We start from the raw sequence: 69,870 nt of genomic DNA, 5'->3' as shown, positions 1-69,870 counted from the left end.
AGCCCTCTCATCAAAGGCTGCAGCCGTTCTCGTTATCAATAGGATTGTGGGTGCAAACATGGGGACAGTCGGGCTCTCTAACAGGCACTGTGCGGCCTCTGAAGGGGGACTTCTTGGTATGATAAAAAAAATGTAGGGGTTCTAAAACAGGACGTCTAAAAACTATAACCACTTTTCTCATGGTATGTCATACGAATTTGGCGGCTTCAGAGGGTAAAGGAAATAGATGGGGATGTGCTAGGCGGCTATGTGTAAGTTAGACAAACTTGATTCCAAATCTATCAACATTGCTGAATTACAAAATACTCCCACATTACAAATGTGTGAAGATTATTCCGGTATGAAACAATTACTTATATTTTTGCTTGTTGTCTGTATTTTTTTCTCAGCTGGAAAATGAAAAGCAAGTATCCACACCGTCAAAGGAGTGTCAAGCTATTATGGCGGCAACTAGCAGCCCTTTGGGACTGCCGATCAAGAACAGCATTGTCCAACGCGCTTGCGCTAAAGTTAGCAAATCTACAGTTTTCAGGAAAATTGTAAGGAAAGTGTACGATAAATCAGTGGGCATTGTACTGAATTTTGATGACATCAAAACAATTGGCCTCCATACGTTCAAAACCAATAGCTGCTTAGGAGGGCTTGTCAGGGTGCATTCGGTAGCTGGTCCTTACACCTTGCTGTCACCATTGCCAGAAACTAACACTCGCTTGATCAATTATGTATTTGGCGCTGGAACACAAGAACGGTATGGTGTGCTTTGACATGTGATTAATTTAATGCACATTTGTTTGGGTAAATGGTGTGCGGGATGTAACCGTAGCCATTGTGCAAAGCCAAAGTTGTTGACATAAGGAATGGAAGGGCAATTCTGCATCGGTTCTCCATTAGGTCACTAATGCCAGACACAGACTTCCATGGCGAGGTATGTCTCAATTAATGAAACTTAATTGTTCAACTATTTTTCCATAGGCATTTTAACTTGGTCCGGTGTATGTTGTATTTGATAATGTACTCATGTCGGTTGTTGGTCGATGTCGAAAATAAGATCGTCAACTTCTACTGTGAATATTGTCGCGAGATAGTCTTACCGAATGGTACCTGCCAACATACTTCTCAGTACGCAATCCTTGTCCTCAACCTTACAACTAATAAGTAAATTGTAATTCATACTTTTTTCAAAACATGGTGAATTGATAGTTCGCTACTGCTAGGTGAATGCGAATAGACTTCTGCATGAGTCGGAGACAGAAATGGGCCGAATTCTGCAAACAATGTCCATGTGCAACATGTGGCATTTTGGACATCGCTTGGACACTTGTGAGTCGGTAAGTAACAAATTGTATTTTCTGCCGTACTGTGGTACACCTTAATGCAGCCTATAACTTGTTTGATTTTCTCCCCAAAACTTTAGATATTCATTCTGCAGCACTATGGAAAAGCTAATGAGATAAAAAAAGGACCAAGGAGGCCACTGGTGGTTGTTGGTGGTGCACCCGAAGACTCTCATGGCAGAAATTTGGGACAGTGCACCAAGCAGCATAATAGAGATTGAACGCACCAGGAATACTTACATGACAGTATGTCTCATCTGACTTCACAACGGTATTATTTTATATATATGTCATGGCATGCAACAACTAAGTTTCGTTGTACAGCTGCTGCACCTTCATGACATTTTAAAAATGTACGCTGAAACGAATTCCTATGTATGCCCCAATTTAGCACTATGCGAGGTCATCGTAAAAGTTGAAGTCCCTAAACAATTAGGAAATCATGATTGTGGATTGTTCACCGTAAAAAACATGCAGCATTATGGGATGAGGTGGTGGTTGCCGGGGGTGGGTATACACACATTTAATTTTAATTTAAACTGGTCCTTATCAATTTTATATTTACACTTATAATTTTTAAAAAAGTACGATTCACATCAGCAACGTTGTTCCATGATGCTTGAATGCTTGAAGGCTTGAAGGACCCAGCAAACGAGATGGCTGATCTCGTGCGCCAACGGGCTGGCGAGCTGCATGATGGTGTAGATTCGGCAAGTGTAGATGTCGATCCTGCACCAGAGCCGGATGTGTCAGACATACCAATGGACTGTGTTCAAATTCCCCCACCTACTATTGTGCAAGAGCCTGAGGTGTATCATCTAGTATTTGAAAAGTTGTTGCAAGGACAAGATCAACCTGACTCTGTTAACTTACAAGAACAATCTGAAATGAATATGGGTTGTGTCAATGACGAGGATGACAATGTGTGGACCTCTTTCTATGACAAACTTCAATAAGTAGGACATAATAGTGCATAGGCCATTTTGGAACTCCACTCTATTTATGTATGGCCATGCTTTAACTCTGAAATGGAAACTAAGTGTCTGTATGTTTTTGACTGCAAGTGAGTCGAATTTGGACTACGGTAAAACTCACTTGTTGCGACACTTTGTTTTCTTGTTGGGGTTGTTATTTTGTGTCAACATTGTAGCTTGCTATACCCATGTCATAACCCCTTTGTTCTGATGTAGGGTGCTCTATTCTGTGTCAATACTTTAATTAATCTGCTATATCCCTGTTGAACTTACTCCTTTTGTTTCAGTGAAGGCATGTGTAAATAATTCGGAATGGCTTAGGTACAGTTAAATCATTTCCCTTGGCATATTCACTTTTATAGCCTCTATCATATCTCTGGCTCCTCTTTTAATCCTCCTTCGCGATCTAAACCTTTCTTCTTGTACTTGAAAAATAATAAACCTTGTGCGCATCTATCGCTATACGGCCGGTATACATCAATTCATTATCAATTTGAACAAGTTGGGTTTCTCTCTATCACTCTCTCTCTCTCTCTCTCTCTCTCTCTCTCTCTCTCTCTCTCTCTCTCTCTCTCTCTCTCTCTCTCTCTCTCTCTCTAATCGACACCATAAACCTCTAGATTTTTGGGGAGGATAACATAAATTGGCACTCACTATTCATTCATTAGACATAAACGTATAACGTAAAACACAAAATATATATCATAAATCATAAAACACAACATACAATTGTTCAAAAATAGTGTCACTGAGAGGGGTGACAGACTGATTGCTCCACCCCTCTATTGAAATCTACTACTAAATTATACATGAATGTGAATAACCATAAATCCAAACATAAGTAATGCATAACTGAGCTACCGGCTCTCCCCAACTTGTGAGTTATGATCAGCCATCTTCGTCTCCAAGAGGTTATCAAACATCCGGTTAATCTCACCCAATGTGCACCCACCACTAGCATTGACAACATTTGTCTCATCTGCAGAATTAAGAGAGGCCCCCTGACGCACTGCATTTCCTCCCTGATTGGGACATCGGAAAGCTTTGGACGATGCTTTTGCAGGTTTATCGGCCTTATTGGAATTATTGGTCTTACCAGATCCGACCCTTTTACTGGGTGGTTTCTTCAACGCATCATACTCCCTAACAACTAGAGGGACACTACAACTACGGTTGTTGTGCCCGACGTCACCACAATTACGACGTATGAGCTGCCACCTCATTTGCAAACTGTTTTTCAGCATGCATACCCTTAGTTCGGACAACAACCGGATCTCTTATCACAGTATCACACTCTACGGGATTCACGCTCATTTCCCCTCTCTAAATATCCATTTGCAAACTCTTTCAATAGCTTAACTCCCACCAGGCCAACTTTAAACCCTTCAACTGATTGTGCCAGATTATAGCACACACTCTTAAGTTCAACCTGTAGAGCTCTCTAGTGTACCTACAAAAAATCCAGATTCCTCTCTTCCTTTCATTTCCAACCAACTAATGCAGGCTTGGGCGTCACCCATTCCAACTGATCTCTTCTCTTTACAACTAATTTGTTATAAAAGTCCTTCAACAAAAAACTCACGTATTCAGGTCCACCGCCATGTAGTACAAGAAATTCATACGCAACGCTTGTGGGAACTTGGGCTTTATGCAAGGCTTCAACAACATTGATGTCTTCATCAGTCACCTCACGGAAAGAACGAAGAAAGCGCTTCTCAATGGGTTTTGCAACCTCGTGGTTGTTCTCTGTCACAAAATGGGAAACTATGTATTCCATCGTCTTCTTACCAAGTTTCAACATGAAAACAACTTCACATCCGCATCTTTAGTACTTTATACCACGTGTCGCTACCTTCTTCTTCTTATTTCAGTTCCATGGTGTCTCGTCTTCCCTTGGATGTTCCTTTTGACGCCTCTACAGGTTCTGACTGCTCAAATGTTTTTCCCTTCCTCTTCTTATTTTAGAAAACAACCTCTCTTGATTTCACCCTATTTCCACACTCTAGTCCGGCATATTCAACCTCATTCGGCGGGGGACACTGCTTCCTCTTCTTATTTTTTATACCCCCTCTTATGCAATCAATTGCTCATTCTCATCGACCACTGTGCTATGCGGGACTCCTTCCCGATTTCTCTTCATATTTTTTAGCAAACCCTCTTTTGAACAGCACCATCCCCTCCGGCTAATAACCTTCTCACCGGTTTTCAGAGTTATGCGATCAATCTTATACTTCCTTGTGCTGAAACCAACAACATATGCATAAAATACGTAGAGCTGTTCGGCTTCTTTCAGACTTCGAAATCGTAAGTGCTTCACGTCTTCAAATGAAAGAGACTTCATGTCTCTTCTCTTCAGTTCTTCATACCACTGTAATTAAATATGCTCTCACCATCGGAACCTTCTCCCTCTCCTTTGCCTCCCCTTCTACATCTTCATCGCCTTTTTCCATTCCCATGTCTCCGTCCACACTTTTAAGTTCCTCATCTTCGTCTTCAATTCTAATGCCTTCATCTTCGTCTCCAGTTCTAATAGCTTCATCTTCCATTTCATTTGCGGCATCTTCCTGGTCATATTCGTCTTCTTTCGTGAAACATAGCCAATTTTTATCTAACAATTCTACCTCATCAATCTCTTCCATATCTTCCATATCTGTCAGAAGAAAACAATTCGGGTCATGAACCCAACCAACATAAGACATAGGCCACTTAACATTTTCAGTAATAATCTGATACTCACCTCATTCGAAAAACAATTTCGGGTTCAATATATCAATACGAAAAACAAAAATTCCTTCACTGCCCACACCTGTATTTAACATAGGCAACAACACAACATTGTCTCAGCTTAGCATTCGACATTATTTTGTGAACAACTACAATACTCGTACATGACCAAATATGAAGTCTGGGTTTTCATGTAATAGTCGAGCTCTATCCTAACACAAGTTCATCGGAGGGGAATTAGGAGACTTACTAAGACCGTTGGGGAAAATCTGGGAAATCTGAGAGCTGTCGATATTCCTTGATCCCTCTACGATTTCAACGCGATCGCCGACTTTCACAGGTGCGATCGCGGGAGAATAGATTGATCGCTAGATATTTCTTTGCCTTCCAATACTCTTTTTCGATCAGGTGTGGGCAGCGAAGGATTTTGGATTTTCGTATTCATATGGGGGAAACAAATAGGTTTCATACCCAATAAACAAATTTATCCCACCAAATTACCCTTTATTATTTTCACCATTTCGTATTTACAACATCTTCATATACTGATGGAAATCGAGGGAGTATTCGTCCAAAATACTCATGTCTTGATTAACAGTGGCTAGCAAATCATACATCGACACGTCATAAAAAACTCGATATAGGACTACCATGGTAGAATCTAGCCGAACTCACTGTCGTGCCCAACACTTGTTTTTTTATACAATTAAGATGGTGGACGGGTGGGTTTATCACTCCGGGCCTGAAGAGCAGATACGGTACAGGCCCTTCCTAGGGGTGTTTTTCATATGCGGATGATCAAACTAGTGACCTCCTATTACCAGGAGTATCACATCAGCATCGTCCAACATGCAGATGCAGCCTGCATTACCACTACACTAAACTCTTTGGGTAAAAAATTAAAAAACATTGTTCCCATTTCTGGGGGACGTAATTTAGGGAGTACTAGTATTCAAATTTTGGCTCATCAGTGGATAAATTCACCACCTTGCCCTTGAAATAATTCCAATGCTCAATTGGCTATTTTTAGAGAAAATACTCTTCAAATAGGGAGTACAGGGATTCGAACCTGGTTCGTCAGCAGATAAGTTCAATGTCTTGACCAATGGAGCAAACCCATGTGCCCAACACTTGTTGGTATAGCGAAACTTTGTACCATCAGGCGTCAACACATGCCTAAACCTATGGGGAGGCTCAAGAGGCAACCGCTTCAGGCACTAGGTCAGGGAGGGAGGGAGGGAGGAAGGGAGAGGGAAGGGGGGAAGAGTAATTTCAATATCAATTAACTAAATCTCTAATATTTAAACATTATATCTAAGTTTAGAGTTTGTGATACCATCTCAAGTTTTACATTACATAAAGTTGTTCGAACAAAATAAATAAATCTAAGAAATAAAGAGAATTATTTTACAAGAGCTACAAACATTAGGTACCAGTGTGTCTAGTTTGTGTTGTACTATCTAAATATAAAACATATTTCATCGTAAAAGAATTTCAAACATTTGGAATATGTATTCTCGAGCAAAACCTAGTGCGATGACTTCCTTGTCTGGCAACACTCATGGCCTTTCTCGGTTTTGGCTGGTCGTCTATGTGTTGCTGCCGGACGGGCTATGTAAACTCGTTGGCTCTCTAGTTCGTTTAGTGGAGATTTCAAGGTTGGTCGACATCCTGTTTTTCTCCCGATTTGGTCTTGTAGTAGTTTCATTTGCTTCTGCACTCAATGTCGAGGTGGTGGTTCATGGAGGACCTCCCTTCGTTTTTTGCTCCTAGCGGCGACGTTGGTGGTTCGTGTCTTTCTAGCGGTCTTTGTTGGTGGGATTTGTCTTCCTTTAAGACATATATGGTGAGTATCATTGACTTTGAAGGCTTTGCAGTGCTACTTCCCCTTGGTAGTGATGGCGGGGGTGATTCCTTGCGGTGGCGATTGGCTTCGGCTTACGACGGTGGCGGCAACGTTTCTGCTCTTGACAGTTGGGTGAATTAGGGTTTAGGCCAATTTTGGGTCTGGGCTTAATGTTTATTGAGCCTGTGGGTGTGGTTTTATTTTTATTTCCTTTAGAAGAGTTTTCTTTTCCTTAGTTACGGTTGCGCATGTCGGACTTGTCTCGACTAAATGTTAGGTTTCATCCTAACTGTATGTCAAGCTCGTCCTGACTTCATCTTTTAGATTTATGTCTTGTTTTGTTTGTTGCTGAAACTGTGCTAGTCATGGTATAGGCCTTTTTCAATGTATTGTGCTGAACTGTTTAGATAGTTAGTCTATCATATGTATCACTATGGTGTTTGTACCATGAAGTTATGTCTATCCTGAAATAGGTGATAACGGGTGGATATGTAATGGTCTTCATGGCTTGAGTTTGTATTTGATGAATGAAATCTAAGTTCAAATAAAAAAAACGTCTGGAATATGTTATCTACATATATGGTATTATGTCAATAACAACACATGATGAAAACCAAATGACAACTTTAATGGAGTTACTTTTAGAGGCCATTGTTTATTAAACTCACCTCATGTCTCAAAATCTCAGTTCCGGTCATGCGTTAGCCTACCAAACTTCTCGGTTACCGAAAGTTACCGGAAGTTTGATATGCCGCAATATGGCGTGAAAGAAGAAATAAAAGTTATAAAACTGTGGTTTTAATCGTATGGATGAATCAAGGTGAAAAGAAGACGAATACAAAGGTTGAATAAGAGATGGAAAGAAGAACAAAGATTAGATGAAAGAAACGGTAGCATAAGAGAGATTATCACAATCTAATATTTTTATAAATATATTGTATGTATAACTTATAATAAAAGAATGACATGGTCTAGTGTCATTTTTTTCATATGACCTGTAACAGGTTCGAACCCCTGAAGAGGTGTGATGGTTCAGTTTGAATTTCGATCGGTTCAGTTGGGGCTGAACCGCTGATTTGTTTGAACCGTTTTCGTACCGCGTTGAACTTCCCATTCGGTAATGCCAAGCCAAACTAGTGGTTCATCATCGGTTTCAGCTCACACTGGTTCGGTAAGTTTAATTTGCTCTGATTGTGACGAAGTTTCTGTAAGTTTTTTCTTCATACAGTTTCATTTCATTACCCTACCGTCCCCTGCTAGAATTGTGCCACCTAAGAAAAGGCATTTTACCTTGCAAAAGTGTCTTACCTCTTATCTCAATGAAGAAGAGCTTGAAGATGCATGGTAGGTCTGTTGTATCTTGTCCTGAACTACACACACCACATCCACCCACCCCCGCACATATACATATAATGTTTCGTATCTCATATCTCAGTGCTCTCTTTATTGAAGACACTGCCCAAAATGTCAACTCAATCAAAGTGCAAGGAAAAAACTCGATTTGTTGAGGTTGCCAAAAGTATTGTTGATTTATTTGAAGGGGTTTTCAAAAATGGGCTAAATCTTCAAAAACTCAAAACATGTGGAGTTTTCATTGTATGAATTTGATCCAATGAACTCTGGGGACAAGAAAGACAATGCAGGGCATCACGTGTATGATTTGTATGCAATCACCAATCATATTGGTGAGATAAATGCAGGGCACTACACTGCATTTATCAAGGTGAGCGGGAAACCTTTTTGTTTAAAGATTACATATAGTTATGCTTCTACACACCACCAGAGTATGGACATCAGCACATATTGATGACATGACCAATTAGTATTATCAACAAACCTTTATGCTTCTACACACCACCACATCAGCACATATTGATGACATGACCAATTAGTATTATCAACAAACGTTAAACACTATCCCAATTAGAAGTAGTTAAAGGAATTCTCCATCCTCTTGCCAACCAAAAGTTACTTGACACATATTTCAGTCAAGGAATATTGTACAACATCTATGTAATTATAGGAATCTTTAAACAAAACAAAAGTCAGCTGATCGACTCAGAGTTTTTGTTTCTGAACTACAACTTTATGTCATGGTATTCATATAATATGTTCTCACACGGTTTGATGTAAGGTGTGTAGTTCCCAACATCTATGTGATTGTCATCGTATTCAAATCATATATCCTCATACAACTTAATATAAGGTTAATTTGTAGTGTTCAACACCTATGTTGCCTTGAAGAATAATCAAGGCATATATAGTTCATAGGCTCCAACATGAGTAGCGTACTTGTACTTTGGTTAGATCATTAATTAATGTTTTATCCTCATCAATTTGACTTTTATTACATATATATTTCAATAGTTTAAATATAAAAATATATGTTTTTTTTCAATCCCCTTGGAGAACTATGTGATGATATTCAGTGGTTCTCATCACTTGTTATATTTTGGCATGTGGATTTATTATACTAAAATTATAAAAATGAATATTTTTATTATTTGTGAAATAACCTTCATGAGTATTGATGATTTTGAACTATGATTTCTGGATTAGAGTTTTAGAGTGTATGGTTTATGGTATAGGGTTTTAGAGTTAAAGGTATTAGAGTGTAGAGTGTAAGGTTTTACCCAAAATAGTCTTTGATAAAATAGCTCAAATATGATTTTTTTTGATATTAAATCCTAAGTGTTAAATTGTGATTGAAATTGAATATCATTGGACATTGCCACGTGATTCTCCAGGAGGGCTGAAAAATTTCTCATCTTACATAACTAGTCTATGCACATTTAATTTCACATACTAGTTATAAGGGGGGGGGGAACTTATTAAAATAAAAGTTTTAAGCGGTGAATTAATATTGGGTTTAAACTTTAAGGAGGGTAAACTGAAATTAATTCGATGAGTTGACTAGTCTGCGTTAACTAATTGATCTTCTGAGATTAGTTGTGAATTATTTAGCTGTTAACCCTCTCTCTATATATCGATTACTTTGTTTAATCTCACTTTCTTTAACCACTGTATTACTTTGTATCGTAGGCATATGGAATATTCTAGGGGTGGGAGTTGGTACCGAAACCGACCGTCCCGTACTGAATACCGACGGGTCGGGACGAATCGGTAAAATGTCTTCGTCCCGTACCGAACCTAATACCGAAATTTTATAAACGATACGGTTCGGTATATGTATAATTCATATCGAATGTATAAAATATATTAAATATATGCATTTTCAATATTGTTTTTAATTTTTTAGGTATACATTGTAGTTTTAAAGACTTAGAATGTTAATTTACATTAGCTAATAGTTATAAATAGATAAAAATACATGCAAAAGTGTAAAATGTTACCGAACCGAACCCATCCCGAATCGATATGTATGGGTTCGGTTCGGTATTAAGTTTCAAATTTACGATCCCGAACCGAAACTGAAACCGAATAAATTATCGGTATCAGTATCGGTATCGGCCGAATTCCGAACCGAACCGTACCGGTCCCAGCCCTAGAATATTCAATGTTGTGTTGAATCTAAATAAACATGCAGAAGTCATATAAAATACCATGTGCATAGAAGTCGCTAGCTAATGTAGACATATGAAGCTCCGCTTGTATTGACTCTTTAACTCCGACTTCTTGGGATCTCTTCCTCTTTAGAATTTGAGGGATTTGGAAGGAACGTATGCTCAGGTTTGGTAGTTTGGGATGGAAAGGAGAAAATCTAATATGATGTAATGTTTGGTACCAGTACGAGACTAGTAAATTTATGTTTTTATAATAAGTCAGTTATGGTTTTCTCCCAAGTTTCTACTAATAAAGTTAGGACTCCTTAACCGGAGAGTTCGCTAAAGATCAATGTTGATGTATGTTATTCAAAGGAAACTAGGTGAGGAGGCATTGGGATTGTAGTCCATGGTTTTAGGGTGTTTTCATGAGGTCATTGAATGTGGGAGCTCCGCTGAACATATTGAGGCAAAGCGAGCTGCTGACTTATGTTATTTAGCATGGGGTAGACCCAGTAATTCTTAAGACAAATTCTCTTCTCTTGGTCCAAGCAACCAAGTATTGGCATCATTTCCCATACAATACTTTCTTAGGTCGTGTGTCTGATGACATTACTTCTGATAACCTCTAAGTTCAAGGTTCTTACTTTATTCACGTTTATAGTGAAGCCAATAAGGTGGTGGCTAATCTCTCATCGAGCCTTAGTGATTGCTCTACTTTAGTTTTAATTAGTGGTTATTTCCTCTAAAGAAATTAATTTTTAATTAGTGGTACCCTTTCCTCAGTTTAGAGTTTTGTCCCATATAGCTTTACCTAAACAAGGTCTTAACAAGACCACCATTTTTAAGTTTGAGAAACAGTGAAAATATGTTCCATTTCTTCTATTTTATGGTTATAAATATATATATTTTGTGAAAATTACACTACTTCTTCACGCTATTATTCTTAACTTTTATATTATATTGTGAAGTGTATTTTCTCGGTATTTATATCTTGTAATTCTATTTCGTGTACTACAACACCAATGAAAATATATAATATCCCATTACTCAAAAAAATCAATGAGATATCTCATTCTAAAAAAAAATCACTTTAATTTAATTTAATTTTCATCGCACACAAAGATGGCCACGTGTGTTTCCCGCCTTTAGATTTTCACTCGATTTCAAATTGCTCCTCTTTTTTCCATTTCAAAATTTCTAAATCAAAAATAAAAATAAAAACCGGGTGCCTCTTCTCTCTTCTCTTCTAGACGAACCCTGCGACGACGAAGCAATTCCTCGGAACGGTCATCGGCGCCGTTCAACCGGTAACCAACTCCTCTTCGCTTTCTTAGATTTCCTCTCTCGTTACTCCGATTGCTTCCTCGAACCAAATCCGCACCCTAACCTGTCAGATAGTCGTGAGATCTGAGCGCCTCAACTTGAATTTTTGACGAACTAGGGTTTGGGCCAGTTTAAGTGAGAATCCGTTAGCGAATTGGATGGGTCGTGATTTTAAGGGTTTTGGCGTTGTTGATTTTGTTCTTCTTTCCCTAAATTGATGTAGTTTAGGTGGTTCACAGTGGTTTAGAGCTGTTTGTATTATCATTTGAGTGGTTTCTGAAATTTAAACCATGTTTGATTGGCCTGGAAACTAAGAATAAGCTTATTATTGATCGATATTCTATCGGGTGCTTGTTTGTGATTGTGTTTTTGGTGTTAGAAATGAATTATAATGCTACTGAGCTTCTAATGGGATTGTTTGACTTAATTTCTTGGTGTATCATTCAGGTTACGATTGTCGAGTGTTCTTCTGTGTTCTCAAGATGGATGTTGGAAGACAAAAACATATGCGCGATGTAAGCATTCGCAAACCTTGTAGTATCTTGTGTGCGCATATCAAATCGTATAACTGCGTATAAGCTTTCCCATTGCATTTTGGCTGTCTGTTTTTGTATTTGTTGGATGGTACATGCTCTGTAACTCTTTCCAGGTATAGGTTGATATGTTTTAGTTTACAGTGTTGTTTTGTGGATATCGGCAGCTTACAAACATGTCTGTGGCTAGTGATAATTCAAAGTTTATCAAATTTATCTTCATTAGAAACAATATGAATGAATAAAGCAGAAGTGGAATTGGGATCTGCTAGGCTAAAGGGATGTGAACTTTGGATTTTATTTTTGAGTCTGAAACACAAAGTTTAAAGCTGAACTCAAATGCCATGTTTCAGGATCAAACAAGCAATTGCTGGAGCTATGGAAGCATTAATCACCCAGCAAGCCAATCTAGGAAGATGTCAATTGGAGTTGTTGTAGACTCAATAGCCAAGAAGAAGTCTAAATGTGCAAAGGAAAGAGAGTTTATGGGACCAAATGCAGAAGAAGGAAATGCTAACGTATCAAATACCATACAGGGAAAGTTCAACAACGAAGAAGTTACACCTGCCAAAACAACAACAGAAACTAGAACTCCAGAGCAGGTGGGGTCCCCATGGATCAGTACTAGACCCTTCCAGAAGGACATACCAATTTCAGATGCTGTGGTTCATGCCAAGCAAGCCTCTAATATATCATCTTCTGGCAAGAGGCAGTACAAACTTGATGGAGCCAGGAACACAACACTTAAATACTCACTTGATTTTTTCACAAACAAGACCTCGATTCTACAGTCTGGTGATAACAAGCACAAGAAGTTCAGTGGAGTTACCGAGAAAAAGAGGGAACTGAATGATGGGAATGAGGAGGAAGTTCAGGATTTCACATTTGCAAATGTGCAGGAAGTTGTTATGCAGGATAAGGAGGTGCTAGTGGACAAAACAGATGCCCAAGAAAACACAAGAACTGGAACTCTCAGAATGAAGCTTTGGAATATATTGGGAGCTGCTGCTTCACCTAACGATCAGCACCCCAAATCTCAGGAACCTGAGGTTGGTCGTGATAATTTAATTCCTCAATCAGAAGTTGATCAGATGGCTGATCTCGTCAATAGGACAAAGAACTCTGATGAACCAGCGGACAAGTATATGGAAAAAGGTGACGCCTTCATCAAACATAGGCAAAATTCTGATACTATTGAAACAGACTCTGAAAGTCCCAACAACACTGTCAGGAGACCTGTCACTCGATCTTTAATTCGAAAGAGAGCCCAAGCCAAAGTAGGGAGGACAACTACAAAGCCTGCCCCATCTTCTGGTTACAAACGGAAACAGCGAGATAATGTATATTCTTTTGAACAAGAATTCTATGAGGCATTACAGGATTCTGCTGGCAAATCTTCAAAGTTTCAGAAGAGAGAGAATACAGGTTTCAGAAATGAGACTCATGAGGTCTGCCTTCCTGAAAAGGATAATCCAACTAAGATTCAGCAAGCGATTTATAGGAGGGGGAAACGACCACCTGCTAAGAAAGATTGTCCTGGTGGTACCAAATTGGGACATATTCATGGTTCTCTACCTGCTGACAATGAAAAGGAGTTTACTGAACAAGAGAAAACTATCCCAGAAAAAGAAATCAGATTTCAGAAGAAGAGAGAGAATACAGGTTTCAGAACTGAGACTCATGAGGTCTGCCTTCCTGAAAAGGATAATCCAACTAAGATTCAGCAAGCGATTTATAGGAGGGGGAAACGACCATCAGCTAAGAAAGCTTGTTCTGGAGGTACCAAAATGGGAGATTTTCAAGGTTGTCTACCTGACGGTGAAAATGAGTTTCCTGAACAGGAGAAAACTGTCCCAGAGAAAGAATTTGACTCCTCACCACTGATTAGCAAGAAATTTGGGGATTGTGACAAGTCAGAGAGTAAGAACCACCAGCAAGGTAGTGAAAATCCAAGCTCTAAGAATCCTGTTAATTCAGAAAATAATTTTGTAAGTCCAACATTTGGAATTAGAGGACCTGTGTCAATTTCTTCACCTAGCTCAATCCCAAAATCAGACCAAAGGGCAGATTGTAGTAGTCCAGCACGAATGGAGAGGCGATTTGATATGGGAGATATTCGCGGCTTCAGATCTTTCTCGACTTCGAAACAAGATTTTTCTGAAAACGGTCAAACACAATCATCTGTATCCTTTATTATCAAATGGTTTTAGTCGGTAGCTTTCAATGTGCCAGCAAGTATATTGTTTCTGCCATTTTGGAATTCCTTATTGAATTTCAGGATGCCGCTGCGGAGATCAGGGATTCCCCACTGATGAAAACAGCACCTGAGATGGAGAAAAATGATGCAGAATCTGGTCTATCTTTATCATCATCAGAAGAGAGGGACTTAGAGACTTTTGAAGAAGGTTCTCCTGTTATGCGAGGACATAAATGTATGTACACTTTGGCACACTTCTGTACACTGCATGACAATTAAATGTTAGATAACATGATTGCTGCTCAAATTAATCTCCCTGAGTGGTTATGCATCTATGAATATCAGATGCTTCCACTGTATGTAGGAAGTTTGCACTATAGTTTTTCCTTCCACTCCCCACAGTTGGAATGATGGCTCCGTTGTTCACCTGACTGTCTTGTGCATGTGCTCAGATAGAATTTCATTCTCTGCATGCTGAAAATATTGAAATTTAAACTTTTCAATGAAATGTTTTGAAGTCATTAAGGCATACTTATAATGATATCAGTGATGTACCCCTATTTTACCATCTAGGCATCTATTAAAGGCAATTGCATAATTGACATCTTATCTATTCTTGCAGGGACTGTAGAAGATAATTGCATGGAGGAACCTTCAGACCCTAATGAAGTGGACGGATTGGCTAGGTTTTTCTTTTCTCTACCTGTGTTTGCCCACATACATTTATTTGAAGCAAAATACAATTAGTTGTCTTTATGCACATTCTGTTTGTGGTTTAACTTTTGTTTAACTTGTTAGGGCTGTTGAACTATTTGCTTTGGGACTAGAAAAATTAAAAACCAAAATGAAGACGGCAACTACAAGGAAATCCTCTGAAATCTTGACATCTGTTGCTGCAGAGGTTCAGTTGCGGCTGCAGAATGTAGAGTCTCAGATTCAAACAGACATGTAAGTATTTTTAACAAGGAGGTTTCCTTGTTAACGACAACAATAACTTAGTGTGTTTTTGATGATTTTTCAGGGGAAAGCTTACAAACCTTAGCAAATCAAAGAGAAAAAAGCTTGAAACAAGGTTTGAGGGTAAGGAGAAGTTGTACCAATGACATACTTAAACTTGTAGTTTTTATTTCCTGGGTTTAAGAATGACCACATGCGTCCTAAGGCCGTACTTCCAATGTCCTGCTCAGGGGTGGTTTGATAATTTTCTGATTCAAACACGAACCTGAACCACAGTCCTTTAGCACGTTAGATTTTGTAAACGAATAAACAGATATAGCGTTTGATACATCTTGAAGCACTATTGCTATCAGTCATTAAGTGTTTCAATTAAATGATCGACTTAAGAGAACCATATATCCAATTATCGTGCTATATAGTTGCAAAATTCTCTATGCTAGGTAAAGCTCCAGCAGAATTGAAAATTACTCTTTTTTGCCTTTAAGTTATTAGGTGTTTACATATTTTCTCGTGAATTATCCAATTATTCCATTAAAAGTGACTGCAAAAGAAGATAACTTGGAGTAAAAAGAAAAGGTTTAGTTATATATCTCATTATCTTGGATGATGTAGGACCTTTGTTAGTTTAGTGCTGAGAGATTGCACTGTGTATGTCAGTGAACCTATTCAGATTTTTTTTGTTGGATTCATTGGTTCTTCATGCAGAGCAACAAGGACAACTGAAAGTGATCTGTGACAAGTTCAAGGAACAGATCAATCAGCATCTTCAGGATTGCAAAAGTACATTTGAAGGTCTGGATGTGTACCAGACAGAGTTCAAAGGAACCGTGGAAAAGCAAAGTATGTCATCTTCTCTTCTTTCCCATACTTTATTTGTAGAGGTGTATAGGTCAGACTAACTTGCCATATAAATCATAAATGTTAGAAGATATCTATCAGATACTGCCTTGCATGGTAGTTTAATGTACCGACAAGTTAGAACTTGTCCTGATCTTGAAGGCATGATGAAATTTTTTGTGAACTAATTTAAGTGTAAACAGAAACCAGAGTTTAGTACTTTGAATTCCATGCAAACTACAGTGGAGACCCTCATAATCCAAAATAAATTCGTGCATGCTATGCCTACCTACATATCAATGATGCATCAAAATCTACACAATTCTAGTCCCAGGAAATGCTATAACTATGATTAGGGTCTAAACCCAGGAATGCTATTCTCTTCATTTGAATAGTTATGCGCTAGCAGTTACCTTTGACGAATGAAAACTATGTCCTTTCCTAAATCGTTTGACGTCCAATTTCCGCTGAACCTTTTGCTTTTGATTACTTGCAGAAGCATCACACCGTAAGCTTGTCTCACAAGTGGAAGAAGCAATTGAGAACCAACTGAACGATGCCCAAAAAAGAATCAAAGTCATGAATGAGGCAAGTTTTCCGTATTGTAATATAGATATTCGGATGCACTTTATGGTAAAGTGGCCACTCGACCATTTCCATTTCCAACACATAATATAGATGGCTGGCTGCATATGGTGATTGAAAGTCCACATTTAGTCATTTACTGCACAACACTCGCCAGACATTGTTAGAACAATATTTATGAATTGGTTCCTATTTCTTTAATACTTTTTTTCTAATAGTCTAGCAGAGATTTAGTGTCTTCAACTTTTCAACCTTGTTCTCATCATGCAGACGAGACGTGGACAGATGCTCCAGTTAAAGCGCCAACTAGCTTCCTGTTTGAGAGAGGGAATTCTAAGTTGATGAGTGTGATGTGTACAGCTGCAGTGGGAAACAAATAGTATTTGGCTTATGGGTAACGACAGTTTTGGGTGATTTGCATCTCGCAATTTACATTTCTGTTTAGAAATATACCAGCATTTCTCTATTTCGTATGACATAGGTTATTAATTTGTAAACACGTACAGAATTTTCTCTTGATGATTCGATCTTTTGGTCATTACTTCACAATATGATTTGTGTTAGGTGAAGAATGATATTTCGATATGGTATAAGATTCACACTTGGTTTAGACTTTTCAGGTATTCGTTTTTGAGTGAAATGAGGCAATCTTTATTGAAGTTGGAAGATATTAGCATTACAATCAGCAGCAATTAAGAAGCTAGGTGTAGAAAAGAAATTCAGCAAGCTTGGTGTAAGGAAGTCTGCCTTGTAGCCCGACTTGAAACTTGACATTGCGAAAAGCTTGAGTCTGCTTCCAGAACTAGCAGCGGTTCCACGATGTCCTAGTAGTTCACCCTCCTGCACACAATGCTCTCACACGTTGTACCCTAAACTCAGCAAGCTTGGTGTAAAGCAACACCAGTAGCATGAGGTTTCTTTCTGTTCCCAAACCACAACAGGTACAGTAGCTCAAGATGTTTCTTAAGAAGATGCTCAATACAAACGCTAAGCCAATCTATAAACCTCAACATCATCAATATGTGCATCAAAACTAACAAGGCCTCGTAACACCAGTTCTTCAGCCAGTAAACTTCTCATGGCATTCCATTATTTTTGTTGTAGAGTAAAGTTCCTAGACAAAATGAGTGCTCGAACCATTGCAACCTCAGTCAATAGCATCTGCCATATTCACATACCTAAACTAAACTAGGTGAACATCTATGGTACATCATATTTACATACCTGAAACTAAACTAGGTGATCATCTATGGTTAGTATGGCTGTATGGTACATCAATGTACTGATGTCTTAAATCTCCGAATCAAATATTAACACACTATTGCAAGAAAACTTTGCGAGTTAGTCTATATTCGTAGCAAAACAACTCAAACCGATCGATTCTACAAGTAGAAATTCTAAGATCAGTACTTGGCTTCCTTTTCACAAATAAAAAAATAAAAGTCATTTTTGGATAGTGAAACGACGACGTATAGTGGTGCCTTTTATTCGGTTATATTTGAAATTCCGAGGAGGGCGAAGTAGTAGAGCTCGGAACCCAAAATCAGAAACAGAGAAAATGGAAGAGAGCGAGAAAGTGAGAGAGGTGATTACGTTCAAGATTGGGACGACGAGTTGGTCTGCAGAGCCAGATTCAAAGCCTTCAGCGGCCAACGCTCCGATTGGGAGCCCATCTACCTCTTCTGGCGAAACCTAATCCTAACCGTCGCTCGCCGATTAGGAATCTTCATCATCAAACCCTCCCACCGAAATTGTGCCGGCTGCGGAGGTTGTGAATCCCGCAGCTGGCCGCCTCTCCCGGGTTTTCCGGAGTGTGACGAGTACCGTGGTTAGCTTTGCTTCGTCAGCCCCAGCTCCTCAGGTTCTGATGGCCCATGACCGTCCCATTCTTACCCCGATTCTCAAGGCTGGTGAATTCTTGTTCTTCTTGTTATTTTGACTGTGAGTGGTAATTTTATTACTGTTGGTGCTAGTGTTTTGATGTTGGTATGTGTGGTGTAGGATAAAGCTGTTGAAATTGTGGAGGTTTTGTCCGAGTGTCATTGGAAGTCTTGGTGCATTGTGACCATGGAGAGGTTCCGGGAGTTGTGTGGAGGGATCGTTGAAGGTTCGGCGGTCTTGTCTCACTTGTCGGAGCAAGGGAAGGGGCGGTATCTCTCGGTTCCCAACAGGGGAGACTGATTAGAGGTACATACTTCACACCCTTGTGTCGTGTTAATATAACTTATATTCGGGATTGTACAATGGATTTGCTTTGTTTATTATGAAAATGCGGGGAACTTAGTGCAATTTTGTGTGAAGGGCATCTATGCATAAGTAGCCAAATAATGTTGCAACCACAGTAGTGTTGTAAGTGTTCAATGTTGAGCTTACTTGTTTTTTTGTAGTGCTCATGTGTACTCCTTTCTCTCCTCAGGGTGTGAAAGTTTCCATTTCAGCATCTTCTGTTCCTATTGTTTCGAGTTTAGATCGTGATGTTCTCCACCTCACGTGGACAAGAGAGAGACTTCAACAACAACTTAATGTGATTGATCGAAGATGTGAAACGTAAGTATTCCTCACCGTTTAACTTTTTTATATCCTGGAATTTCTTGGTATACAATAAAACCATCCAGGTTTACATATGTCAAGATACTCCTTAGCAGTGTTAGAGAATGAGATAGATGCTAATTTAAGACACAGATAGGTATAGAGGCATATGTGAACAGATTCAGTGCTAACTTAACCGTATTGTTAACATGAAATTTGATTACATGTCTCACACATGACCCATATTAGATATCAGGTCTGTCTCTGGCTTGTTGAAAAAAATGGTTGACATCGATCACCATGGATAACCACAGCCTATTGTTTGAGTTATACTCTTATACTGGATCCTATCATGTCGAAAACTCTTATAAAGCTTGTCCTGTAGAATGCGTTTTGATGTGGATAATGGATGCTATGATTCTGAAGAAGTATGTTTTCCTGATTTTGGGGATTGTATCTATGTGTAGGTTGAGAAAATCAGCGTTAGCTTGTTTGCATTCTGAAAATAAGAAAGTGGCTCTGAGGCATGTAAGAGAGTTGAAATTGGCGAATGAGAGCAGAGAAAAATGTGCAACCTTCATGAACAGAGTGGTGGAAGTTCTTCATTCTATCGCAAATGTTGAAATGACAAAGAAGGTAAGTTAAGGAGCAAAGATAATATTTTTAAATTAGCTTCTGAATTAATGAAGCAATTGAAGTGTTTTCGACCATATAACTCTTTAGTAACATTCAATTGTGACTTCTTATCAGGTTTCTGAAGCCATTCAAATAGGAGCTAAAGCTATAAAAGAAAAGAGGATTAGTGTGGAAGAAGTTGAAGATTCTACAAGAAATTGAGGAGAGCATTGATACACTAAGGCAATTAGAAAACGTTATAGGTAATTTCTTATCCAATACAATATATAAAGAAATGATCTGTTTGAATTGGTAATTTCCAGGGGAAGCTTTTGGTTATTATATCTACTTTTGGTGTCTTTATTTTGCAGAAAAACCCCCCCTGTACTCAGTTACAGATGATGAAGAAGACATGGAAGAGGAATTTAAGAAACTAGTGCTGGATATCGAACGTGAAAACCATGATCAACAAATTTTGAAAACCGAGATAAACAATGCAGTGGGAACTGACAGTTCTGCTGAAGTGTTGATTGATTCTCTTTCAAATCTGAAGCTTTTGGATGATGGTCAAGCAATACCAGCAGCCCAGAGCACTGCCTCGACTGTAATAAGAATCAACAAAACAAGAAGTCCTGAGCTTGCAACTGCCTAAATAGCAAACATATCCTGGTACGATAATCAATTTATGTTGATATTGCATGTATGGTGGGTGGTGACTATAATCGATTCTCTTCACCAGTTTCTTAGGGTTCTGTAAATATGTAAACATGTAGAATAACCATTTCCAAAATAGTAAGATAATGTTAGTTTCGTTTACTGAAAAGTAAGAAATGAGAATATGAAAAAACACATTTAGTCGAGCATGTTCACCTCGGACTAGATTAGTTCTTGGATTAAGTAATGTACTTGGGAATTCTCAGGCAGAAGTTGGGATGGGACTTCTCCCTTGGTGGAACCCAGCTTCATTAACATTCCGGTTTGAAAACAACTTTTCAACTATTTTTCTCTAATGTACTGCAGCCCTTTGTCTGCACATGCAAAAAACTTGGAATGTTAGAAGCTCACCTGCATATTTGTAAGCAAAAGGTTTCCTCTGTATCTTGTATATATGGCACGGCACCATGAACATTCTCGTCTTTCACCATGCGTATGTGGTTACCTCTCCCCCTTTCTCTTTGGTGTCATTAGTAAAATGGAAAAAAATCTGGATGATGTAATCTATATATTCATGGTGTACGTGTATAAGATGGGAGTGAGTGACAATTAGTGTGATTGTTCACCTATTGCAAGAATTAACCGAGACTCCTGTGTAAATAAGAAACTCAGCCGGAAAAGAGAACCCCAAGAAATTCCTGTTTGAATAGTAATCTCTCTTTGCCTAGGTATGCAGTACTCGCGAGTATTCGAGCTTATGTAAAACCCTCCTTCATCTGCGTTTTGAGTAATTGTTTTCTCAAGAACTGGAACGTCGTCCCATGCCAACTTTCTCCGATTTCGCAATTTCTTGAGGATGGTTTCTTTTGATCGTTTGCATGGAGCAACTGACATGGTATTCATAATATGCCGATTTTCTAAAGGAACTAGGCATCCAAAAAAGAAAAAAGAAAGTAGGCATCCAAGGGCATCTGTAATCTTTGGGGCACTAACAAAGATTGTATCCCCTATCCACAAAATTTTCACAAACCCAGTCCTTTCGGGACATTCGATTAAATAGGAACGATAAAGAAAAAATAAGCATGAATCTTACCCAAGGATGACATGCATAAATTGAGAAATGATTCAATTTTTTTATAAAAAAAAGTAAAATAAAATAGACACAAACCCTTGCTAACCACAAGCAAAGACATATTCAAAAGAGAAAGTCGATTGACATGGCAAGGAAATTCATGCATGCCATTCATTATTGTGGTTACCACGTACCCTCTTAATTGATGGTTTCATGCCTCATTTGTATTTCACTATTTTGCGAGATTGATTAAGTAGATTTGTGTCAACTAATTAACACTTGAGTGAACTAGTGTAAGATATTTGTTGGAAGCCTCAAGTTCTGACTTCTCGAGTTCTCGTGATTCACTCCTAAATGAGAATAGAACCATAACAAAATTCTCTCCATTTTATTCTGTACACAAGTCCATCATCATTAAGGTCACCTAGGACATCATTCATTTATTCATTCTCCACCCACATGGCGGAGAATAGGTGTATAATCACCAATTGTACAACTTTATCTTTGAGTATACAAAACACAATAAAAACGACTTCATTATTTGATAGCAAGCTCAAGCCGACATACTAATCTAAGAGTGATATGAAAACCAGTTGAAATACTTGATTACTGATACCCTTAAATCAATTGCATATTTGCATATATAACTAACACATGTTCCTATGTTCTGTTAATTACAACTAAAATTTTGAACAAGTCGATCTGGTTAGCTTTTGTTTTCTTTATCACGGAACCAAAGTTGAATTAGTTGAGTGAGGTCACGTCGAAGCCTAGCAATCCCAATCCAAACATGTGTATGGCGCTGGCATAGGTGTCCATCTCTCAGCCACACCCCTATCCGGAGGACCTCATCGCCTCACGTCGGCGTCTCGACCTTCCAATCCTTAACAATCGTTTCCATAGTATATCGGACACATGTAACAAACCCAATGACCAGATCCCCATCACCGCGGGGTCGCGAAAATGAACACTGTCCTATGTAGATCTTCAGAAAAACCGCCACACCTCGTGGACGATACAACAAACAATAAGTCATGTGGAGCGTACCTAATCAAAAATTGCTCTACCATGTCTCTTAGATAATTTATAAATTAACATAGAAGAAAAACAAGTCGGTGAGCGGAAGGGTGCTACTATAGGAGGAGGTCAAGTCCACCAACATACTTAATAATTTGTCATGATTATGATTAATCTTTGGGTTGGCCAAGAAATCCATACATTAATATTTGATCGCGTCAGACCAAAAATAAAAAATAAAAGAAAATTGGAACTTTGGGCAGAAGAATCGTTGGGACTTTGATGTCATCGCGCCGGAGACACGTGTGCTTCACTGGTTCATCGCCAAGTGTCCTCGTTGTTGGAGTGGCTATCACTCCCATGTCCCTACTGATTTTGGCTGTTGGAGGAAAAGTGATTATAAAAAAAGCACTGTCGGGGGCCTCTTACGCGGTTTCGCCATTACATCAGTTCCTACGTTGCATCCAAATATGGGCCTATGGAAAAACTAGGGTAAAAGGAGATAAATAACCAAAAATCCACACTAAATCTTTAGATTCCTCTATTTTTGTTTGAATGCAAAATCTGCATTTTCCATTATTCTACACCAAGAGCATAAGATGCACATAATTCGAATACATTCATTATTGTATTATTCTGCAACGTAATGTTTATAACGAGAAACTCCATTAATTTTGAGATATACTAGTCAAAATCGTGTTAGATGAGCATCATCGTCGCAACCAGCGTATCATAATCGCCATCTTTATTGTGTCGACAATATCACTACAACTGTCAAAATGGGAATGGAGGTTGGTTTAGACTTAAGACGAGGGAAAGATTAGTTTACGGTTTTCTTCTTCTTGTTCTAGGGCGAGCCTTGGACCAATCATATATACTTATTCTCAGTTGTCACTCGTGTGGGAAACTACCCAGATGTCACATATATTACAAGACAGGAGATCATATTGAACAATAGTTGATCGACGTTAGCTCTACTATTTTACTAATATTTCCCAGTCAAGGCTAAGCTTGACCTTCCTTGGCAAGGTCCAATCTAGCTCGGGACACCTGGAAAACACACAATGGTTTCTTTTACACTTTCTGCTATGACCTGTGACAATGAAGCTTTGAAGAAGAAGGGTATTCTGGGGATTCTGGGTAGTTTAGGATGGAGATGAGAAGGTTGGGTATGAACTATGAAGCAGTAAAGCAGTAGCTATTGCTATATAGTCATGCAGACTAAGAGTCAATATATATATATAGAAGGTTAGATGGACAAAATATCTTGAGACTTACCACCCTTTACCTTAATGAGCAAACGAATTATTCATAGAAACCCAAAAAGCCACTCTCATCTTTGCACCTTATCACTACTAAGCTTATAGCTAGCTTCAAGCTTTTATTGAACCATAAATACCTAACTATTCATTCATCTTCTCTACTACTATGATTCTGATTCTGATACCCAACTAAACTGATTGAAGACCCTTTAACTCGCCAACTACATTTCAGTTTCAGTTTCTTTTTCATTGAAGGAGTCCTTGAAGCTTTGATAGTATGGCGTTAGATGAGAGTATGACCCTTAGGTCTTGTATTTCTATGCAGGAGGATGAGTGTGATGATGATACAGATGAAGGGTATGATCATGATCAGCCTCATCCTCACTTGTCTAGGTTGTCTATGTGTACCGGAAATTCCATGTACGGTGGAGATCAGATGAATGATGATGAGCACGAAGGCGGTGGAAGTGGTAATGGTAACTCCATTTACTACCAAGGGCAACAAGAGAATGGTAGGAGCATGTGCACGTCACTTTTGTCTATGGACAGCTTTGATGGGGATGTTGATGAAGAAGAGGATTCATCTAACAAGAAGAGGATCAATTCTCGGGTGGTACTGGCAGATGGGATGTCGACGGAGGATGATTCCGACAGGGAGCTGGGATGTTACTCTCTCCCGGCGACACCCCCAAGGCGGAGGAAGGATCTGGGTGGTGCAGCTGGGAGGATGCTTTTTAACAAGGTGCGGGGCAATTCTACGGTGGAGAAAGAGTATGCTAGCGACAACGAAGCTCAAAAGGCTATGAGTGATGACTGCATGAAGAGCAGGAGGAGAAGTAGGAGGAGGATGATGAAGAATAGATCATCATGGCTATTACCATCACCATTCCACCATGGAGGAGCTAAGACAACTTTGGACAATGATGATGGCGAAGATCAGGACAAGGAGGAGGAGAACATGAACATGAACATGTGTGGTGATCATTGTCACAGCTTCAGCGGAGAGAGCGAGGGTACAGGGATGGTGGTGATAGCAAGGCCTAAAGGAGGGAACAGGTCGCTATGCATGGACATGGAGGAAGTCAAGGCTTGCAGAGACCTTGGATTCGAGTTGGAGCATGATCACACACTGCAGCAGCAGCAGGATATGATGCCCTCTCGGCTTTCTCAATCTGCTAGCACTATCGACACTAACTACACAACCAGCAGCGGCGGCAACTCCCCCATTGCTAACTGGCGCATTTCTGGCCCCGGTATGCATTGCCTGGCCCCTCTCTGTGTTATGCCTTAATAGTTTCTGTCTTCCCATTCACCATTTGGCCTTTGAAAGCCAACCCTTCATGCACTATTAATTTGCATATCAAGATCTAAACTTGGTAGGATATATCTACTTCAGGTGACCATCCGCAGGATGTCAAGGCTCGCCTCAAGGTCTGGGCGCAAGCAGTAGCTCTGGCATCTGCATCACCCACAAGGCACTCTTGCTGAGAAGGTTTTAACAGTTTGTTATTTAGGTGGACATAAAACCGCGAGAGCTTGGGATAATTTAGGTCTGGGGGAACTTTGATTCCAGAATGTGAGGATTCTCCATCTTGTTTTTCTACTGCTACTAGTGCTGCTGCTGCTAAAGCTGAGCACAATTTTTCTTTCTAGCAATATTGGGATAATTTTTGTTTTCTGGCAATATATTGGGATATTTGATGTTTGGTTGATGAATCCTGCACTTGTAGTTCACTGGTGCCTCCAGATTTCAACATTGCGAGTACAACGTAATTGAAAATGAGATACCACTTCACTCTGTACATTATATGAAAAACTTTGAAGTTTCAGTTTCACGTATGAATGTAGAAACTGTTTCCTATTGGTGTTGGTAGTATCAGGTTGATGTATTTGTTAGTCATGAAAATTTTGCCAGTGATATACATTCTCAAAATTGTGGGTATAAAATAGAGAGGAATTGGAGTAGTTTAGGTCGGGGAGCCAGAATACTAGTTCTTGACTGAGGAGTGAAGAGTAGCTTCTCTGATTTTGGTAGTCATACTAAAAACCGCAGTTTTGGTTTCTGGCATAATCTGGGTCCTTGGAAGAAGTTTTTAGCAACTACTGGCATGCCTAGTTGTCTAGTTGATGCTTCTTAACTGTATTTCATCCGTACCTCTTCGGATTCTTGGCCTTGTAAATACAAGTAACTGAAGATAGAAGATAGAAGATATACTCAAGATAAACTCATTCTATTAACTGTACGCTATTTCCCATAGGTATTGCTGTTGTACTAATTATAAACATATTTCTAAGTTTCACAGTGCTTTCTATATGTATATCTACTTAAAGTGATTAGAATACCATAAAAAGCCGAGGCGAGAGAACAAATGAACCTTATCTATATATATAAATGGACACTTTTCAGTCCTAAGGTTTATTCTAGTAACTGTATCAAGATTTATCCGCTTCAGTTAAGCTCAACATACATGCTGGAAGATTTAGTCCAGGAAACTAGTAAATTGAACCTTATCTATATCTAAAAAAGAAAAACAGTGTGATTATAAACCGAGCACAACTAGTTCTCAGTGAACAATTCAAAATCCCATTATGCATCAGGAACATGTTATAGGTATCAACAAGGCACTTAGCAGATTTAGCATGGTAATAGACAACTTTGCGGACTGAGAATATGTCAATGTCGTAGAAGATATATCCTCTCTGCAGAGCAAAAGAGTCATTTAAGTCTCTCACAATTGAAATTGAGAGAAGCATTTGCTAATTTGAATGTGGTATCTCTTATCTGGTTGCCAACCATTAGATAACCAACTGACCCAAAAGCTAAAGCTAAAAAAAAAAAAATAGACCAACAATGTGTATCAGGCGGCTAATACGACTTTCATGGTTCCCATCATGCATGTGGAGAGGCAAAAAACTGCAGCCCCACCCTGCACCTTAACAAATCAACAAATAATTGGGGAGTGGGGGTCATGATCATAATTTCGGAACCTTCTTCAAACAGACTGTTATGTACTATAACCACAAGACCATAAACCTTAAACTGATAGGGAATGGTTCAACAATGGATTGGTTGAAAGCCGGTAAAACCGAATCAGCACATTTAATATACTTTTTATTTGATACTTCGTATCAGAAACTTAGATTAGGCTTGTCCAGAATAAATCACTTTCTTTGAATTATCATTCTAATATAAACACTACTCACTTCATCATTAACTCTTAAGACAACATGGCTTTGGGCATTAATAGAATCGTCATTTGTCAAAAAGACCAAGAACTTAAGTTGGGAAGTCTCCACATGTGAGTGAGAATTAACTATGGAATAACCTCTTGCAATCTTCTGTGAAGAATTAACTCACACCAGAAGGTCACTAATTGTGGCCCTACAGACTAATTGACAAGAAATATAGAATCCAGTAGAGTTTTAACCAAGAATCCTGATGAGGTGCATCAATTAGGAGCACTAACATGATCCTATTCCACCTCAAAAGCATTCAGTACTATTGATACAACATGATCACTTAGTGACGAGCAAGCAGAGTGCATTAAATTGTAGTAAATGATATTTTACAATATCCAAACACTACAATAGATTAAAAGAAGATTCTCACTCACTTGAAGTTAAGATTGTGACAGGTGCTATCACAGGGGTAAGCACAATCAATAGCTTTGATCCTCCTTCGATCAAAGTACCAGTCTCCAACAGACAGTGCAATTGCCTGCACAAAAAAAATTGCAACTAAATTCATGCATTCTGAAAGATATTTGTGTCACAATAAATGACAGAACATGCACATCCAATACGCATCTTGATTGAAGACAGTATTACTTCTATCTACTGTATTTTCTTGTTTCACTATAATCTAGCTAGATTTAACCCTTTGTTCTTTTGAAGGTGAGTTAGGCCTTTGAAATTTCAATTGTCTCTGCAACATGTACTCTAGAATAGATGAAAGAGTTTCAATTTTATCATACCAAAACCTGAGACATCAAACCATGTTCCCAATTCTCTTAATTACCTAGTTTTACGGTCTTTCCATGTATTGTAGCTGCAGTATTATTTGCAACAACCACAATTGATTATTCTGCCTCATTACTAGAAACAGATGTTCAGTAGAAACCACCCAAATAACACACTTCACATGTTACACCTATATTACAAGTATACAATGCCACAATCATTCAAGAAAACAACAGGTATTTGGAGGGTATACCTGGTTGTCGAGAAGAGGGGAATCATCAGCAAACCAAGTATCTTGTCTCTCAGACTGGCAGTGAGCAAAGCAAGAGTTTATGAATAAACCATTCTCACTGGATGTTGAGAAATCTTTCACGGCATGAAGCATTTGATTCCTGAAATCTGCTTTTTAAAAGGGATAGGAGAACCACATAAGAAGCAACTCTTTGTGCGAGCACATGTCTGTTTACAATTAATACACGCTGACAGAATCAATCCAAGAAAGCAAACCATGCGTTAAATATGAAAATTACCTTGGAGAAACTGGATCTGGGATGAATTACAATCTGCATGGTTTGATTTGCATTCATTCCACAAACCTTGAGGATCAGCAGATGGAGGGGCTAAACTAGCTTGGAGCTGAAGAAAACAAACAAAACACATTAGCACCAAATTATCAACAAATTAATTTTTCTATTGATCGGGTGAAAGAATACACAGATGAGTCAATATGTATGAGAGCCTGCCTAGAAGAAAAATAGTTGAACTTGCATTAGAGGGTGATTGTCAGTCTCAGACACAGTAATAACTTATTGATTGTACCTAATTTGAACTTTAAAATATGCTTCTTAAAAGCAGGAATGTGGAATGCATTGTGTTGGCTATCTAGTAATTACAATGTGCAGCTAGTGTTGCAGAAACATATATACATATATTCAACCAGTACTTCGATGCCCTCTGATGTGATATCATACAAAAAGTATATTGACAATCTAATGACAAGACAAAATAAGAAATTACCTGCCAAGCATCATAGGCTGCATTGAGAAGAAACATTGGTGTCTTAACATTTGCAACCAAATTCTGGGGGAAGAAGCACTGAGAGAGAGAGAGAGAGAGAGAGAGAGAGAGAGTTGGATCCTTTTACAATTCTTAATAAATTACCATACTTGAGATAACATGACAACAAAGATAAAATATGCAGTACAGAGAATTACCGAAGTTGGATCTAGGTGGTTGATACAAGTCTTTGGGAGATTCTTTTGCACTTCCTGGAATTCATAACATATATAAAGATCAAACGTTAGATACAGAAAGAGACGTGATGCTTATTCTACCCATAATGTGACAGTTTGCTTAAGATAATATTTATATAGAACAAAAAGACTTGCTTTACCCAAGAGAATATAAAAACCAAACTTTATGCTTTTGAGGTCGGAACTAAACCTACATTTCTACATTAATATTAACCCTGATCAAATACACAGTGAAAACTTCTGAACACTACCTGCAAGCTAACTACTCCAGCATACAGATTCCTTAGAGTGTGCCCGCCAGCTACATCGATTCTACAAAATTAAACAAACAGAACCAGCAATCAAATGCTTATTACATAATCAAAATTGCACATTGATAAAAGCCATGAACTTCTTACGCATCAAGGAACATTCCGGCATCACTCAGACATTTCACCATGGTACTGGCCGGAAACAAGTCCCGGAACTCATCACAGTGTAGTATGGATGCCAGACCCCCAGCAGAACATCCAGAAAGGAGAGCCTGAAAACATAAATAGCAAGTTAGTACTCAAAAGTATCAAAACCCAGTCACATTAATGCTCTTGTTCAGTGAAAAACCTGGTTAGCATTCTGCATTCCCTTGGACATTAACTCTTCCATAGCAACTAACCAAATTTTTTGCCCTCGGAAATTAAGTTGAGCAGCCTGAAAATGAAGCATCACTCTACACATCAGAACATTGAATGATAAGACTTTGAGGCTTTTATATTTAATAGGTTGTCAGGAGAATGGTCAATGGACATAGTTTGCAATTGAACTATAAATATTTCATCATTGAATGCATATTCTAAAGTAGGCCAACAGGCCACCTCATTTAAGTGCAATGTGGTGCTGAGAATTGTAAGAAGTGAAGCTAAAAGGTAAAAACATGCCTGCCAGCCACAAAACTAATCCAAAGTTTCACCTTAAATGTAAAGATTCTATGATTGTGTGACCGGATAAAATTCAATAAAAGTTCACACCTATTAACGAGAAAATGCTCAAGGGGAAACTACATTAATCCAAAGATGATCAGAGACCAACCTCATTCTGGCTGTCTCCAGTAAAAGATGCCCCATCACAGTACCGTAGCTTCACCCTGTTCCAGTTAAAAAAATCTGCAACCACGAGAGCCAGCCAATGCAGACCAAATCAGAACATTCAAAATTACAACCATACATGTCAATCAAAATAAGAGGAGCAAAACATCTCTATTTGATAAACAAATGGAATGCTCAAAGTAAGCAACATACCGGGGTTTTCTTCAGGTTTATTGCTCAATATTCCTGTAAATGGCAATTGCTTTTCCATGAACTTGGATGAACCGCGGCGAGTGGTCTTGCGATAAACACAATTCCTGACAGTATTACACCACCCACCTCCCTGCAAAACAGAACAGAACCACAAAAGCTAAGAAATTGACACAAGACAGAGTCACATTCACAGATAAATGAACTGAAATGGCAAATGGTCTCTAATCCAACCCACCTCCAACTGAATGAGCCAGCTGTTTGCACCCGATCCAGACCCACGATCCATATGGTAACCGGGTGGTGTTCCATCCAAACAGACTGCCAATTCCATAACCATAGACAAAAAAAAGTAAATTTGATGCAAATTTATACTCTTATCTATCTACACAAATTCTACAGTTCAAAGATAAACGATAACAATGTATATGTTGAGAAACAGGGAAGAAGAGACGCACCCGCTCCTTTAGAAGCAGCGTTATCAATAAGAGTGAGAGCTACCAAGAGAGGCTGAGGCTGTGTCGGTGAGGCTGAGGCCAAGACATGATCATTCTCAAACAAGATTGCAACTTTCTCAATCTCATCCACTGGTTGGTGCAACTGCAAAGCATCCACATTGAGACTGACAAAGGCAGCTGCTGCCAATGCCACCACCAACACTGTACACTCCAGTTTCAGTTTCAGCTGAAACTTCTTCATCCTCTCTCTCTCTCTCTCTCTCTCTCTCTCTCTCTCTCTCTCTCTCTGAGTCTGTGACTGACTTCACTTGTTCTCACAGTGATGAAATATAAGTGAAGGAGAATGAAGTCAAAAGGGGAAAGAGGAGGAGAAAGATTTGTGCTTTTATTGTGGAAGAGCATGGCTTGCGTACTCATTTGAATTTGAAACAGGAAGCAGACATTGGTCCCTGACAAGACTCGTGTCTTCATTTCTTCTGTTTCTAAAAGTTTCCACTTGCACCTGTTTCTGTCCCCCCGCCCCCACTTTACTTGTACATCATTTTCTCAATTATTCTTTCTTTTTTTTTCTTTTTTTATGACATCCTTTATTCTTGAGGTTGCCTACCAATTTTTTCATGACCTTTCTTTCCCACCACCTTATGTTCCTGAAATTTTGCCTTATTGGTGACACAATCTTTAATAAAAATGGCCAAATTACTTGACCGGAAAGGATTGCTTCGTTGTATCTAAAAAGTAAAAGAAATGATTTACTTTGTAGATCTCTGGAGTATTAAAAAATAAATGAAATTTACTGTAGTCTTGAAACTCCGGAGTAAAACTGAAGCCAGGATTGAATATCATGTGCTCTAACTTGGGTGACATTATGAAACTTCTACATAGATTGTGTATAAATCATGAATTTGCCTTCATGTTAAATAATGGAACTTTTTAGTCCATGAAAACTACTCTGCTTCCGCCATTGCTCCGGAGTCCGGAGTTCGGAGAAGTAGACATTAGACAATCCCATATTTGCAGACAAAAAAGATACGTTGTTTTTTCTTGAAGGAACAAGACTGGTGAAATATATAAAACTTCAGCTCTTGTTTCTTTTTTTATTTTTATTGTTTTTATTCAGGGAACAAGGTTCGAGTCTTATTATACAACATACAACATCCTTAAAGAATCATTGTAAAAGAATGTTCTATAGCTGTGGAATTAATATACAAAAGTATCCTACCTCACCTGAGATAACTTACCCCGGAAGTCTACCTCCGATTTTATGCTCAATCTATGAATTCATTCTATTATGGAAATTTATTCCATCTTTAAAATGGATAAATTATAAATTTATAAATGACGGATAATTTCTATAAGCCCCCTCTCCCATGATCCCATCAAGCCAATCCACTGGAAACAGTTTCACTACCTTCATCGCCAAATTGATGATGCTCATATACTTCAAGTAACAGTTCCCTGCACGGGACAACTGCCCCAAGTTTGATGCAAGCCAGAAAGGCACCTGCAAGCTTCCGATGAAGACTGTAAGCCTCGTCTGGCGGTGGTGTTAGCCTGTGCTGTAGCATGGTTGCCCCAAGGTTTGAAATACTTTGGGTGATATTAGACGCCCGGAAGTCATAACCACCTGGCTTTGCAAACGGTAATCCCACAACAAAACCGGCTTGGACATGGGCCTCTAACATTACTTCTGATTCCGATCCTGCCAGGAACCCAAGTCTCTTGGACATTTCAAGGACTGTATCTCTATCACTATTGGCACAAGCAACAACCTGATCAAATATGCATCAGAACGTCCTCAGCTAAATAGAGCTCAATAAATAGGAATTAAAGTCAAAACAACTATTATTGAACCACATAAAACCGGCAAGCCTCAATCCAACATCTATGACTCTTTTATAAGTCAAGGTGAAAAAGTTGCTTCAAGATGTATGATATTTCCATGAGCAGGTTTCAAATGACATTAGCCCTCTCATAATTGGTGGAGAAGAGAGGACTGCATTATGTGGCTCGGCTGAAATTATCATACTGTATGTAGTAAACTTTAACACCGTAAGGGGATAAAAGCATTAAAAAGCTATCTACATTTCATGCAAAAAGATCTCACCATTCTGAGATAGTCATCAACAAAGTTCTTGGGATAATCCCTGGCTGCTCCAAAGTCTATCAGATTGATTGTATTAGTAGGCTTGTCATATAAGAAATTACTCCAATTAGGATCAGTCTGCATTGCATCAAGTGCAGTAAAAGAAAGAAATGGTGAGAGCGTGAAACAAGGGGGGAACACACAACTTTATTTCTACAGGAAAAAGTAAACATGGCACAAAACACAGTACAACTCACGAATGACACCAAAAATAACACCCCTGAGATGCTAAACAAACTATAAAGAATTTTATATACATCAACTCCACTAAATTATCAGTTCTGTAACTTGGGCCTGCCTCTTTATGGTGACTATGCAGGGAATTCTAAGTAACTTACATTTGTGTACATCTGTAGTTTAAGTTTAAAACTAATGTGTGATGCAAAAGTGATACTTTTTGAGAAATATCCCCATTGAAAACTGAACAATAAGACTGGTGACCTATATGTGTCAATGAGGCAGGCCTTTTCAGTCCAAAGAAAGATCTCAGCACTAAGAATAACAGAAGCCAAACCTCCATCCTGTAGTTCTCAAAACCATGGGGAAGGCTACCATTCATTTTCAATATACCAAACAGGCACAGAAACTTCATAGCTTTCCCAGGTGCCAAAGCCTACGTATTTATTTATCTCTCTCGAACTTCTCTGCAATTACAGAAAACTGAATCCTCTTCTTCTTTACTCTAATTTTTGCTCATTAATTAAAACTTTGCCATCTACAGGTCTATGATAATCAAAGAAAATCCTCATCTTGTGTTGTCCTGCATCAATTTTATAGAAAAAAACTAATTCAAGTGAACTCGAACAAAACCAAGAATGAAATAAGCACCTTCATTCTATCGAGAAGGATGAAAGTGATAACTTCATTCTTCATTGGTCCAGCTCCTAACTTGGCCAAAACGAAATCATTAGATCAAAGGAAAGGGAAGGTGGGTGTTTCTCATGACTATAAAAGGTTTTAGATGGTTTAAGTAACTTGAGAAAAATAAACTGATTTCTGGTTGCTGTATTGATGAGTATTTAGAGATACAGAAAAGTACCCACTCTGAAGGATGTTTACACGGACATATGAGACACAAAACCATTCACCTTTCAACAGTGCTTTAATTTTTTAAGATTACTTTGCTTTACTAAAAATTATATATAGCAGGATACAAAAGAACACCCATCCTCATATGCTCATCAGGATTTAATCTATTCTTTAACAAACTCCAGAATGGAAATTAAGAAAGTGGAATGATCATGAAAATATAAGTATATAACTTCATTAACCACCATTTACTTTTAAAGAGCAAGTTTCTTTTCTAATGAGAATATAGTTGTGGCACCAATTGTGATACCTCTTGCAGATTAATCTATCTAGAGGCATTGCTACTAGTAGTTATACTTCACCTTAAGAGCGCAAGCTAGTCGAAAGGTTGACTGAAGAATAAAGTGCATACTTAAAAAAGAAACTTATGATGTACAAAGCGACCAATTGATATAATTTAAACATGTAAGTGAGTGTGTGTGTGTGTGCGCGCGCTTATGTGTAGACAGCAAAAAACATGCCTGCATGAAGCGGAAAACAAATAGCTCCCTTAAAGTGAGTTCTAGCAACTTTCTTCCAACATAGTTACGTGTTTCCTGGTCCAGTAACGCCACTTTATCAATAGGTATTCCTGTAGCAAGTGGCAACAAAAAAAATGGAAATCATGAGTTCACTCCATTGGTCCACAACTAACTTTATTTGTATGCATCAGAATAAATCTTTGTAACAACTGCTCTAATTAGATAACATCATATATTAACCAATTATCAACACAAATGACATTTTACTTGCCAGAAATAAGCTCAGTAGTTAAAACTCTTTTGCTCGATAGTTCATCCACAACCAATGGAACATAAAATCCCTGTGCATCAGAGAGCAAATCCCGAAACCGGTTTTGACTTTCTGCCTCCAATTCATAGTTGCATTCACGAGATAATTCTTCTTTGGCCACCTGTAAAAGATGAAGCAAATATGCAGCTCAAATAAACTGTAAGTCAATTTATCACATATCTGTACACTCCATTTGTAACCATTCATAATCTGATTTCCATTGTAAACTTCCAATGTAGAAAAGTTCCATACTAGATTGGGACTAACCGGCAAAAAAAAAGGGTTATATACATTCAAAGCAAGGTTCTAAAAAGCGCTAGGCGGTATGCAGGCGGACAGCCACCTCCTAGCGCCTAGACGGTTAGGCGGCCTCCTAGGCGGCGCTTAGGCGGTTTCGAATTATTAAATATTTATTTATTTTTATACATATATTTAAACTATTTTAATGATTAAAATATTTAATAATGTTTAATATTAATTTTAAAAATACTTAAAATAGTCTAAATTCACATAACTTAAATAGAAAGTCCATAAAAAATATTTGAAGAAAAGATAAATAATGAAACAAATGTAATAATATTAAATCTCAATTTCTTTCTCTCCAAATTGTTTCCTAACTTATTCAGTATCGGACTCAAACTTAATATTCATATTTCTTTCCTCTTCTTTTGTTGATGAGATGATGAGATTCAATTTTCAGAAAATAGACAGAGTCTGAGCTGCAACATCTTTTAGTTTTTTTTTTAATGTCAAGTGATGGTTGACCGCCTATGACTAAATATGCCTGATTAGACCGCCTATGACTGAATAGGGCCGCCTAGACCGCCTAGGACTGAATAGGGCTGCCTAGGACCGCCTAGGCGGCTGCTTAATTCACAAAACGCCACAGATGACCGCCGAGACAAAAAGCGTGGCGGTGGGTGACCTCCTAGCGCCTAGACGCCGCCTAGGCGGTCTAGGCGGCCGCTTTTTAGAACACTGATTCAAAGTAAGGGGTAAAGTAAGTTAGGCACCAATTTAAGGGATGTCCCTATTAAAGAATGTAAGTGATATGGGTGCAACATCAACATTTTGATCACACAATGATATCCTTTATGGAAGCCTAAGAATAAACCCAGCTTACCACAAGTCTTTCAAAAAAGCGTTATTTGGTTATGAAGAGACAATGTACTCAAATTTCAGGAAGATGCCTTAGTATCATAAGAGTCCTCTACTTATGTGTTATAATAACCCTAAGTGTCCTTTTGGGATCAAAGTTTAGAGCTGAGATGATCCTTGTAAAAGAATCCCTACCCTGATACTGTATATCAAAATTACATATGCAAAAGCCCTTGATGGCATATCTCTATATATCTCTCCCAATTATCCTCTATAATTTATTTATTTGAAATAACAGTAACCATAACATTTCTTCTTCTATGGTCTACGGTTCTGCTTTCCCAACAAGTTCTATCATCTACAGCTCATCAGAAACATAAGCAACACTATCTTGTCTTGTCTTACATCAGGCATAGTCTACACGCTCAATGCATCTAGCTTCCAAAGACCATTTAATGATTCAAACCGATATAATGACCAGATAAGTATGCGAATGCATAACTAATTGACAAACAAAATTACCTTCATAGCTCTTTCAAGGTAAAGTCCTTTCGGTATCAGATTAGTATAATCTAGAAGAAGCTTAACGTTCTCAAGGTCACTGCTAATGCTGTCTGCTACACCAGGGTACTGAATTTTGATGGCAACATCCATGCCATCCTTTGTGACAGCTCGGTGCACCTGCGGTTGTTCTATAATTAGAATGGTACATTCTGAGATAGAAAAATCCATGGATAAATGCAGTAAGTCCGTGATAGATAATGTAGTCATGCACAACAATGCCATAAAAATTAAGCACCTTTTGTCTATCATTTATAAGTTAAATTCCTAATCAAACACAAAACTGACTGCACTAGGAGTCTAAGGTAATAATAAATTTCGCATCATGCACTGTCTAGTCCACCTCACCTGGCCTATACTCGCAGAAGCCAAAGGTTCATAATCGAAACTCGTTAACTTGGATGACCAACCAGGTCCCAACTCGGCGTCCAAGACCTGATTGAGCTGGGACCTTGGCATCACATCTGCACCTTGCCGAACAATATCGAGAGCCGCCAATATCTACAGAGCAAACGAAACAAATTAAACACATTTACAAACTAAACCAACACATTTAACCAACTAAGACAATACGAAATCGGATACAGACAGGAGCAGGCACAAGCGACTCGTCTTGAATGCTCAACATCTGCCCCAACTTGAGAGCAGCCCCTCGCATTCTACAGAGCGCAAGAGCCAAACGTTCTGCATTCTGTGGAGACAGAAATGGAGACACAGCAGACTGGCTCGGCGGCGTGCCGTAAATGAGCCTCTTGGTGGACTCCTGGAGTGTTCCCCAGGCTAGCCCAGCTCCCAAACCAGCAAACCTATCAATCAATCAATCAATCGGAGCACAATGTCAATATGATCATCAAGAATTGAGGATCGAAATCGAACACACTCACCCCAGCGCTCTGGAGAAAGGAGTCGACGGAACTCGTCTCTCCCTCGGCTTCCGCCTCTGCAACGGCGGCGGCGGCGGCGGCTGAGATTGAGGTTGTGGTTCTTGTGATGGCGGCTGTTCTAAATGTTGCTGCGCAGTGGAATCAGCAGCCCCGACCTCCGCCTCCGCCGTGGACGCGGCATTGTTCGCCGGCGGGGGAGGGGGTTCGTCGTGGGTGAAGTAGACGACGGAGTCGGGTTTGAGATTAGCGGAATCGGGTTTGTTAGGGTTAATGGCGGGTTGGGAAGAGTGGAGGGTGCCCTTGGTGAGGCCGGAGAGGTCGGTGGCGGAAACGACGGCGTATTTGAGAAGGGCTGGGAAGTCGGCGTTCTTGGCGCTTTGGAGAGTTGGAGATCGATTGGCGAATTCGTTGGCGATTAGGGATAAGCCCTTGGCCAATCTCCCTATGTCCTTCGACTTCCTCCCACTCACTACCATTTCTCTCTGTTTTTCTCTTACGATTATTTGTGTTCAAAAAGCTCTCTCTTCTTTCAAACTCGTATAATAATATCTCTCCTCTCTACCAATGGACAAAGTTCAATTGCTATTTGGTAAATTTTAAATGGTACCTACGTTCCTTTGAATTAAATTCCTTCCCAAAAATTAGCATTTCACCTAAGGACCAAGTTTGTGTCAAGCTTGGTTCCCATAAGTTGAATGAGAACCCCATAAGTTGCACCCCGGATTTTGGGGTGTGACAAAAAAAATACCAAAAGATGGCGTGGACATCTCCATAAGACATAATCAAATATGCAAACTCAATCATCTTTTTGTACCATAAAGTAGAGAAGGAGCATAGTCTAGGAAGCAATTAGTTGTATAATAAGAATGAGTTTTAGACTCAAGACGCGAGGATACTAATAAATTTTGAAACTAAACATGAAGAATATTTATTTATTTATGCAAATATTAAAACTAAACATGAAGCTATAATCAGTAGTAAAAAAAGAAGAAATAATTAATAAATGGGTGTCAAAAATTATATAAATACATAGTTCCTTTAAAATATTAATTTTTAATAATTAAAATTACATCGTATATCATATATGATAATATTGTTTTTTAGTTTTACCACGGTCTGTTACCGGCGTTGGCATGTACGGGTATTTTGGTCATTTGCACCTATGTGAAGAAAATATGTTCATCTTAGATTTTTTACATTGGACTATCCCATCACCACGTGATTAAACATACAGATGCCGGTGATGAAAACAAAACTCTACATTGACACAATGACACCTATTACATGAATCAAAATCTGCCTCCCTCTACGGTGCGCCACACCTAGTAAATCTGACTATGAAGTTATGTACGTTATCGGGTTTAAGAGGTATGGTTAACCTGAAAAAACTTGCAACTCGCCCTGTTTACACAACCCGGAATGTAAATTCAGAACTAGTTTTTCACATCATAGATTCTATGAGTGGACACGGATTATTACGGTTCGGTTTTGAACAAAATCCATAATCCAACTCAAATTTTAAATTTGGTTCGGTTCGATTCGATTTTTCCATTTCAGAAACTATGACCCACAACCCGATCAAACCTACAAGGTTCGGTTCTTTTGTTTGAGAGATGAGAGAGGCCGTAAGATTAATTAGGCATATTAGGTTTATGTTGAATTTAGTTTTACATTTTTTTAAAATAATAAAAGTAAAAATATACCAAAATGATGACATTCACTGTTGACTTCGGGTTATTTAGATCGGCTCAGTTTCATTTGGTTTATAAGAGACTAAACCCAAAACTCAACCCAAATATAATCAGTTCTGTTCGGTTTTTTTATTTTCGGTTTGGTTTTTTTTTTATTTGCATGTATAATATATATATATATATATAGTCCTTATCGAGAGTGAACATTAATTCTGAAATTACATAGTGAAGTTCCAATTTTGACATACTTTTCGATCAAATATTTTCATCACAAATGATTCAATATTTAAGTTTGCTATTAAAGATCATATCTACAAAATTTCATTCAATTCGGTTATCGTTAATGTATTGAAATTAGATTAAATCAATGAACAAATTAAAACTATTCAACGTGAACCGTTCGTGTAAATCTCTATTTTAAAAACTCAAATCATTGTTAAATTGGATGAAACTCTGTAGAGATGATCTTGAATAGCATACCTAAATATTGAATCACTTGTGATGAAAAAATTTGACCGAAAAGTGTGCTAAAATTAGAACTTCACTCTGTAATTTCATAGTGAAAGTTCACTTTGAATATGGACTATATATATAGATCGAGCTGTTCCTAGCTCCTAAATCAACCGCGTCCGAAGTGACCGACCTTAGCTACTAAGTACATGCTATACCACTATTTTGCTAATTGGTTGCAAACTTGATAGTCCGTGACTAATTTCATGCGTAATTCAAGAGGCAAAAGAATATGTCTTGCATGTTGCAGGTAACACAAATCGAGAAATTATTATATATATACCCGTCACATATTTCACGTGGTGTATTCTTTTAATGTTATTGGTCCATTTTTTATTGTGATTGTTTCTAATTGATTCTTATACGTAAATAGACTTTTGTCATTTTCACCACGTGCATGTTAATTATATTATGACGTAATATAATTGGCTGGCCATGTGATGTGGCGGATAAATAGAATAATTACCCCACAAATCAAATATGAATTCTTTTAACGGAATATAGTGCTACTAATTCCTCTCCACAAACCCACTTACACTATTGTAGTCATAAGATGATCGATAATATCCTATTGATTCCAATATTCCTGACCAATATGAACTACTACTACCATATATACATGCATATATCTGCTTGCCGAACTTTTCTTCAATTCACCAATCAAAAGAAAAAAACGTATATATATAATATATGTATCAAATGGCATTGAACACCATTGTGGTTCATGACCTATCTTTTTCACCATTTTATATTTTACATATTTTCATCTTTTTTTTTCTTCTCTTCATGCTTTCTTGGTGCGTACCTTGAGTTCTTGACACAACAAGATGAAACAAAAGTGACCAAGAAAGGAATCAAGGAATTGCTTCGTCAAAATCCACTCCGGAGTTTGAGTGAGTTCCAATGCTAGATAGAGTATAAGAACTCCGGAGTTAGAATTAATGAAGCCAAATTGGGGTGACTACCCTGAGGCCCGAGCTGCTCGATTGTATTTATGGAATGTGTATGGTATAACTTTTCTTTAAAGTTTGTTATATATATATAGTCCCTATCCAGAGTGAAACTTCACTCTAGAATTTCAGAGTGAAGTTCCAATTTTGGCACACTTTTCAGTCAAATTTTTTCACCATAAGCGATTCAATATTTAGGTATGCTATTCAAGATCATCTCTACAAAGTTTCATCCAATTTGACAATGGTTTGAGTTTTCAAAATTGATATTTACACGAACGGTTCATGTTGAACAGTTTTAATTCATTGATTGATTTAATCTAATTTCAATACCTTAACGATGTCCGAATTAGATGAAATTTTGTAGAGATGATCTTGAATAGCATACCTAAATATTGAATCGCTTATGGTGAAAAAATTTGACCGAAAAGTGTGCCAAAATTGGAACTTCACTCTGCAATTTCAGAATGAAGCTTCACTCTGAATAGGGACTATATATATATATATATATATATATAAGTACGTATTATGAAAGTACGCAGCCCGAGCATCCGAAGACTAATCTTATCTACTTCAAGCTATTAATGGTCTATTTGCTCCAATCCGGACAGCCTAATTCAAACAATCTCCTTCCCCAGTAATAAGAAAATGCATTTGAATTCTTTCAGAAAGCAACAAGACTAGTGAAATATACATACAGAATTGAACTTCGTCTTTGTTTGTGGTTGCGATTTTTGTTAGAAGATCAGTGATATATTGATATATTCTATATATAATATAATAAACTAAATTATAAAATAATTATAAAACATCAATAGAACATGAAATTCTAATGACGAAAAACATGAAAGAAATTCAATATAAATTCAACTAAAATACTAAAGATTAATGATTGAAGAACTAGTTGAGACGTGTGTAATAACACACTGTCCTTAAGACGTTTACGCCTCCTCTACCCTTGCAAAGATGTTTGACGCTTGTCTCCCAGAATATAAGTTACAGTCAATGAATCAATTAAATTTTGGTTTAAAATAGTTTATCCAAACGATTTTTCCAACATTGTGGTTGAGGTTGTTGTATCAAATCTTGTTGACAACTCGAATCAAGCACCCCGACCTCCACCCTGGAAGCAGGCACAAAATAACTAAGGGAGCAAGGGCTAAGGTTTTCTGCAGCCCTCCCAAGTCTGGAACTTAAATTTGCATACACATATTATACATAGTTTGAGCAGCCATTGTTAACTAAACTGTACGTGGTTAGTAGGTTATAATGCTTGCCAAAAAGAAGACCTTCTGGTTATGATATTCAGAATCATATTCTCCTCACGTATCAATTAGTATTAGTTAGCTAGCATATTAATCGTATTGTTGAACAGCTCCGACCAATGACTAAAATATCGGCGAGAACGGATATATCGAGGGTCTAAAAAAAATGAAAATTTCGATGGAAATTTTGGGGAAATATTGATCTTGAAAATTAATTGAGAAATTTAATGGAAATTTAAATAAAACCATGGAAATTTTGAATCAAATTTTGAGAGATGTTTCTTTGATCAATTATCTATCATATTTTATAGACATAAATGCCGATTTGCATCCCAAACTTGGCTGAAATTGTCAATTTACACCCCGAACTTGCATTTGAGTCAATTTACCTCCTAAACTTCGTAAAAATTGCCGATTTACACCCTGAACTTGTATTTGAGTCAATTTACCTCCTAAACTTGGTAAAAATGGCCGATTTGCACCCCATCTGTTAAATTTAACTGTTTCTATCCAATTTTGCGTCACATGTCATACACATGAGGGGTAATGTTGTCATTTTCTATTTATATTTTTCTTAAAAACAAATAAAAATATTCTTTAAAATGAGGATTATTTTGTTAATCCAATTATTTATTTACATCTTTTTTCTACCTACTTAACCATACTTTGAATTATATATTCAATATACCCACCCATTCAAATATAGTGTGTTGTGTATAAATATATTTTTATATGTACACATTGTTGGATGATGAACAAAATGAGAATAATAACGACATAATAGAACAGAACGTAACCGTTTATTGATTGATAATGAGACCAATATATATGCATTACATAACCACAATCAGTAGGATTCGGAGTCCTAATCTATTACAGAGATGCAAATTTATCTCTAACAATAAACCTAATAACAATGGTAGAATAGTAATTCTCTTGGAACAAACATTTATTTTTAATTTTCAATGTATTTATTTATTTATATTTTTTCTAATATCTTTTAACATACCATATCACATAAAATAATAAATATATAAATCAATAACATGTTTCTAAAAAACAAACATTGTAGCAAGTGTTCCTCTTAAGTAATTTTATTAATTTATTTCATTATTCAATATGAATAAATATATAATGACAATATTACCCCTTAAATGCATGACATGTGACTTAACATTGGATTGAATACATTAAATTTGACGGATGAGATGCAAATCGGTAATTTTTACCAAGTTTAGGAGGTAAATTGACTCAAATGTAAGTTCAGGATGTAAATCGGCAATTTTTACTAAGTTTAGGAGGTAAATTGACTCAAATGTAAGTTCGGGGTGCAAATTAACAATTTCAACCAAGTTTGGGGTGCAAATCGGCATTTATGCCTATTTTATAATAATTTTTTTTGTACAACTATTAGTCTATAATAAGTTGTAATACTTTGAGGTGAAACAATCGTCGATAATTTTTTTAAAATGACTTAAAAAATTTAGCATCTAATTGACTTGAAAAAGAATATATTATATAATGTATTGCTAAATTTCCCCCATAAGTTCATCAATAATCTATATGATAGTAGGTAAGTGGTAAAAAAGAATTCAAGAAGAACAAAGAAAAAGAGTAGTGGTGCAACAATTTTTTACCTATTTATAGTGCAGAAAAGTTAAGAATTTTTTTAAATTAGCTAACAATTGACTTGTAGTGAATAATTAAACTATTAAAAGAAGAAAAAAAAAGTAATATAATTAGTTGGAATTAGTAAATCATTTTTATAAACTAAGACTAGTAATTAAGGAAAATACATATATTATAAAAATACATAATATAACAATAAATGGGCTTGGTTGAGATGGCCAAGGAACACCATGTGTAAGGGGCTGATCAGAGGTTCGAATCCCCTATTCAACGTGTTTAAATTTAAGGTGGTGGTGGCGACACGTGGCGATGTGAAGTTTGGGATATCTCGCAATAGCTTCGAATATTCGAAACTATCCCGATATCGGGAAATTCCGAAAATAACGGACGAAAGTGAGTTGGTGTGTGAAAGAAATATCCTTATGTGAGAAAAACATGTTCTTGGCTCCAACATGTTGATATATGTTAATGCCTTAATGCTTAATTATAGAGTTCCTTAAACCTACGATCGTTGTCGACTTGCTTAGTATTTTTATTTTTGTATTTTTTGACAAAAAGATGCCTAGATGCTTAGTTATCTCGATAATATTATAAGTTTTCCTTTCGGCTGCATAATATAGAATTTAGCCCACCTTCAATTTGAATCCTGGTTCCGACGTCCCTGCATCGAATCGAAGCGACATTGTATATGCGCGGTTGTGCTTAAGGCTGCGCCAGTAGAGATTCGTCGTAATACAAACGGAGGAAAAGCCAAACAACTGGTTCATCCCCTATTGGAAAGGTTAATTTGGTATCTTAAGTTAAAACTAATGCATCATTTGAAAAGATAGATTTTTTGCTGGCAATGTTAGGTCAACGGGACCTCGATAACCCTAATAATTTTTTTTTTGAAACGGATAACCCTAATAAATTAGAGACATTACATGAGTACGTACTGAGTTCTTGGCTTTTTATTGCACTGGTTCTTGGGACCAGCTAACCTTAATCAAAACTCCTTTTCCTAGTTCGTATTATGGATTACCTTAATCCTTGTATTATATATTAGTAATACATATTACTAGTTAATGAAGATGATTAGTGCCAACTGGCATGCATGCATGGAGTGATTGAAGTTTGATATAACTAAAAAATCATGAGCGGTTTGTCACTACTCTTTTGTATTTTTGTCTGATTTGTCTCATCATCCGAGGCCGAATCATAGGAAAGCATCTGAGTAATCTATAGCGGGAATAAGGTATCAAGGGCTTTATTTAGAAATAAATATAGACATATATCACGACGTTACTATTAAAAAAATCGTCTATTCGATCGGTTTGAGTACGTACCCATATACAGTTCAGCTCTATATATCAATCTCCGGTAAACATATCGAAGTATCAAAGAAAAAGCTATAGCTACCAATCCGAATATTGATGGATTCTCTCACGTCTCTATTCAATCCGATGGTGCCTACGATATTGTTTGCAATAGTCATCCTTTATATTTGCCATATAAAAGGAAGGAGGAGAGCTGCAGAGGGTAAATTAGTACCTGAAGCAGAGGGTGCATGGCCTTTAATCGGTCATCTTCACCTGTTCGTAGGAACGCCGCCTCCTCACAGAGCATTGGGAGTCATGGCTAAAAAGTACGGACCCCTTTTCACTATAAAGCTCGGGGTGCATCCAACTCTGGTGGTGAGTAGCAGCCAAGTAGCTAAGGAGGTCTTCACGATCAATGACATGGCCGCATCCTCACGCCCAAAGTTGACAGCGGTGGAAATCATGGGCTACAACAACGCCATGTTTGGGTTTGAATCCGCCGGGCCATATTGGCGGGAAGTTCGTAAGATTGCGATCTTGCAGTTGCTCTCCAACCGCCGGCTCCAAATTCTTGGACACATTCGAGTAAGCGAAGTAGACACCTTCTTGAAGCAATTGTACACAACTTGGAATACCAGTGTAATGAATGAGGGCAACTCGGAAGGTGACCACGAAGTGATGGTGGAGTTGAAACAAATGTTGGGGGACTTGAGTCTAAATGTGATTCTTAGAATGATTTCCGGGAAGCGATATTCTTTTGGGACCAATGAGGATGAGAAGAAAGAAGCGGATCGGATCCATATGGCCGTGAGGAAGTTCATTTACTTTGTAGGGCTGTTTACAGTGGGTGATTCGATTCCTTATATTCGGTGGTTGGATCTGGGTGGACATGAGAAGGAGATGAAGAAAATTGCAAAAGAAATGGACGCCATCCTTGGGGGCTGGCTAGAAGAGCATAAGAGAAGGAGAGCACTCAGAAAACAAGGAGATGATGATGATATACAAGTGCCCGGTGACTTCATGGATGCATTGATTCTTGCCCTGGAAGGTGCAGACCTTAGTGATTATGATGCTGATACTGTTAACAAAGCCACATGTTTGGTAAGAACATACCCTAGACTAAAACATACATGATCTACTCTCTCTCTCTCTCTTTCTCTCTCTCTCTCTCTCTCACACACACACACACACACACACACACACACATATAATGACATATTCAATCGTGTCTATCTTTGCAGAATTTGATTGCAGCAGGTAGTGATTCAATGTATGTTACGTTAACTTGGGCAATATCGCTACTGTTGAACAATCGCCATGTGTTGGAAAAAGCTCAAGAAGAACTGGACACAGAAGTAGGTAGAGAAAAAACAGTGACGGAGTCAGATATAAGCAAGTTGTTCTATCTCCAAGCCATCGTGAAGGAGACGTTGCGTTTATACCCTGCAGCACCATTAGCAGCACCACATGAGTTCAATGAAGACTGCACCATAGCTGGCTACAAGGTTCCCAAAGGTACACGGTTGATCACAAATATTTGGAAGGTTCAGACTGACCCTCAAACATGGCCTGAGCCATTACAGTTCAAACCGGAGAGATTTCTGACTACCCACAAGGATGTCGATGTTAGGGGTCAAAATTTTGAGTTGATTCCATTCGGAAGTGGTAGAAGATCTTGCCCCGCTGTATCATTTAGCCTTCAAATGGTACAATCTACCTTGGCTAGTTTCCTACAAGCATTCCAAATCTCGTCTCCCTCAAACGCCCTGATTGATATGTCTGAGAGCTTTGGAGCCACAAACGTCAAGGCAACTCCACTTGAAGTTCTCATCAAACCTCGCTTGTCTTCTGAATTTTACTAATAAAAGAATCTACTATGTTTGTTATTTCAGTTCATATATGTTGTATGGTGGTAATTAAGTTTTTTGTTCCCTGCATGTGAAATTGTGAATTTTAATTTTTTTGGAGTCCAAATGTGAAATTAATTGTGCATGGTTAGCAAGAGTGCAAGACATCTTGCATCAATTTCTAGCTAACTTAAATTTATAATTAATGTTAAAAATAGCACTAATTAACTACTTAACGTTGATTCCAAAAGTTTGACCACTTTGATGTACGTATTGCAGGCTGGGGATAATATATATGGAACTATGGAAGGTAGGATAATGGCATGGTTCACTTAAGTATCTGTTGGTGCAGAAAAATTTAGGAGTTATATGTGCCTTTACTCTCTCAATAGTCACAAATGCTAAGATATGTCCCTAAATGTATCTATCGTGCTTATCCATAGCAACAACTCTGCAGCCTTAAGAGAAGGCTGAAAATAGATTAGACGCATAAGTCGGCCGGAATAGATTAGTGTATGATCCGACGAGAAGAACTTTGCATCTCCAATCTATCATCAAAGAATCTCGCGGGTACAACCTGATATGTTCTCGCAAGTGCCTGTAGAAATAAGCTCTAAAATTCAAATCATATATGAAAAACAAAGTATGAGATAAAAGGGGAAAGCTAGAAGCAGCAGATTGCATGCTACACGGGCGGCATTACATGCAGTATCATCTCTGGTACACGGAGTTTCTTCATTTCTTGCCAACTTGCCAACCCTAAACCCAGCTCCATCATCGAAATATTATTATTCTTAAATGGACCACGTCCGAAGCCACCCAGCTGCAGCACTATCACAACTTAATTGGTTGCAAAGTTGAGACAGTGAACTAACTTGCATATTCTTTGGGGCAAAAAGGATATGTCATGCATGTTGCAGGTAATACATACCATATATAGATTCCTTCATTCCATTTCCATGTCTATTTTTAGAAGAAGGAATAGCGCTACTGGTGCTTTCTCCACAATCCCATTTGCACTATGTATAGGAACTAATGAATATATATTGAGTCATCAAAATGATCATATCGTATTGATTCCTATATATATTCCTGCACGCATGACCAATATGAACAACTATATACTACCATATATCTGCTTTGCCGAATTTTAGTTTCTTTACCGATTTGAACAAAACTCGTATATATGGATATGCATCAAAGTGCATTGAGCACTTAAGCATTGTGGTTCAACTTGGTGAAGTACTCATCTTTGTGGTTTTAGTTTAGCTTAATTATTTGAACTTTTCTAACAATTTACTTTTGAGATCAAATGACTCGCAGTCCCGTACACTGTGGAACTTGTAATGCATGGCGCCTAAGGTCGAACTAGGGGAACTAGAACGCGATAATAATCTCCCACTAAATGCAATGATCAAGAGAAACGTTTGCCCAATTAACAAGCATCCATACATGCATAATGAGTCGGTTTAGCATTTCTGGAATTTCTAAATCTGCATCATAAGATTCAAGTCATTCAACACCCATAACTCACTAATTCTTCATGAAAATGACAGCTACCTTGTAAAAGGAAGCAAGAAGCCAAGAACGTTTAAGATAATGGGATACCGTTAACAATGCCGATTCCTACCACAAGACCTGAGAGAGAATATAGATATATTATCAGTTTAAAAGTATATGCTCACCACCTCAGAGGCTCAGATATTGCTAGCATCACCAAGCACATTCACTCAAATTATTTTCCCTATATATATAGGCACTCGCTGTTGGAACTAATTCATCTGTGTACTGGAGCTAGCTCAATCTTATAGTCGTCATTCTAGATTAATTTGGAGGTAGTCCATCCTTGTTTATCAATCAATATTATTATGATGCAGTACTTCTTTACCTAACTAGTTGAAAGTTAATAAGTACAGTTTCCATAATATGTAAGCCTTTTGTTGATTTCAGGTACTACCGTACTACATTCTCGAAGATGGATGCTGCTGGGAAGTCTACTGGTGCCAAATACGAGTGCTTGCTTTTTGGTATGATCCAAAATTGAGACAAAGCATATATGGAACTTCATTCCAAGAGGAACCAGAATTAATCATTAAGCATGTTTTCTGATGGTTTTGTCTATACTAAAATTCCACCTTGAATTCTAATGAACTGTGAAAATGAATCCTTCAAGCGTTTTGATTATCAATTTCCCAACATGTTTCTCACAGATTTGGATGACACTCTGTACCCCATGAGCTCGGGTCTCAACTCGGCTTGCAGGAAGAACATTGAAGGTATGATCAGGTCGAGGACGATAAGGTGTTTACTGTTCAGTGTTTATTGATTTACTGCAATCTGTTATGAGTAGTGTAGTTGTGATTACTGACCTAGGTTGAAATTGTTCGAGTGCAGAGTACATGCTGCAACACTTGGACATTGAAGAAAGTGAGGTTCCAAGGGTCTGCCTGGAATTGTACAGAGAATATGGGACAACCATGGCCGGTTTAAAGGTAAACCTCGATCAACAGATATATCAACTTACCCTTAATCAATCGGAGTTCATTGTGTCAACCTTGCTTGGTTGCTGGAATTTTGATACACACTTAATCTATTCATGCATCCATGCAGGCTCTTGGTCATGGGTTTGATGATGATGAGTTTCATGCATATGTCCATGGAAGACTACCCTATGATGCATTGAAACCTGACTTGGTGCTAAGACACCTTCTCTTATCTATGCCACAGAGAAAAATAGTAAGTCAACAGACAATCTTATTATTTCCATTATTTCCTAGATATGTTAGTTTAGAGGAAATACCTGCATCTTGCGCCTAGATTATTGAAAGTTGAGGAACCAATCTGGTTTCTGCTGCTGTTTTCAGATCTTCACCAACGCTGACAAAGCACATGCAGCTCAAGTTCTCAGCAGCTTGTGCTTGGAAGATTGTTTTGAAGGCATCATATGCTTCGAAACTCTTAACCCTCCTCAACTTGAACCAGTTGATTTCGTTACTTCACCAGATGAAGGTGGTATAGAGAGTGCTTCAAAGGCTACTGCCATGGATTACGCTGGAAATAATCTGAGTCCCAAGTCACCAATTCTTTGCAAACCCTCTGTTGAAGCAATTGAAGCTGCTCTTCGTATTGCAAATGTTGACCCACAAAAAACTGTAAGAAACATAGAGTATATTCCTTGCCTCATCTAAGGATTTAATGCAATTTGATTTTTCTTCACCATCACCAAAATCAATTTCTCCATATGGTTTGTCTCCAACATCAAAGGAATTATTGTAACCAAGCTTTTCTTCCTCTTCCGTTCTCAGCTTTTCTTCGATGATAGTGCTCGAAATATAGCGAGTGGGAAGGCAGCAGGACTTCATACAGTTATTGTAAGAACTCTGCACTTAAGCAAATAAATGAACTATTTTAAAGGAAAAAATATAGCACATGTCAAATTTGAAAGATCAACAATTGCAGATGATTCTCTTCCCTAGTCGCTACTATCAGGAAACAAAATAACTTTTTGAAATTTAGTAGAATGTAATATCAATGGGATTACTCATGGCAGGTTGGGAGTTCAGAGATGGTGCCTGGTGCAGATCATGTTCTGCGTAGCATACATAACATCAGAGAAGCAATACCTGAGATATGGGAAGGGGAAGAAGAACAACAACTAGAGCAATTCATCCAGTCTATTGCAGTTGAAACAGTAGTCCGTGCATAAGATCTCACTGTTTGCGTGCAAAATTCAGAAAATGAGGGCTGGTGGTATTAAGGTGCAATGAAGGGAATTAATGATGCACAAGAATTGTATTCACTTATTATATACTTTGTAACAGAATAGAGCATTCCACAAATAACCGACTCCATGTAGTTTTCTTCTTCAAAAGTGGACTAAATAACAATAAGTGTGTCTGACTAAAGGAAGCCCAATGTAATACATTATGCATATTCTCTAGCTCATATATTGCCATTTTAAAATTTTCTGAAAATTGAGCAACCTTTCAAATGCAGTACTGATAAATATTCCATTGCCTTTAAAAATATATTGAAACCATCAAGTATTACATCATCTAAGAACAGCTATGGAACAAACAAACTGGAAAACTGTGTTCCATAGTTGAACTTATGAAGAATCAAGAGATGACTTATCCATCGATGACCAACTCTCCACAGTTTACAATTCTGCATGGCAAGCGAGGGACATCTGACCTACTGGTCTCTTGGATTCAAGTTTGCGTACAACATCCATTCCCTCAATAATGTGCCCAAACACAACGTGACGATCGTCCAACCATGGAGTCTACATGATGCACATGAAAAACATCAATACACAATGCTCTAAGACAATCAAATAACTAACATAGCTAACCATGATATATGCGCAGGTGTGTCTTGATAAAGTACATCAGAGACTGTTAAATTCTATCAAAAACAAATAAACAGTATCTCAAAGAATGCTTCTCTACCAGCATAATGCAACCAACTGAGAAGTTGCACCTTTTCAATTATCAGTAGTAAAATAGTTTACTCAAACGATAAACGTACGAACACATCTGGGGTCAGAAGAAAAAATTGAAAAAGAAATTCAAGCGTCTGAAGAAAAAACATTTTATCAAGTATGCGATGCAGCAAACCATATCTTACCTTTAAAGTGCAGATAAAAAACTGACTCCCATTAGTGCCAGGGCCTGCATTGGCCATGCTCAATACACCAGATCCAACATGCTTCACTGCAAAGTGAAAACAACACATATAAAGCAAAACCAACTTTCAGTTGAGAATCACAAATCTGATCAACAACAAATCTAAATTGAACCAAAAAGTAACAGGCTCTATTGGTTTTCTCTTAAAGGTACATACAAGCAAAACTCTCATCTTCAAATTTGGAACCATAGATACTGATCCCTCCAGTTCCCTGCACCCAAAATAAAACCATTAAAGTCACATTCTTTCAGTAAGCAAACCAACTAGAAGTGAACCAAAAGAAGAACAATTCACAAACAAAAAGAAGACACACATCTCCTTCAGTGAAATCCCCTCATTGGATCATAAAATCCTTAATAATGCGGTGGAAAGAGCATCCCTTATAACCATATCCTTTCTCCCCTGCAAACAATCCATAATACCAACACAATCAATTTCAACCTACAACAAATAACCACAAGAAAACCACCAATCACTGCCACAACTAGAAGAAAAATATCGATGAAAAAAAAGACCAATTTCCTCACCTGTGCACAAGGATCGGAAATTCTCCACTGTCTTAGGTACAACCTCACCAAAAAGGCCCATCACAACTCGACCCACAGCTTCACCACCAATCTCTATATCAAAGAAGCACTTGGTCGTCACTTTGGCTTGCAGGTTCTCCTCTACATCCTATAAACCAAAACCACCACAACGAAAAAAATGAACTATCAATCAAACTGCGAAATACCCTATTCCATAATTCCATTCATTCCCATTTTCGATACAAATACATGAGACACTCACATTTGCGATGGAATTGACGCACACCATTGTCTTGGGCTTGACAGAAACCGACGCAGAGCTGCGAATGCATAGTCCATCAGTTGTCCTCGTCAACTTCCTACCAAAGAAAGCCTTGGACTTGGCACAAGGAACAAGATTGCTCCTTTGGAGTTGGGTTTGAATCAATTGCACCGACATTGAACAAGCAGCAGCAGCAGCAGACGCCATTCTCCTCAAATTCTCCAAACAAGATTGCTACTTTGGTTTGGTTTCCAACAAGATGGAACTAAAGTGATATATGAGGAAAGATTACCAAATTGGAAAGTGGGCCGGGTTGGAATATTGCGGGTCGGATTCGGGGCTCCACCAAGTCCAAAACCCAATAAAAAGAGATAGGTGTTCTCTGTTTCTCTGAGATAAGAATAGCTTGAATCTTGATTGAGAGCTAAGTAATGTCCTTGAAACCAGTTTGCTTCTCTGTTTGGCTTCCCAAACCTTCTTCTCCGACCACCGGTTCTAGTATCTCTTACTTTCCTGTCAAATATCCACACCAATACTACTCCTCTAGTTACAGTTCTTCTTCTTCAGCAACTGCTCTGCTGCTGTATTGTTCGAACAAGTTTGACTCGGTGTTGTTGTCTGAGGATCACGACGATTATGATGAAGGTGACGAAGCAGAGCAATCTGGGAATGTGGGTGCAGATATAGATGTGGATGTGGAGTTGGAGATAGAGAAGACAAGGCGGAACTGCCGGAGAATCCGATCGGAGATTAAAATAGAGGCGCCGCTAGCCACTGTCTGGAATTTGCTGACGGATTACGAGAGGCTGGCCGAGTTCATCCCCGGACTCGCCGTCTGCCGGTTGCTTGAGAAGTCGGAGAACTATGCTAGGCTTTTTCAGGTGATTAACTCAAGTGGGTTCTAGTTTTGGTGCATTGTTTATAATTATATGTTTTGGGAATTTGATGAAGGTAAATTGATTTGAATGTGAACAGATTGGAGAGCAGGATTTGGCGTTTGGGGTGAAATTCAACGCGAAAGGAGTGGTGGATTGTTATGAGAATGGTCTGGAGAGGATTATTGATGATGATGATGATTTGGGGGGTGTGACACTGAAGCGTGATATTGAGTTCAACATGGTTGAAGGTGACTTTGAAATCTTTCGAGGGAAATGGTCTCTCCAACAGGTACTCGATCACCACTTCACTTCATGCTTTTGAGTGTTGACAATTGTAGCAACATTAGTTAGTGACTTAGGGTCCAAGTAACACTTATAGGGCTTGTTGTGAAGCAACAAATTTGGATGGAATTACTGCAAAAAAGAGTACAAAATGGGTAAAATCCGAGACTAGCCATGTTGGAAATTGGGCTGTTTTGCTTGAATTTTATCATCTCTCGTAGCAACACAGCTACGAGAGGTGAAAAGAGTAAAGAGTAATATTTTTCGGTGCGGGTTTCAGACTCATAAATTGTCTAACTGCATAAGATTTCATATGTATAGAAATGCTCAAATAATGTTGAAATCATTGCTCTTGCAGCTCAGCAATAGTGGGGAAATAGCATCTGATCTCTTAGTAGATCAGAAAATGCAGACAGTTACTACTCTTTCGTACTTGGTTGATGTAAAGCCGAAGATGTTGTTGCCAGTCCGGCTGGTTGAGGGTAGGCTGTGCAAGGAGATCAAAATAAACCTAGCTTGCATACGAGAAGAAGCACTGAAAATGACTCGTGGAACTCTTCTTACTCGTTAGTGACGCCCCCCACTGGAAATTTTTGGTTTTCTGTAATCTTTCTTCGATTGAGTTTCACTTGTACAGTCTCCTATTTCAAATAATTATATGGTGACTGAAAATTTATAAAGAGTTATCAATTAATCTGTATATCTATATATTCTGGAATCTGGAGCCATGAATTTGAGTATAACTATGTTCTTCCTCCTATGTTAGGTTATACTGGGTCTATGTTTTTTTGCTGTACTGAGATCCAACTCCATGATTTTCTCTACAAAAAAAGACATAGGATTTCAATGGTGGTCTAGTATGAAACATGTGAAAATAAGTTATACTTTGGTTTTGTATTGCCCCCTAGAGGCTTCTTAATTTCTTTCAAGACAAAGTTTATGAGCTGATATATAGACTTCATCAACCATCATGTAAGTATATATGCAACTTGGGGTTTAAGAAGAAAGGTTCACACCACACAAGCACGTACGTGGTAAACGAAATTAAGCCTGGCCAATTAGTTCGCATCAAGTTTTTTTGGTGCCCTTTTTAGTGTTTCCATTATGTTTCATCCTCTTTTTTCTCTAATAGTAACCATGATACAGTCAATATCCACCTGATAATAATCAATGTGTTGGTCTCTCACCATAGCAGCAGGTCTGATCTTCCAAAGCCGCAGATCGAACTGAAAATTGGCTCAAAATCACTATCACACGCAATCGATCAAAATTGAGGACAGGAATTAATGGCTACATATTCAGTGCCTGATCAGGTTCCTCCTGTGGCTGAAGACTGCGAAAAGCTTTGTAAAGCAATGCAAGGTTGAGATTTCCTCCATGGTATCAGTCCCGCTAGATCTCACGAATCTGTGTGATTCATATATACACATCTTCTAGATATCAACAATTAATTTCCATCATTCTTGGCAATGCAACTTACGATTAAGAATCATATGCAATCTTGTTCAAGCATCTAGTTATTTGCATAGCCATCTTGAGCAGCCTAATAGGAGAGCCAGGAGTTAACATCATGTGACAAATATGTTTAGACGTATATAGTTTTCCAGCAATCTTCAGCTATTGAAATATTATTTACTTGCATCCATGGCCGGCCTATAAATTTCACATTCTTTGTTCGCAGGATGGGGAACAGACGAGAATGCACTCGTATTCATATTGGCTCACCGGAATGGAAGGCAGCGTTGCGCTGTGTGAGACGGTGTAGTATAAGGAGCTTGAGAAAGAACTTTCCGGAACGTAAAGCAGCGTTGGCTGTACGTCAAACTTATACAGAGAAATATGGAGAGGATTTGTATAAGGAGCTTGAGAAAGAACTTTCCGGTGACTTTCTGGTATGTGAGACGGTGTAGTATGTCGCGTAGATTGATTTTACGGTGTGTGAATACTAATTCTCATGTATAATTTCATGTCTGTATACTGTACAAAACGCACAGAGGGCAATGCTTGTATGGACGCCACATCCAGCTGAACGAGATGCAATGCTAGCTTATGAAGCTGTTATTAATAAAAAGTCGGAACGCTATTTTGTGTTGGAAATTGGTTGTACAAGAACGTCTCAAGAGCTCTTCCAGGTTAGACAAGACTACCATGCTCGCTGCAAGAGATCTCTAGAGGAAGATGTTGCTTATAGCACGAATGGAGATTTTCGAAAGCTGCTAGTTGCTCTAATCACTTGTTACAGGTATGAACCTCAGGATGAGACACTAGTGGATACTGAGCTGGTTAACGCTGAGGCTAAGATTCTGCAAGATGTAGTCTCTCACAAGTCACAAGGACTATAGCCATGAGGAGATGATCAGAATTCTAACTACTAGGAGCAAGCCACACTTGAAAGCAACGCTAAAAAGCTATAACGACCAGTTTGGCAATCCGATCAACAAGGACCTCAAGAAGAAGCCAAAGGATGAATACCTTGGTTTGCTGACTTGCTGAGAGCCACCATAAAATGCTTGACTTGCCCCGAAAAGTATTTCAAGAAGGCACTTCGTCTGTCCATGAAAGGCCTGGGAACCGATGAAGAGACTCTTACCAGAGTGGTAACCACTGAGCCGAAGTTGACATGAAGCAGATAATGGAACAGTACGTACCAACGGAGGAACAACGTTTCTTTGGTTGATGACATCAAAGGTGATACTTCTGGTGACTATCAAAGGATATTGCTTGCCTTAGTCAATTGATCGTCATCATCACTCATTCTGATCCATGCATCACCATTAATAATTTGATATGCATGCATTACTCTTTTCTTTTCTTTTTTTTCTTTTTTTGCTCTCTCTAGAACTGGTTTGACGATCGAGTACCGGTCCTGTAGCTTAGAATAGGCCTTGCTGATAGTTTCGTGATCGGCGAGTCTGAAACTCAATTTTTTTTTTAATCTATGATTCCGAAACCTGCTCTAATGTATAACAACTTCTTGAAAGAAAAGGAAGGATATGGTGCAACAGTGCAACTTGCTATAAGAGAGGTATAAGCAAGTAATTAGAGGTATACGGATATATGAACCTCAGGATGAGACACTAGTGAATACTCACTTGTTACAGGTAGTTTTAAATATATATTTATAACCTATTAAAAAATTGAAACATATTATATTATTTTTCTTAAATTAGTACATGTATTGTTGATCTAATTTGTATTAATACATATAACATATTTATTCAGAAAAATAAAATAAATCAATACACATGTATTATCAACACTAGTCTCGTACCTGTGCGATGCACGTGTTTTCATTGTACAGGTTTGCAGAATTTTGTTTAAAGTGATTCTTGAAAGACAATCTTTCTATGTTCTATTTCATACGAAGGATAATTTTTTTAAAATACATTGGTGAAACATTTGTATTTTTACATAATTGTCATTTTTTTTATTTATAAAATTATAGAAAAATATATTTGACAGTTCACAATTTGATGAAATTTTTGAATGTCTTTTTTATAGTAGTAAAAATATGTGTCACCTCAAAGTCTCAAACCCTAACTTTTCTTCTCACTTTCTCCCCCACCCCTTTTACAAACACATGTGTGCGCCACTTGGGTTTTGGTATCCAGTATAAGTCTCAGCTCTTAAGGGCTAGTTTGTTATAACTTCGTTTTTTTTTAAATCAACTTCTACGTCAATTTTTATATTTTATAGTTTTTTTTTCCAGAGTTTGTAGGTCACTCACAGCTGCTTTAAGAAGCAGTCTGAATGTTGTTTTTAGAAGTTGATTTTACTCAAAACTCAATAAATGTTAATATATTTTTGTCAAATCTCAAATAACACCCTAATCGCCCTATAATCATTATTAATATCACTATGCCAAAAATAAAGGTTGACAATGGTTTTCGCTCATTGTCTGATATAAGAGTGTACCATTGTCTATTGAACAATGATGAAACTTTAATTCTACAAACTTAGACTCTTGTCCATCTACTTTCATAGTGACAATAATGTGATGAAAATGCGCCTCTGTAAACATTAGTGGCAACTGGCGGTTTGCATGTACTGCAAAAACAGCACAGAATGCAAATCCAATAAACTCCTTACGAAACCAACCTGGATGCAGATTGATACTTATGGAAGGGGCCACAGTTTGGTGATTGAACCACTCCGGAACTTCATTTCCGGGAATAACAAATCGAAATGTTGCGTCCCTTGCTTCTTCGTCCTGCATCATAGTAAAACAGAATGTAAATCACAAACAATTGAGAGAGAGAGAGAGAGAGAGAGAACCTGAAGGTGGCGCTTCATTGATGTGAATGCCGCATTCCCTTGCTTCGCCAATTTCAAACAATTTTCAAAATATGCCCGTGACAGATATTCTGGTACAATCTCCAATGAACACAATTCATCGTTCCACTCGTACACCAGACGGAAGATGTGGCAATCTTTGAAGGTTCTTGCAATCGGACAAATTCAGATGTTGAAGCCTGTAAAGTTGACTGAGGCTCTCAGGAAGGCTTTCAAATTGGTTACCTTGTAGACGTAACTCTCTTAACGAGGCCATACCACCCAAATCATTGGGAATGGCTCCTTCCAAAAGATTGCAGAACGAGAGATCCATTATTGTTACAGAACGTAAACCAACCAAGGAAGGCAACAACTTAGATATCGGTGGTCCTCTACATCCAAAAAATAATAATTCTTTGAGATTTTGTAGACCCATGCATGAAGACAATTCTCTCAAAGCGGTTCCATACACACCGAGAATTTCCAGACTCTCTAAATGGCCCGAGTCTTCTGGTAATTTCTCAAAGAGTGACTAAGGTCGATGCGTTTCAAACTGTCTAAAGGCTGAAACAACATATCTAGCAAAATTAGCTTACATCATATCAAAATAAAACGTAGAAATGTAGTGACAATGTGATTTAATACCTGTTTACCCTCCCACATATATTCAATTTGGCTATGCCGCATTTCAAGTTCTTGTAAGTTCTCTAGCCTGATAACTGATGCCAAAGATTTTAGACATCTGTACCACACGAGAATTCATAACTCACTTGACAGATACTCAAGGCCGTCAGAGAGGTGCACAGGAGCACCCATGAATAACAACATTTTCAAATTCTCCATCATTGAAAAGGATTTTCCGGGCAATTGCAAATCGGTGTCCGCAACATCACCAGATCTATTGTCTGAGACTATGCCTTCCACTGCTGCTGTTCCCTGATAACATAAATAAAGAAAAATCAAGCTCCGTACCTTGTTATAAAACGCAAAAGTAACTAATTGCACTATGTTTCTCACCTTATTTTTTCTGAGGACCTGAATTACATCTTTTTTAGGAACAACCTGCGCTTGCCTGGCTCGTGACGAGATTCTCGTCCAACAATTTCTTGGCCCATTTCTTGGAGCAAATCATGCATTTCTACTATGCCGGCATCTGAAACAGTTAAGAGAGTTTCTTCACAAGTTCCTGAATTGAAATAGTCGCATCAAAGCCACAGATGTTGAGTGCTCTTCTTACTAAAGTTTCCTCAATTTTTCCAAAGCACTTTCCCACGCACTTCGATCTCTGTCATACAAAAATCTACCCAAGACTTTCAGAGCCAGAGGAAGACATTTGGCATAATTCACAACATGGTGACATAAATCACAGTAGCTTTGTTCAGAGTAGCCCTTCTTAAAGGCATACTGGCAAAAAAGTTGAAGCGCTTCATCAGTTTTTAGTCATTCGACCTCATATCTTCTCCGCACTCTATGATTATCTAACAGGTGAGCATCTCTAGTTGTAATAATAATTATACTCCCAACACCAAACCATTCATTCCCAGCCAAATAGTCTATTTGGTCTGAATGGTTAACATCATCAAGAACGAGAAGAACCTTTTTGTCACGTACGAATCTCATTATCTTTGTGGCTCCTTTATCAACATCCCACACGTCAATCTCTCTCTCTCCAGCATTGTTGAAATAAGTTTCTTTTGTATCTGCACCAGACCACTTCTTTCTGCATTTCTTCTAACATCAGAAATAAATCTGCTGAACTCAAATTGAAATTTATCAGAAAGAGAGATTCCATCAAACAGTAGCTTGGCGATAGTTGTCTTGCCAATTCCACCCATTCCCCATATCCCTATAAAGCAAACATCATTTATCGGTTTCATCCCTTCACCTATAAGCAAATGAATTGCTTCTACTCTTTTTGAATTCATTGGTGGCTAGAAACTACGTAGCTCACTATTAATTTATTGAAAATTGATAACGAGCTATATACCAAGCGCCAACCAGCACGAAGAACTAGCAATTTGTTTGTTCCCTCCTATACAAAAAATAGATTTAAATTAATTATCTAATGAACAAAGTCGTATTATATTATCTGGTTTCGGAATCTACTAAAGACAGACCTCACTGTTTCTTATAGACGTATTTGTACACCTTCATCGTAGAATTTGTAGTAAGTTATAAGAACATTATGGGTTTTAAGACAGTATGATCGATAATACATCAGCAGTTTAACTTGCCTGTATTTTTCATGGTTGAAGAATTATAAATTGAAGATTATCTCACATTCATGTAAAGAGAGGCATCAGAAGGCAAGACTATCTTCACTCGTACTTACAGTAGCTAGGTTTGTTGAGAAATCAAGAAATGCTTCCTTTCGATACATCTTGTATGTAAGTTGAAAATCTGATCTGATCGAGAAGAAGACTAGTCATCTGTTAAACCACTACTTTACACAACGGTGAATCAAAACATCATGCTGTTTGTATGGAATTACTTTCAAAGATGTGAATCATAACGGTGAATCACAAGAAACAAGAGGAATCATTCACATTTCATTAATGTTATAGACAATTTGTGAATTACCCAAATACTGCATGTTGACTATTGGCCTATTGCTGATTTAACCAATCCACAATCCCCAGTATCCTAGTCCCCCAACAAAATTTGAACAATTATTTTGTCTCATTCATCCCAACAGCTAATAAAACCGTAAGTAATCTAAACCTGGTAACTGCAGCCACGAAATGAAACCAAGTTCTTTTCAATCATGTAACTGATGTAAGTTCAAATGAAAATTTTAGAGTTCAGACTTGCAACTGCATCATACTTCATGACATAAATGATCTCGAATCATATGTACACATGACAAGAGGAAAATTAATAAAAAACTATATGCTCACTATCCCAGATCGAAAAGGATCATATTAGAGAGAAACATGCATGCAGAAGATGAAGAACAAATGAGCATCAAGTAGTAAAGAAATTAGTAGGAGTCTAGGAGAATAACCTGAGTTTCCTATGCAGTTGGAAATCGCAAAAATGAGCAAGGTTCTTTTTTCAATATAGTGAGGAAAAAGGAGAGCTTTTAAATAATAATTACCGAAAGACTACAAAGACCAATACCTTATTCAAAAGAAAAAAAGAAAGACCAAAATCTTCCAGGCGGAAGAAAAAAAAATTAAAAAAAATTGAGGGAATATAATTAACGGACCCGTAATTAACATGTTTCATATGGTGCCAAAAATAATTTGTTTTAAAACTTCGCTTCATGCTCTATGCTTTATGCTTTACATATTTTTGAAGTCAATGATTGAATGGGAAGAAGATGCAAGGATGGATGGGTTTATTGGGTCTGGTAACCTATCCAAATCTTACACACCTTCCCAGAAATTGATTCTAAAAAAGTGAAAGAATTCCAACAAAAGTACACGTGTCGGCCTTTAACAAGATCACCTTCCCGGTATTCATGGTGAAGTTGCCTAATTTGGTTGAATTTCATTTCCATACTAAATTATTGAGTAAGCAACTTCCAGGTTAATGTATCCTAAATTTCAGTGCCTCCAATTGAATTTCCTCTCAAGTTTGAAGCTAAAACTGTAGTGGCCCATTATAAGTGCATCTTAAACAAACATGGTAGCTGCGACTCTGCGACTCTGCGACCAAAAGACGTATGCTCAAGTCAATATCTCATTAGCCTTGATTGTGACACAAACCTACCATTACTGCAGTTTGATTAGCCAAACCACTCTGGAATTTCATATTCCAAAAATAACGAAATGAATCAATGTCATATCATAAACCATATGAATCAGGAAGATAAACTGATTTTAAAGAAAGTGTTCCCAGTTTTCACATAAAAGTAACCATTAAATCATAATAAATCAATCTTGCGTTTTCTAAATCCCTCATTTTTAGTAAAAATAAAATAAAGAAGGGTGGCCACAAGGACTGGCTGATCAAAACCATTCTACAACAAAACTATGCACTCGGACACGTACCTTAAGTTCCTGTCAAGCATTTTATCAGGCACCTTCTATGCCTGGACAGTTAAGAGTCGAGAAGAGTGGAATATTGGCAAGGAACACATGTTGAAAATGCCTGAAATTGTCTTGAAGAACATAATGAGTTTGCCTAATTGTAAGAGTCTGACTGATGCAAGCCTTTGGGTATTGTGATTCAAGAACAGAGAATGGTAATGACTGTGCAAGTCACATCCGATGTGAATGAAAAATCACAACTACAATCTGCATAAAGTGTGTGTTTCCTTACCTTGAATGAGATAGCAATTACTTCAAGAGGAGACCTCTCCTATTCTTTCCAAAAGTCAAATGCAGGTGGATATATGCATTTGTTTTGGTAATGGATATATGGATATAAGGCTATTAGTAAAAGCACTTGGAAACGCAAATAAAATGTACTATGAGCAAGAAGAAGAGGACAGAAGAAATTCATTGTTATTTGGGCTGTTAATTTAACATGAGATATAGCACGCCCACAGAATTCATCTATTGTTGAAGCAAAGCTGGAATTGTTTTAAGAGTGTGGATCCATCCCATCTTTTTTGGAGATCAATTGTGCAAAAATATATACATACCTTTTTTTTTTTAGTTTAGTAAAGGCTCAAAACATAATCGAACACAAAATTTCAAAGACAGAGTTTCTACCCAATTCTTTTATGTGCTTCTTTTCCACCAAGTGTCTGAATTATAGCTTCCAAAAGTTCGATATCCTTATCACGCTTGGAAATTTCTTCTTGCTTTGCACGCAACTCTTCCATGTGTAGCTCAAATACCTCTGCATCCAGTAATTAAAGACAATAGAAGACTTTCGGGACAGACCACATATCCAATGAAATAAACTTCATAAAGCCAGGTCCAACTTTTGTCACGTCACAACCAAAATTCTAGATAAAGATATCAGTGGAATACCAAAGACTTCCTCGACAGACATTGTTATATGTAACAAGAACTTTGGTACTGATAAGTTGATGACGTGGTCTAAGTCTAAGTGTCTAACCACTACAAAATTCTGGATCTCCACTCTCTCAAAATTACTTTATATGTCATATTGTCATTAATGCTTTAAGTTGGTGAGAGCAAAAGAAGCAATACTAACTTAACTTTCGAGTCAAACAAAGATAAGGTAAATAATGTTGGACTGCTTATAGTCAAGGAGTTTATGTAAGCCTAGAGATGTATTTGCAGCTATAAAAGACATGCAAAATGAGAGATATAGGGATTTCACATACTTGAGGTGTTCTCGAGCTCTTTTGTAACTTCTTGTGCACGTAACTCAGCAGCCTTCTCTGCTGCCTCAGCCTGGCGTTTTTCTGAACGAGCATGTGCAGCAGCTGCAATGGCAGCATCAAGTTCTCGTTCCAAGGTTTCAACTCTTTGTTCAAGAACCTAGACAGAAAAGATGAATTTTGTTATAGAAGAGATGCCAATTTTCAGAAAAGTAGAAAAGTAATACTTTTTAATGAACAAATAGGTATTACTTCTGAAAGTGTATTAACATATTGTATTGGGAAAATATGATAATCTTTTACATAAGCATCATGCTATAAAGTAAAGACTTCTTTCCCTTAGGTACAGTGAGGGGTTTCAAACCCAGACTATAGAACAACAAAGGTGCGGAAAACTTATAGCACCACTTCCCTTCAAGCCAGACTAACTTTTAAGTGTTAAACAGGTTAATAAATCTCTTACAAGCAGGGTGACCCATACACTTCGATGGATTTTTGATGTACAAAAGCTAATTTCACTCTGTTAATCATCTTATGATTATGATGAGAAACAATTCATTGCCACTTTGCCAGAGGAGGACATCATACATAGCAGGATATGAATAGTGTATTCACAGTCAGTAAACAGCTAGACACCCTCCATAATGTTCATCAAATTTATATCCACACTAAGACTATTCTGAATTGGCTTAACTACTTGAGAAATTTTCTGCGCAATTTTATTTCCAAACTAAGATATCTATGTTAACCAAGGCTTATTTCATGACCCTCTGTTTGTTACAAAAATTAAACGTCCATGTACATAAGCAGAAAAATATCAAATGAAAAGTGTATTACCAGTTATTCAAAGACATGTTTAAGACCCATAATGAGAGTTATATCCCAGATCCTAAATTCAGGACATCTACCTTATCAACAAATACTGCTACTAGCAAATACCACATTTTATATTTGAAAATGCATCACACATCATTACATAGATAATCAATGACCAAACAAACAGTGTGACCCAAAGTATCTAGCGGATAAATGATTGAACCATATAGAAGACGGTAAATGGGCCGTACACAGAAAGTCACCTAATTGCACACCTAAAGTTGGAAACCCAATTTCAATATTTAGCTTTAGGTAAATACCTTAATGGTACGAGCTTGTTCAGAACAAAGTGAGGCTTTGGTAAAGGTCTCTTCATCGACAAAGATAGCTTTCTTCAGAAGCAGCTTCTTGAGTGACTCCAAATTCAGAGCCATCTCAGTCAGATTGGCTATGGATCCCCCAAATATCTCGCTTCCCTTGCCCTTGTCCTCCATTTTCTTCTCTCTCGTTTTCGCTACCGTAGCTCTAAGAAGCAGCCCTGATCAAATCTCAACAATGACAAATCAGGAACATATTATCCTCAACCAAAAAAATTGAACTCATTGAAATCTAGTCCAAAAGAAAAGAAAGAACAAATCTGATCAGTCCACTCCAAACTATTGAAAACTAGGGAAATTCAAATTAACAAGTATAAATGGTGTTGTAGAGAAGATTCTACATGATCAAGTCCGTACCCTTTTACTGAATACATGATGATTTATACTGATGACTATTTCAATTCTTATACATACTAATGAAAACTCGCAAAAAGAAAACAGTACAAGGCAAAATAAATGAAACCCAGAATCACACTGAACATGATTTCAATGAAATGTACATTAACATAGGAAACCAAATTCACAGCCAAAAGGTATGGAAATTACCAGTAAAAAGGATCCGATTAATCAACAAACTGGGATAAACGAATATGGTGGAATACAGATTGGATTCCGATGAGGTTGATGCTGCTCTTTCTGGGTTTTGCCGTCTCTTTCCTTCTTCTTCTTCTTCTTCTTTGCCTTCCCTTCTTTTTAAAGGTGCCACTGCCAGTTCATGGGCTGTATGGTCGGTCAAGGTTCTAATTTAATCTACCCTTTTATTTTACTTTTTACATTATTCTGAATTACACCTCTGACCTGAAAAAGGTCAATTATACCTCTCCTAACCCGAACAGAAAAAAAAGTTGATGCTTGCTGGAGCCACTTTGTCTGCTACGAATTTGGTTCATGCTTCCATCATGTTTTCAATGTTATGTCTAATTCATTTGATTATCTTAGTATTCAGCTTCTGCTTGTATGGCCACGCGCTTCTCTTTCTCTTCATGGTAGAAAAAAGTCATAGGCTTTCTAGTTTGTGCCATTCATTTCAATGGTGCATAAAATCTCTGGCCTAAGGATTCCTTCACCTAGCTCTCTGGTGAATAGGCTAAAGGTACCATCATGGTAGCGCAAGTTTGAGAGAGTCTTGCTCGCAGAGCAGAAAATGAAAAAAAATCTCTTTACTACTTTGACAAGAAAATCGTTAATCATCGACCACGAGCTGAGCAACACGATACTTATGGAGTTACTAATATCTTCTATGGTTGGTGCTTCGCTTATGGGTGGCAATGGAAGTGGATCTAATAATGTCTTCCTTTCTAATAATGTGTAGACTACAAGACATGCAATACAAACTACAAGACCACTATTTTATTCTAAGCAGAAACTACTTCAAACAATGATTCATTTGGGACTAGCCGAATTTAACTAGTGGTGTCAAAGATTTTGTTTGGGTGAATTTGACTGGTGGAGTTAGGGATTCTGTTTGGACATGTGGTTGCATCTAGTGGGTCGCTAGATTGCTTACGTACCCTTTGCAGGATCAAACCGACCGTAGTTCATTAGTGTGGATTTTCGGTTTTGTATCGACTTTTGAGTTCGACAGATATGTGGCGAACTTCAATCTATTACGCGTATTTCATTTGGACACCCAATTTGGTAGAGTGCTGCCGGGCTTTACAATGGGCCTAGACATTTAGTGGACTAACTGGAGTTGTACTGGGCTTTACAACGGGACTCGAAATTTAGTGAACTGATTTGAGCAGTGCTGGGCTTTTCAATAGGCCTCAGAATTTAGTGGTTGTACTGGGCTTTGCAACGGGCCTCGACATTTAGTGGACTGATTGGAGTTGTGATGGGCTTCACAACGGGCCTAAGAATTTAGTGGACTGATTTGAGTAGCACCGGGATTTGCAATAGGCCTCAGCATTTAGTGGACAATTTGATAAGTGGGCTTGCTTCTATCTCTTTCGTAGGAGGCCCAATGAGTCAAAAAGCTGATCCCTTGTCTTGCATCAGGTCAACACTTAGCCTGATTTGCATTGTAGAAAATTGGACTGAATTCTCTGGTGCTCTTTGACGACTTGTAGGACTTGCTTCCTGTTAGTATTTCTTATTCCGAGAAGCACACGAAGGAATCACTCTAACTGTGCAACAACCACATGTTTTGAATAATCAGCTATTTTGAGTGACATCCCCATATAGATGCATACGGCCTTTCATACATCCATTCTTCTAGTTAGCATTGATTTTTTTTCACGTACCTTTGTGGCTTTCTGTCCATGCATATTTAGTATGATTTCATGATTAAGGGAAGAGATCAGTCTTGGTCATCACCGCGTACGTATGGCAGTGATACTAATGTTAATTTGTCACCCTTTTGTCGCAGCATCATACTCATATTTGCATGCATAAACAATCAAAGCTTTGCTCATTAATTTGTTGCTCTCACCAATGTACCATTTCAATAGAGAGAAAGCAATTTTGATTAATTCTGTTTCCTTTGCTTCCGAACATTTAGAACCTTGCCATTTAATAAGCTCTCATTACTCATGTTTTGTTTATTGATTTACAAGATTTGTGTCCAAGTCCGTTTTGTATTGCTGTGAAACTTGGGGAGCAAGGTCATGAGGAGGTAGTGGCTAAAATATTTTCAGAAATTTCGACATTATAACGACACTTCCGCACATATTTTAGCATTGAAACTAGGTCGTTCATGAATGGCCTTTTGTTCCAATGATATTACAACAGCCGAAATTGCATTAAGACTTTGGTCGTTCATGAACGGTTGTATTGTCTATTGCTTCGGACTGAGGATCTTGCATGAGGTTGTTCATGAATAGCCTACTAGAGTCATCGAAGTCCATAAGAGATGGTTATGCTCTTCCGGAATATTTGAAGCGTTTGTGTTGCAGGGAGGCAAACTTTTTTTCTGTCATAAACATCATACAAACATTTCTCATATAAATAAGATAACCATGGATGCAGCCGTATACCTGCAGTATTTTCTTTTCCTTCCTCCGATAACGAAACTTGGAACTTGGATTTCTCTCCCTTTCTTTTGTTCTCCTCTGGTGCTATCTATGCGGTCGTCCTCTTTGATTTTGAGAATCAAGCTATATATCTCAGGAGAAGAATTAGTTGGTTTCTTGATCAGATGATGAACCTCACCTTAAATTGGAATATATACATTCAAATTTCAAACCATGCCAAGTTGACTCAATCTTCATTCTATAATCTTGACCGACTTGATATGCTGATTTGTTTTAATTGCTTGAGAGTTCAAATACACGTCGATAAGATGAGTTCAAAAGAAACCAAAGAACTTGTAGTCAAAACCAACCCTACATTTTGTTGGCTCACTGTTTCTCTTACTTAAGAGATAAGCACAGAGACCATCCAATAGCCAATCACATTTAGCTTGGCTTTCTTCCCTCTGTATTACGACCTCAACCATCACTTATTTTTTGGGAGTTAATCAAACTGCACTTTTGAATTTTTTTTTGTCTCAACAATCACTGAAGCTCTGACCAACAAGTAGTTTGAGATTTGCATATATACCAATCAATCAATAGAGAATAGTGGCGGATCCAGGATCATAATACTGTAAATTCTTGATTTTTTTTTCTAACCCAAAGAACATCAAAATAATATAGACAGTGTGAAAGAACACTCTATTAGTTGCAATCAAAATTTGACACACCTAGTTAAGGAGAATATGATAAGCCTTGCGGCTTAAACACAAACAAAATTATAGTTCAAAAGTTTCAAATTATAACTCAAACTCAATAATGCATATATCATACAACCAGATTAAAAAATATATATATTGTGCAATTCAAAATAAAATAAAATTAAAAACAATAACAAGCAGAGTTACATAATCGAACAGCCAGCACAAAACATAATTGAAAAAATTAGCAATAACAACTTAGCATTGTAGACGAGAAGATAATAGTTGGGATATCATGGATATGTTGCTCATTAAAGATAACACAAATACACTAAACTCATAGAAAAAGTGCGGAGTGCGGACAAAATCGGACTTAAGAAGGTAGGCACTATGATTATAATAAGAGTTGTGGACAAAACTTGAGATGGCAAAAAATGGCTATCGTGAGAGATTTAATATTGTTTCCAACTTTTGGGACCCAATTAACGGACCGGATAAAGATAAACAAGTGAAAAAAAATAAAGGAGCACAATTTTTTGTTTTGTTTTCAAAGGCAAACTAACTGTGTTTTATTTGTTCGTAGGTCAAAAATAAGAGACGTTGTGTCAAAAGAGAAAACATAAAAAGGATCTCGGACATTGAAGGGGAACGTAATAAGCATTGAGATGGATTACTATATCAACCTAGTAGGATCTAACATGCCTCTATAAGTGCATATCTAGTGAAATTAAGAGACATATCATATCTTTAACAATGAACATTAAGGAAGAAACAAAATTTACGAAAAATGTAATAAAATTAATTTGTCTTGAACTCCAAATTTGTAGGGAACAATATAGAGAATTGGTTTTTCATCCTCATAACCAATCCCAATTAGAAAGGCTGATTCCCTTATCATATGTGGCTTAGGTTTACATACACTATCAGCTGGCAAACAGAGATGTTGAGTACCCTCGGCCAACCAAGGTATTATATGAGTGATTCGACTCTAGTGAGGCTCCAGGACATACAAGACCCTATAGGAAAAAAACTTTAGGGAGTTTTATCAAATAGGCTAAATAGAGGAGGTGTGTGTGTGTTGATGGTGTTGCTGGGATGCTAGATTATGTTAAGAATGGCATCCTCCATTGCAATGGTAAGCCTGCCCTTAAAATGGGTTGACGTCAATTAGAGGAAGTTATAACCTCTACATTCTCATAGCTTGCTTTATACATCACTAACTACTGCATAATTAAGATTATTCCAATTAATGAGCTAGTAGAGGATAACAAATTCGAGATAAATTTCAAGTAAATTTTCCAATATGTAAAATTTAGTTCAAAGCTTATGTAGCTTACTGATTTAAAATTTAATTTTCAAAGTGTGTGTTGAAGATGTAAAGATGGTGGCACGGATGAGTGATAAAGAAAAATTTGGAGAGGATATTTTGAGTTGTAGGAAAGGAGAAATAACAACTTGAAAGATTACTGAGACATGTTGCAATGTTAATTTTGATACACAATTAGTGGTGGATGCAAGATCATAATATTGTGGATGTTTAATTTTTTTTTTCTAACCCAAAAATAGGAAAAAAAAATCAAACATCCCCAATATTATGATTTTAGATCCGCCACTGAATTTGTATCAAAATTAACATTATAACATGTCTCAGTGATCTTTCAAATTGTTATTTCTCCTTTCCTACAACTCAATACTTTCTCCAAATCTTTCCTTATCACTTAGAATAATTCATCATACGTGCCACCATTTTCACATTCTTCAACACACACTTTGAAAATGAAATTTTGAATCAGTAAGCTACATAAGCTTTGCACTAAAATTTAACATATTGGAATATATATATATATATATATATATATAGTCCCTATCCAGAGTGAAGCTTCACTCTGGAATTACAGAGTGAAGTTCCAATTTTGGTACACTTTTCGGTCAAATGTTTTTACCATAAGCGATTCAATATTTAGGTATGCTATTCAAGATCATCTCTACAAAATTTCACCTAATTCGGACATCGCTAAGGTATTGAAATTAGATTAAATTAATGAATGAATTAAAATTGTTTAACGTGAACCGTTCGTGTAAATCTCAATTTTGAAAGCTCAAACCATTGTCAAATTAGATGAAACTTTGTAGAGATGATCTTGAATAACATATCTAAATATTGAATCGCTTATAGTGAAAAAATTTGACCGAAAAGTGTGCCAAAATTAGAACTTCACTCTGTAATTTC

General features: G+C 37.7%; 10 protein-coding genes, 1 non-coding gene and 2 pseudogenes across 11 annotated transcripts; 8 read left to right on the top strand and 5 right to left on the bottom strand.

The window, feature by feature from the left end:
• Positions 1–11,593: 11,593 nt before the first annotated feature.
• Positions 11,594–17,420, top strand: LOC126788094 (meiosis-specific protein ASY3). The gene is made up of 11 exons (XM_050514060.1): positions 11,594–11,691; positions 12,155–12,222; positions 12,594–13,642; positions 13,877–14,423; positions 14,519–14,672; positions 15,060–15,123; positions 15,236–15,385; positions 15,459–15,517; positions 16,100–16,234; positions 16,728–16,819; positions 17,087–17,420. Exons 2-11 carry the CDS (start codon positions 12,190–12,192, stop codon positions 17,156–17,158), a joined length of 2,355 nt encoding a protein of 784 aa, XP_050370017.1. The 5' UTR covers positions 11,594–11,691; positions 12,155–12,189; the 3' UTR covers positions 17,159–17,420.
• Positions 17,421–18,074: 654 nt separating this feature from the next.
• Positions 18,075–20,945, top strand: LOC126803030 (uncharacterized). Its single transcript, XM_050530770.1, is given in 9 exon segments — positions 18,075–18,080; positions 18,344–18,561; positions 18,563–18,722; positions 18,818–19,003; positions 19,233–19,363; positions 19,813–19,981; positions 20,096–20,166; positions 20,168–20,223; positions 20,332–20,945. Coding segments are annotated over 9 exon segments (1,278 nt in total). The 3' UTR covers positions 20,613–20,945.
• A 702-nt stretch (positions 20,946–21,647) lies between these two features.
• On the top strand, positions 21,648–21,749 carry LOC126805326 (U6 spliceosomal RNA). The gene has a single exon (XR_007673999.1). It is a non-coding gene; the product is annotated as a U6 spliceosomal RNA (small nuclear RNA).
• A 2,227-nt stretch (positions 21,750–23,976) lies between these two features.
• Positions 23,977–25,826, top strand: LOC126790194 (uncharacterized). Its single transcript, XM_050516352.1, has 2 exons — positions 23,977–25,218; positions 25,362–25,826. The coding sequence occupies exons 1-2, from the start codon at positions 24,243–24,245 to the stop codon at positions 25,451–25,453; spliced, it is 1,068 nt and encodes a 355-aa protein (XP_050372309.1). The 5' UTR covers positions 23,977–24,242; the 3' UTR covers positions 25,454–25,826.
• A 524-nt stretch (positions 25,827–26,350) lies between these two features.
• LOC126782400 (pectin acetylesterase 6-like) lies at positions 26,351–31,211 on the bottom strand. Its single transcript, XM_050507680.1, has 13 exons — positions 30,908–31,211; positions 30,688–30,770; positions 30,453–30,582; positions 30,244–30,317; positions 29,779–29,865; positions 29,577–29,701; positions 29,430–29,490; positions 29,140–29,193; positions 28,943–29,020; positions 28,456–28,561; positions 28,179–28,324; positions 27,580–27,683; positions 26,351–26,665 (listed from the first exon to the last, which is right to left on the bottom strand). Exons 1-13 carry the CDS (start codon positions 31,146–31,148, stop codon positions 26,560–26,562), a joined length of 1,395 nt encoding a protein of 464 aa, XP_050363637.1. The 5' UTR covers positions 31,149–31,211; the 3' UTR covers positions 26,351–26,559.
• Positions 31,212–31,971: 760 nt separating this feature from the next.
• LOC126782317 (protein ABC transporter 1, mitochondrial) lies at positions 31,972–37,998 on the bottom strand. The gene is made up of 8 exons (XM_050507568.1): positions 37,454–37,998; positions 37,159–37,375; positions 36,918–37,070; positions 36,531–36,689; positions 34,872–35,031; positions 34,601–34,710; positions 33,012–33,128; positions 31,972–32,676 (listed from the first exon to the last, which is right to left on the bottom strand). The coding sequence occupies exons 1-8, from the start codon at positions 37,927–37,929 to the stop codon at positions 32,284–32,286; spliced, it is 1,785 nt and encodes a 594-aa protein (XP_050363525.1). The 5' UTR covers positions 37,930–37,998; the 3' UTR covers positions 31,972–32,283.
• Positions 37,999–44,940: 6,942 nt separating this feature from the next.
• LOC126803019 (cytochrome P450 CYP82D47-like) lies at positions 44,941–46,658 on the top strand. The gene is made up of 2 exons (XM_050530759.1): positions 44,941–45,897; positions 46,038–46,658. Exons 1-2 carry the CDS (start codon positions 44,941–44,943, stop codon positions 46,656–46,658), a joined length of 1,578 nt encoding a protein of 525 aa, XP_050386716.1.
• A 1,779-nt stretch (positions 46,659–48,437) lies between these two features.
• LOC126805027 (uncharacterized protein C24B11.05) lies at positions 48,438–50,554 on the top strand. The gene is made up of 8 exons (XM_050532118.1): positions 48,438–48,478; positions 48,594–48,670; positions 48,854–48,919; positions 49,038–49,135; positions 49,254–49,379; positions 49,508–49,795; positions 49,949–50,014; positions 50,194–50,554. The coding sequence occupies exons 2-8, from the start codon at positions 48,619–48,621 to the stop codon at positions 50,347–50,349; spliced, it is 852 nt and encodes a 283-aa protein (XP_050388075.1). The 5' UTR covers positions 48,438–48,478; positions 48,594–48,618; the 3' UTR covers positions 50,350–50,554.
• A 12-nt stretch (positions 50,555–50,566) lies between these two features.
• On the bottom strand, positions 50,567–52,352 carry LOC126805036 (peptidyl-prolyl cis-trans isomerase). Its single transcript, XM_050532130.1, is given in 7 exon segments — positions 50,567–50,853; positions 50,856–50,928; positions 51,273–51,358; positions 51,489–51,543; positions 51,646–51,734; positions 51,860–52,007; positions 52,122–52,352. Coding segments are annotated over 7 exon segments (738 nt in total). The 5' UTR covers positions 52,329–52,352; the 3' UTR covers positions 50,567–50,773.
• Positions 52,353–52,532: 180 nt separating this feature from the next.
• Positions 52,533–54,009, top strand: LOC126805016 (uncharacterized). The gene is made up of 3 exons (XM_050532107.1): positions 52,533–53,002; positions 53,097–53,288; positions 53,640–54,009. The coding sequence occupies exons 1-3, from the start codon at positions 52,553–52,555 to the stop codon at positions 53,850–53,852; spliced, it is 855 nt and encodes a 284-aa protein (XP_050388064.1). The 5' UTR covers positions 52,533–52,552; the 3' UTR covers positions 53,853–54,009.
• A 558-nt stretch (positions 54,010–54,567) lies between these two features.
• On the top strand, positions 54,568–56,059 carry LOC126805007 (annexin Gh1-like; annotated as a pseudogene).
• Positions 56,060–57,232: 1,173 nt separating this feature from the next.
• Positions 57,233–61,896, bottom strand: LOC126789120 (disease resistance protein RPP4-like; annotated as a pseudogene).
• A 145-nt stretch (positions 61,897–62,041) lies between these two features.
• LOC126789127 (uncharacterized) lies at positions 62,042–64,686 on the bottom strand. The gene is made up of 4 exons (XM_050515203.1): positions 64,535–64,686; positions 63,932–64,149; positions 62,799–62,955; positions 62,042–62,344 (listed from the first exon to the last, which is right to left on the bottom strand). Exons 2-4 carry the CDS (start codon positions 64,103–64,105, stop codon positions 62,211–62,213), a joined length of 465 nt encoding a protein of 154 aa, XP_050371160.1. The 5' UTR covers positions 64,106–64,149; positions 64,535–64,686; the 3' UTR covers positions 62,042–62,210.
• Between the last annotated feature and the right edge of the window lie 5,184 nt (positions 64,687–69,870).

This window comes from Argentina anserina, chromosome 1, assembly GCF_933775445.1.
Source record: "Argentina anserina chromosome 1, drPotAnse1.1, whole genome shotgun sequence".
Lineage (NCBI taxonomy): Eukaryota > Viridiplantae > Streptophyta > Magnoliopsida > Rosales > Rosaceae > Argentina > Argentina anserina.
Note: the sequence above shows the minus strand (reverse complement) of the source record. Positions and strands in the feature narration are given on the sequence as shown.

Bases quoted from the DNA above. Each gene is read 5' to 3' on its own strand.
- LOC126805016 (XM_050532107.1), top strand. From the start codon at position 52,553: ATGTCCTTGAAACCAGTTTGCTTCTCTGTTTGGCTTCCCAAACCTTCT. The intron at 53,003-53,096 runs GTGATTAACTCA...GAATGTGAACAG, and splicing joins ACTATGCTAGGCTTTTTCAG to ATTGGAGAGCAGGATTTGGC. The intron at 53,289-53,639 runs GTACTCGATCAC...TTGCTCTTGCAG, and splicing joins GGAAATGGTCTCTCCAACAG to CTCAGCAATAGTGGGGAAAT.
- LOC126803019 (XM_050530759.1), top strand. From the start codon at position 44,941: ATGGTGCCTACGATATTGTTTGCAATAGTCATCCTTTATATTTGCCAT. The intron at 45,898-46,037 runs GTAAGAACATAC...CTATCTTTGCAG, and splicing joins TTAACAAAGCCACATGTTTG to AATTTGATTGCAGCAGGTAG.
- LOC126790194 (XM_050516352.1), top strand. From the start codon at position 24,243: ATGGCGTTAGATGAGAGTATGACCCTTAGGTCTTGTATTTCTATGCAG. The intron at 25,219-25,361 runs GTATGCATTGCC...TATCTACTTCAG, and splicing joins CTGGCGCATTTCTGGCCCCG to GTGACCATCCGCAGGATGTC.
- LOC126782400 (XM_050507680.1), bottom strand. From the start codon at position 31,148: ATGAAGAAGTTTCAGCTGAAACTGAAACTGGAGTGTACAGTGTTGGTG. The intron at 28,325-28,455 runs GTAATTTTCATA...TTTAAAAAGCAG, and splicing joins CCAGATCCAGTTTCTCCAAG to ATTTCAGGAATCAAATGCTT. The intron at 27,684-28,178 runs GTATACCCTCCA...TTTTTTGTGCAG, and splicing joins CCCCTCTTCTCGACAACCAG to GCAATTGCACTGTCTGTTGG.
- LOC126782317 (XM_050507568.1), bottom strand. From the start codon at position 37,929: ATGGTAGTGAGTGGGAGGAAGTCGAAGGACATAGGGAGATTGGCCAAG. The intron at 36,690-36,917 runs GTGAGGTGGACT...GAACAACCGCAG, and splicing joins CTTCTGCGAGTATAGGCCAG to GTGCACCGAGCTGTCACAAA. The intron at 32,677-33,011 runs GTGAGATCTTTT...ATATTTGATCAG, and splicing joins TTGATGACTATCTCAGAATG to GTTGTTGCTTGTGCCAATAG.
- LOC126788094 (XM_050514060.1), top strand. From the start codon at position 12,190: ATGGATGTTGGAAGACAAAAACATATGCGCGAT. The intron at 15,124-15,235 runs GTTTTTCTTTTC...TTAACTTGTTAG, and splicing joins GAAGTGGACGGATTGGCTAG to GGCTGTTGAACTATTTGCTT. The intron at 16,820-17,086 runs GCAAGTTTTCCG...CTCATCATGCAG, and splicing joins GAATCAAAGTCATGAATGAG to ACGAGACGTGGACAGATGCT.
- LOC126805027 (XM_050532118.1), top strand. From the start codon at position 48,619: ATGGATGCTGCTGGGAAGTCTACTGGTGCCAAATACGAGTGCTTGCTT. The intron at 48,671-48,853 runs GTATGATCCAAA...TGTTTCTCACAG, and splicing joins ATACGAGTGCTTGCTTTTTG to ATTTGGATGACACTCTGTAC. The intron at 49,136-49,253 runs GTAAACCTCGAT...GCATCCATGCAG, and splicing joins CAACCATGGCCGGTTTAAAG to GCTCTTGGTCATGGGTTTGA.
- LOC126789127 (XM_050515203.1), bottom strand. From the start codon at position 64,105: ATGGAGGACAAGGGCAAGGGAAGCGAGATATTTGGGGGATCCATAGCC. The intron at 62,956-63,931 runs GTATTTACCTAA...TTTTCTGTCTAG, and splicing joins AACAAGCTCGTACCATTAAG to GTTCTTGAACAAAGAGTTGA. The intron at 62,345-62,798 runs GTATGTGAAATC...TACTGGATGCAG, and splicing joins AGAGCTCGAGAACACCTCAA to AGGTATTTGAGCTACACATG.